This window comes from Eurypyga helias, unplaced genomic scaffold (genome assembly GCF_000690775.1).
Source record: "Eurypyga helias isolate BGI_N326 unplaced genomic scaffold, ASM69077v1 scaffold9274, whole genome shotgun sequence".
Lineage (NCBI taxonomy): Eukaryota > Metazoa > Chordata > Aves > Eurypygiformes > Eurypygidae > Eurypyga > Eurypyga helias.
Window position 1 is genome coordinate 13,472 of NW_010245633.1, and position 72,089 is coordinate 85,560.

The 72,089-nt window shown below is 36.9% G+C and overlaps 3 protein-coding genes across 3 annotated transcripts; all 3 read right to left on the reverse strand.

Moving 5' to 3' along the window:
* Positions 1 to 19,879: 19,879 nt before the first annotated feature.
* Positions 19,880 to 40,911, reverse strand: RNF212 (ring finger protein 212). Its single transcript, XM_010150136.1, has 12 exons — positions 40,800 to 40,911; positions 39,160 to 39,221; positions 35,082 to 35,156; positions 31,640 to 31,696; positions 29,389 to 29,447; positions 27,190 to 27,254; positions 27,031 to 27,100; positions 26,206 to 26,251; positions 24,838 to 24,901; positions 22,963 to 23,035; positions 22,005 to 22,189; positions 19,880 to 19,917 (listed from the first exon to the last, which is right to left on the reverse strand). The coding sequence occupies exons 1-12, from the start codon at positions 40,909 to 40,911 to the stop codon at positions 19,880 to 19,882; spliced, it is 906 nt and encodes a 301-aa protein (XP_010148438.1).
* Positions 40,912 to 43,680: 2,769 nt separating this feature from the next.
* On the reverse strand, positions 43,681 to 48,307 carry LOC104508490 (transmembrane emp24 domain-containing protein 11-like). The gene is made up of 5 exons (XM_010150137.1): positions 48,155 to 48,307; positions 47,228 to 47,328; positions 46,370 to 46,495; positions 44,702 to 44,848; positions 43,681 to 43,839 (listed from the first exon to the last, which is right to left on the reverse strand). Exons 1-5 carry the CDS (start codon positions 48,282 to 48,284, stop codon positions 43,690 to 43,692), a joined length of 654 nt encoding a protein of 217 aa, XP_010148439.1. The 5' UTR covers positions 48,285 to 48,307; the 3' UTR covers positions 43,681 to 43,689.
* A 6,223-nt stretch (positions 48,308 to 54,530) lies between these two features.
* SPON2 (spondin 2, extracellular matrix protein) lies at positions 54,531 to 60,425 on the reverse strand. The gene is made up of 6 exons (XM_010150138.1): positions 60,364 to 60,425; positions 59,333 to 59,558; positions 58,750 to 58,973; positions 58,291 to 58,482; positions 57,039 to 57,213; positions 54,531 to 55,519 (listed from the first exon to the last, which is right to left on the reverse strand). Exons 2-6 carry the CDS (start codon positions 59,553 to 59,555, stop codon positions 55,341 to 55,343), a joined length of 993 nt encoding a protein of 330 aa, XP_010148440.1. The 5' UTR covers positions 59,556 to 59,558; positions 60,364 to 60,425; the 3' UTR covers positions 54,531 to 55,340.
* Positions 60,426 to 72,089: the final 11,664 nt, after the last annotated feature.

Sequence of the window (72,089 nt, forward strand, 5' to 3'; positions counted from 1 at the left end):
CTTTTTTTCAGCACATGCTAGTATTTGGTCACTTGAAGGATGAGAAGAACCAGCACAGGGACCTCCCAGCGCACCTCCCACCCTGCAGACACCATCACTGCTGCGTTGGATCATGACAGCAGCAGAGGAACAAGATATTACTGATATGACGGCATTTAAAGGATGGGCTCAAATTAAACTGTCAAAAAGCATTTTAATAATTTATTTTGTTATTCTTAAATCTCAAAATATTCCTTGAAGGCTGTTCCTCAGCTGGAGTTGAAGGAAAATAGGCTGGTTATGGTTTAATGGGCTAGTCCCAGAGAGCCTTTCATAAAATACAGTATTATAAATGAGAAATGTTGTAAGAATAGCTAAAATGGGAATTTACACAAGGTATGGTGCCTTTTATTTGCATATGACCTCAGTGATTATGTGCAAGATTTGGCCCTCCTCACAATAAGTGCCACAGTCTTGCTAGAGAAATATGATGCCTTTGTTTTGGCAGAAAATAAATCTCTTAAGGTAATCAAAAATTCTTGTAATGTATTCTAAAAATATCCCCTCCAAAACTGTCTGTGCCAGACAAAACAGGAGAAAATATTTGCCTTTGACAGGGATATTGATCTATAAAAGGTTTCTTTTCTTCTCCTTCCTTTGCCCTCTTGATTTTCTTCCAAGCTCCCCTCTTCTGGTGCTTTCAACAGAGCAAGGGTTTCTTCTGGGAAGGAACATCTTGAAACACAACTCTGCCAGCTATTCCTTGATTTTTATTTACGCTGAGACCCTTTGCACTGTTCGGACAATTTAGAGAAGGATTACAACCATTTTTAGCTCTTTAGACTTCCCCCAGCATGTATAAGGACCTTTGTATGAACAAGGACTTAATATGCACATTACTGCAAGGTTGCTCTGGATGCCCTTTCCCCTGCATGGAAATAAATGGAAGTGAACCTGGAAAAAATGTTTCACTTCCTATGAAAGTCAATCCACCTAGAAAGGAATCCTCGTAAAGAGGAATACTGCTCAAGGCAGGGATTTCTCTGAATAAAGTGAGTGTCTAGGTGCTCAGGAGGTGGATTTCCTATTCACTGGGGTACACTAGTGGCTTTATGACACTGCAGTGATGTAAAGCACCTATGCTACCTTAAATATACAAGGCTTAGGATCACTGGAACAGTAGTGCAAAGCAGCTGGGCTAGACCAACGTATCTGACCATAGCTATATTGGTTGTGGAAGCTAATTTACAACAGCTATGTCTTCCTGATGTTGGTCACTGTTCACCTCTCACATCTTTTTAAGATAGGGTGAGGAGAAATTGCACCACTATATCCCTCCAAGATCAGGATTTAGTTTAATACCAACTTTCTTTCAAAGGTCCACTAGTGTCAGAAAATTATTCAGGTCTCTGACTGATATGACTAAAAAAAAAGGTTTTGTAAGGTTGTTTCTTGTTTAGCAGAAAACAGCAAGTCACTGGGGGGATGGCATTTCCAAGCAACAAATATCCCACCTGTCTCTTTGACCTGACACCCTGTCACACCAGAAGAGTGATGGTTAAAGGTTTATACAGTTGACTGCTGTTTCTGAGGCTCATTTTTCCACCAAGGGCTCTATTTTCCCATTAGCAAATGTTTTTATTCCGGGCAGACTACAATGCTTTGTTTGTGTTTGTTTGGCAAGCCATGGTTATGCCTGGTCAAAGGAAGGTAGAGACACAACCCATCCTTTATGTGACTGTCTTTTAACAGCTCTCAAATGCTGCTGATGGGCAGCTGTCCCTTCTGCTCCCACGCTGTACCATTACTGAGATAAACCAATATAAACTATTAAGCATAAGCTGACATATGTCTTTTGAGGGACAAAATCAGATAGGAAAAAGTTTAAATATTGAACCTACTTGCACAGATTTATAATTTCTCTGTTTGTAAGGAGGAACAACAGAGAGGCTTACTCTGAACTCAATCATTTCAAAATGCAGTCAATAAAACCAGTGTATAATAGCTGCTGGTAAGCACAACCATGTGTCAAATGAACCATCATATTTTCTAGAAAAGAGGATGGAAGAAAGTCTGGTTATTGGACCATTCTTTTTCCTGGAATACTATATATCTAAAATAGCAGCTTTAAAAAACACCATAAAGATCAAGGGACATTTGCTGTCAAAGACAGAAAGAAACACAGGGTTCCTAAACTGAGGGGCCTTTGAGGCCTGAAGGAGCACTGAAAATGGTCTTTCAGCTTCTTTTTCTCTCCTTTCTGGTCCATTTTTTTTAATAGCTATTTGTAGCTTTCGCAGAACTAAATCCTTTCCCCTAATTCTCAATTGGTATTTTCACATGGAATAGGCTTAACATTTGTTCAAGACACATGACAAACTGACATTCAAAAATCTGAAAATATACATCCATATCTTTGAGCATACAAGTAAGTACATGGAGGGTAGCCAGCTACTCTGCTACCAGTTTCAGGCTAAGGGTTTCAGCCTGAATATTCAAAGAAATCCTTCAGGTCTTTGAATTTTGTGACAAGGCTGACTGTTTCCAGTGACCTTTATGAAATTATACCATGTTCTTAGTCCTTTGTTCTTTGGGGGTTTTATCTAGTGCATAACTTTCAAGAAAATTCAATTAAAATATGATCAGGTCATATGCTCCTGGTAACCAGTCACCTTCTCAATGCAAGACAAAGCCTGGGATATAAGATCAAGGCTATGCAAAGCCCCATGCAGTGCCAGTTAGCTGAGTCCCTTCATTCAGAGCTCTATGTCTGCCAGAGTCAGACTTTTGATAAACAAAACAAACACTTCCATCTCCTTCTTGAAATCTGGAAGCAGCCTGTGCTGGTGACAACATGCTGACATAATTCTTGCCATGGGCATTTAGTGGGCTGTTGGACACCATTGGACAGCATCAGCTGCCAAACAGCTTTGAAATGTAGGCCCAAGACCCATTTGATCACACCTAGACCTGAGATCACTGAACCTTCTGAATATGTTTGAGTTCCCACCTTTTTCTCTTCAGAGAGAAAAAACTGCAAATTCCTCATGTGATGAAAATGGGAAGCCTTTGCAGCTGCTTGTGAAAATCAGCCATGGAAAAAGAGCTGGGAATTCATGAGTAACAAGAACGATTATATATTGTCACATTAAAACATGTTCCTCTACTGGGGAAAAGACCCAGCGTGCCATCGTTTCATGCAACACACATCCAGTAAGCCAGTTAAATTGCCTTAAGGAAAAGGAAATCATATCCCTCCTGAGGAGACCATGAGCTCTTTACTGAAGACACCACTGTTATTCCTTAAATTCTGTGTCCAAATCAAATAATTTGCAACTTCCGTTGCAAAAGTAGGAAGGAATCGAGTGTAAAAATCATTCACTTCATGGAAAAAAAAAGTTTTGCACAGCTTGGTTGAGTTTCTTCCTCCACTTCCTGCTCCTGACAGATCCTCCTGAAAAGATAATCTCGTGAGACTTTCTATTACTGACAGCCCATTATACTAATCTGAATGGGATTCTTGCTTTCAGTTTAAAACTGGAGATGGCTGTGCCATTCATGAATGGTTTCATATTTGTTACAAAACCAGATTGCTGTTGAAATGTGTCATTTCAGTAACCAACTACCTTTCACAGGCACTATTGCTCCCCTTCATATTGTAGTTAGAATCACTCTCTGATTTTATTTGAAAAGATAGAAAAGTTTTAGAGTGTACTTAGAATCTCCCTCATGCTGAGCTGCTCTTGACTTCTTGCTTAGATGATGGGTCAAACAGTATGATCGGATGGAGTTACATCTGACAAACCAATCTTCACGTCTCCAGGATGAGTGTTAATAAAACAGTAGAATAGATTCTCATCAGATGTTTCATTAGTTTCTGCTTTTATTACTGAGACAATATTTTCTATAAATTTGCAGAAACATATCTGTGTTCAAAACTCTTCTTTCAGAGATTTGCCAGTCTGTAAGTAGTTTGTAATCTGTAATTGTGAAATAGTCCTTTATTTCCCCTGGAGATATCAGAATTTGGTAGTAGAATTTTGCATGTCTGTGTAAGATCTTGTACATATATGCTCAGAAGCATATACTATTACATTATTTGCCTTTGAATGGAAATTTCCCATAAATATAAATTAAACTATTCCCCACAAGCAAATACAGTACAAACACAATTACATCAATGTGTTTCTTACATATTTTGGCAAATTAGTAGGATCTGGTTATCAAATTTATGATTTTCTGCTCCCATAATAAATAATCTGTGAACCCATTAAAACTGTATTTCTCATATGTCATTAACTATGACAGACCCAGCACATGTGCAAGCATAACCTCCTTCCTCAAGCCAGATACTGTATATCAAACTTCAGGGTTTTCTTTGTGGCCTGTTTGTAATATCCTTGGAACCAAGGGAATGAAAATGTTTGCTATATATTTGAGACCTATAAAAAATTGGGCTCATTTCTCCAAATGTCAAGTAAGTTTTCCACTCAACAGATTCATCTGAGTTTTCATTCAGTACCTCACGCCACCAAATGCAAGCCTTAACCTGCTATTTACCAGCAAAAAGCAACCCCTCCCTTTTTAACTTGCTCAAAATTACACGTAGACAAACTGTCTTCTGCTACTATAACATCTCCCAGCTTCAGCCTAAACTCACAAATGTCAGTGAGTTTTATTCTCCTCTACCCTTATACCTACCCATTTTACAGACACTAGCAGGTAGTTTTATTCTTAGCAACCTGCAGCAATTAATCTCCAGACAATGTTATATCCTCCAGCTTCAGAATAACTCTGCCTCCCCCATAAAAAAGCAAAACCACCTTGATAGTGGAAAAAACTCATGATTTGCTCATGGTTGCACCAGAGCTCTGTGGTTAAGGCATCTTGCAGGAGTGCCAGTGCAGTACTGAAAGCCACCCTTCCTTTGGGCAATAAATACTAATGCTTTTGCACCTAGCCATGAATTAAACCTGAGGACAGTGTCCCTCTTCCCGCCAGCAGCACCACCTCTCACTGCAAAAGGTGCAAATTGCAGTCTGAATAAAAGCTAGTAATTGTCATCACTGCGTTACTGTGCAGCAGCAAAACTTGTACTCAGTCTTCCAAAGATTCGCCTCTCCTTCTCTCCCACATCTGTTGGTGAATTTTCATTTGTCAGAACATTTTTATCCTGTTCTGTTTCTGACAAAGCTCAGAGAAGCATCAGTGATATTACAGCCATCTAGCATACTGTTTACTAAACACTTCTTCCTTACATCCCACCGACTGTTTTCTTTGGAGAGAAACAAACAATCTTAGAAATACAACAGATGACATATAAATGATAAAAGTGCCTATTGGGTAAAAGAAATATCTCCTTTCTTCTCAAAAACATCCAGCTTTACAAGTCTAATGTGGAGTGCTGTACTATGCCAGATACATTTGGAAACCATCCCAACTATCACTTTGAAACTCTGCCTATTTAAAAGTTTTGGCAACTTTAATCACAGGCACAAAAGCTTCAGCAAAATTGCTGTTTTAATGAGGCCAGTTCTGCCAGGAAGCGACAAAGCAACCAATGCCATCTGTTTGCATCTACCCACATTCAATCTATTAATGTGAGCCAAACTTACAGTAATCAGTATTGTTTTACTGGTATCATTATCTGGCCTAAAAATAAGTTATGGGTCTTATTCATTACTGAAGTAACTGAAATCAGCACTGTTACACCAGATCTATGTTTGACCCAATACTTTTTTTGTCAGAAAAGAAAACAGGAAAAGCTTAGGTCCATATGCTATGAATGTAAGTGAATCTGGCTAAAGAGACAAATGCTTTTATTCACATATGCTTTACAAGTTGAGAACTAACTACACTTGTGGGTCACAATGACTGTAGCCCTAATCTCTGTGGAGTTAAAATATGTGGAATAAGAACAAGTTATAAAGATGTTACTATATTCCTGCGCCACTATCAAGTTTTTATTGAACGATCCAACATGCAGTAGCTAAATAAATCCAACTGGCTTCTTCTCTATGCAAACCTAGGTCCCTCAAGATTTTTTTTTCCATATATTTTTCCACAATGCAATGATAATACATGAATATAGGCATTAGTGGCTTCCTTATACTTCAGTGCAAAACTTAAAACCATGAATCGATTTGACACTCCAAAGAAAGACACTGCTGAGACATGTCAGCTTACATTTCATGATGTCTCTGTCTACAAGTTAAGCATGGAGTAACCAGAGTTGAGCGTGAACTGCAGGAACCTGGAGCAATTCTTGGGCTCTAATCCTGAGTATGAGCTCTACTTACATCTCAGCTCCCATATAGGTAGTATCGTAGGTATAAATCACTCCCCACCTCCTTATGCCACCCTCCCCCAGTTTGCCCTCATTTTCTAGCCTCTAGGAAGAAGACTCTGGCACTTGGATTGAAAGGAAGCCAAAGCAAGATCCACAAAGATCCCTGCTCTGGTCGGTACCAGGATTGTGGAAGTGCCTTAAAACACACTTGATCTGCAGTCTAAAGTAGTTTAAAATGCTTCCAAACATCTTGAAGAACAAGAAGGCAAACACCTGTGCTGGACTATGTCATGCTTGCGAAGATTAGTCTAGATATTTTAAGCAACAGTCTGGTCCCATTCACAACACTATTTCTGAGCACCACCTTCCAACTGAGGCGACGACTGAAAAAGGGAAGTTCATTTAAACACTACTGGTCTGACTGAAAAAATGGTGAAGGTTTTCAGATAGGGATGATGTGAGCTTGTGAGGAACAGAGAACATTATCTTCCCTGGTTGGCAACAGTCATCCTTCCTGCTGGAATATTTAAGCCTAGAAAGAGGAATTTATGTATTTCACTTTTGACAGTACAAGACTACACACGCAAAAGGAGATCCACAATGTCTATGTTGTTTAACAAATGCTAACACAACACAGAGATAATCAAAGTAAAGGAAGAGAAACTATAATCTTTTTAACTCCTGTAGGATATGGAATAGGATATTCCTAGTGGGTAGAGAAGGAAATTTTTCAGGTTTCCCACTTGCTTCCCACATGTAAGAATGAATGTGTGTGGAATCAGTATTCTCCAGCACTCCGAAACATAGCTTGCTACAAGAAAGACTAGTTTCATAGGCTGACTACAGACATCCTCATGCAATAGGGATAATTCTTCCCAGTCCCTCGGGCCTTTCATGACCTTATTTCTTACTTGTTCAAAAAACTAATTCTGATTACCTATATCCCCCAAGTTAATGGTACAATTATTTTTGTTGTTTTGGGCAGCTTATGTTATGATCTCTGAGACTATACTGGATTTAGGGATTTCAGTTTGGTCTTTAGTGACTCATACATATCACAAATCTAATACATATCACAGGGCATAGACTAAAACAAAACATGTAACTGAGGATGGCATTTCTGTAAAGGCCCAGAGTGCTGTAGTACAGTGCAGATTAATGTGTCATGACTAAAAAACTATTACATTCATAAATCTATGCCACACAGACTGAATCCTCTGATCTACATGAAATTATTCTGGTTTCATGGCAGTGCTACTCAGATTGCATTATAGTCCGTTATCCATGGCCTTGTTCTGTTTATAAGTGATGACAGACTCTGGTGCCATGTATAGCTATATTGTCCATTTACTTTCAGTACTAGAACAATAGGCATAAAAAAATCTAGTTTGTAAAGATTTGGTACAGTTTGATTCACATATCTACCTCAGTCTCCTCTCTGGTAAGTACTATGTTCTGCTTTTTAATCAAACTTTTTGAAGGTATCAATTTTCTCTTTGTTCAACAGTGCTTCTTTTATCTTGCATGCCTGGTTCTTTATCATTACGATTTCACTAAGCTGTGACATGAGCAAACTTTTTCAGCATTTTCTGTCCCTTTAACGCCAAAGATCACAACAGTTTATAGATTTTACATTACCATGTTTACTTCCCATTTTATTAGTGTATATATATTGGTGTACCATGTTCTGACTTTGCAGAATGTTACAGGGGTTAATGTTGATTTCTCTTAAACACAGTAGATCACAGTTGTCAAACACAAATTACCTTAAGCATCACTGGGTGGGATGGTCCCAAAGGTATAAGCACTGCAGCATGCCTGGAGAGAAGCACAGCAGCCACTGTGCCTGCTCCATCTTGGATTCATGGCTCTTACATCAGCCGCTGCTGGAAAAAAAGTGCAAATAAGGAGGTTTAGGGTACCCTCCAAAGAAAATTTCTTCTTAACCCACCAGGCCTAGATAGTAGGTTAAGCTCTGAAAAAAGATGCATAGAAAATAATTATGGAGAATGAGAAATGGTGGGGTTTTTTTATGTTTTAGTTCCATATTATTCTGTTGGTGCAAGAAGAGGTTTATACCGGCCTTGGGTAGCATGGTAGTGGGGTGGCAGCAGCAGCAGAGGCAAAGGGAACACCATGCAGTAGTTGTATTTAGGAAGGATAGTACACATCTCTGATAACAAACACACTTCTGCACTTTGGATGCTATGCTGTGGTACAAGGATACACAAATAATTCCCCTGTACACACTGCCCCAACTCTGCCATATAACATCCATAAATACAGACCTTAGCCTCCAGATACAGAAAGGGAGATAAACTACGATCCGCCTCATTTTAAAATAGCAATGTCACGACTGTTATAATAGCCTCTGATATTAATTTTCTGAAGCTAAATCCAGACCATCAGCCATATTTAGCAAGCACTGGAGCGTGAGCCGCCTCTCCCGCGCCGGTTCCTCCGCGCGGAGCTGGAACGACGCAGCAATGAATCAGTTACACGCTGCAGACCATACTCCAGCTGTCTTACAATAAACTAAACTGCAGCAGCAGCTCCAGGAGTTCACAGTAGCGGCACTAATTTTTACCAGCTGAGGGCTTGAGCCTTTATCTCTTGTTTAGACTTCAGAACAGACCTCAGATTTCTGCAGCGTGAGTCTCCTCTAAACAAAGGGCTGATCTTTGGGTTTCCCCTTTTGCTGAGCCGCGCCGAGCGCCAGCAGGCGCAGAGGACTGTCTCCCAACAAGCGATGGGGTGTTTACACAGTTTGCTCGGCCCCGGAGAGCATGCTCTCCCTCGCCCTACAGTAGCGTGCAGCTCTGGTGACAAAATGACATTTAATACCTGGAACAATGCTCCCGTGGATGCAGGAAATGGAGTACCTACCACATGGGTGCTACTGAAATGAAACCAGCCCCATGTGCCAACTTTACAAAAAAGAACACTTTGTTTCTGCCTGGCCTTGGCAAGCTTTTAACCCTGGCTAATTTAACATTAAAGCTACACTAGCTGTCTCAGATCCATATTGTTAAAGCCAGCTGGATCTGCCAAAAACTACAAAGAGAGGGAGCTTTTTGCCTAAACAAATAATACAGACTGTCACTTTGTATCAGGATTTAATCCTGTTAATGAGCTACAGGTGGGGCAATTTCCCTGATTGAATGCATTTTTCAGAGGCCATTTCCATTCACTGTATTGCTCGTTGATAGCCATAAGGTATGTACAGTAAATCCGGACTTCACTCTTACTCAGCAGTTCATTATTTAGAGTGCCTTTTGCCTTTACAGCAACTCCACCCTGTTATCTCCACCACAGCCACAAGCAAATACTCCCACATATTTATTGCAGGGTTTGCAAGCTGTATTCAGACTTGCACCAGGCTGCAGATTCATATTTTGCGTGGTGTAAAGGGGTTTTGGGAGGGTTCAGCTGCTGTCACACTAGATCCACTCTGCCGTACTGAATGTTGGAAACCTCATGGGTTTAAATTAACAGCAACGAAAACAAGGTAAATTCCTTGGTTATTCCACTTCAGTTCCTAAGAGCTCAGTTCGTGCTGCACAGAATCAGGCCCATGCATTGCATAAGTTTAACATCTGATCAGACATGAAAACCAGTCCAGAAATGCTACTTATGGTAATAACAAAACATATTCTTATTTTTAAAGTATGTTGCTTTAATTTTTGCTGTTACATGATCCCATCATGTTTCCATGGACCTAGAAGCAACAGGAGAAAGTTTTTCTTTGCTTCTGAAAACAAACAGTTGAATTCATTTCCCTATTTATGTTATATGGACATTCTTGGAAGGAAAATCCAGTGCTACCAAATGAAAAGATGCCACCTTTGTCTTGGGAGGGCCCTACCAGAAACTTGGCATGTCACTGATCCTGCTTATGTGCAGCAGGCTGGGGGAGTAGTTTTTTGGCCTAGCTCTTGTATGTGACATCCTGGTTTTCTTAGCTTTACTTGCTCTCCTGGGAAGAAAAAATAGGAGAGAAGACAGCCCATATCTGGTTTACTATCCTCTGAATATACATATGAATGAATATACTATTTCAGGAAAAATATTTTGTGTTTATGATCTTCCTTTTTTGGTTGACAAATGGGAAAAATATGGAAAGTCCACATTTTTTCAATGAACATGAATTTTTTAAAAATCGCCTGTCTTGGAAAACTCACTTCTTTTCACCAAAAAACAGTTCTGCTACTGAAAACCACATAAAGACCAGTGCTAGTTCCAGGCATAGGGCCTGCACACCAAACTCCCCAAGGCTGTTTTGAAGATCACTACCGCAAATTATTTGCTACTTCTTTTTAAACTAAGTACTAGACGAAAAAGGGCTATTTTTGGTTAAATGAACAAGCACCTCTGACTACAGGAACTAATAAAAGGCTGGCCTCCAGCAGATGGCTATCTCATGCTTTGTTTGTTTTTACCTGAATTAGATTAGTGCTGCAGTGCGATTTCACCCTTATTAGACACTAGGAAGGCTACACAGTGTAACACAAAGCTGAAGGAAAAGTTCAGACAGAGTTCACAGCTAATTAGACATCTCAGGCTCCTCACAGCAAAGAAACCTTGATGTGGAGTGGATTCTTTCTTGCCTCATATGACTGAACCATGTAGGTGTGGATTTTTACTGTCACCAGCCCATGGGGCTTCACTGGTGCCTGAACAGTATTACATCCAGCTGGTGGCTTTCCCTCAACGGTGAACTGGTAAGTGCTGTCCCTCCGCTCCCAGTCTCCACATAATGTTGCCTGGAAAATCACTGAGAACCCAGAGTTATATGTCAGATAGATAAATATTTATGATAGAACAGCATAACAAGGCATAACTGAGACCCCAAGAAGGGATATGTATAGCTACTACCATTTCATATAACTTTCTGTTTGACTTTCCTAAATAAATTGTAAAGTTAAAGTGAGTTGCTTTTTTTTTTTTTGGGGGGGGTGGGGTGTGTGTTATATTATTTTTAGGCTAAATAATCAGACATTTAAGATATATTTGGTATTGCTAAAATAATAATAATATCAGGTTTATGGAAAAGAATTCAAACATAACCCCTACTGATTGTTGAGCAAACATTTGTATTTGTTACCTTCCCAGTTATAACAATATGATTGCCAGAAGTTTGGTTATTTATGAAATTATGTGGCAAAACACATGTACGTATCTCTCTTTAAACCACCAACACCTGGGATGTGGGTAGAAACTGTCAGCCTGGTTGGCTGTGTGTCACTCATGCTTGACTTTCATAGAAATTTTTTCTCTCTCTTCAATATAAAAGTGACTTGTTGCTCTATTTTAAAAGTAATGGTGGCTGCAAATAGTTATATTCTAAGCACCTCTGCCCCCGAAACCTTCACAAAGAATAAAATTCCCTCTTGCTCAGATGGTTGGGCTCATGTATCACTCTGCCCCTCTTGCTTGTATTTTCGGCACGTGAGTGGGAGACCATGGGCTCATGAGCTGTTTGCTGACAGTCTTCACTGGAGTGAATTCACTGCTGGGTGCCCGGCTCTTTGATGGCAAAATCTGGCCTGTGCCCACAAACTTGGCTTTAGCTACTCTGTGTTAATATACTCTTTCAGGATCTGCTTATTACTGCTTAAAAGGAAAACATAAGAGGTTGTATTCCCTGAATAGTCACAATTTTCACTGTCTTGGGGTATAAAGAATGTGGATTAAACACTACGTAAAGTTAAGGAAAATATATAGCTAGTACAGCAGTATCTCATTAAAGCGATCTATGCAGTAATATGACATTACATATGGTGTATTCAAACAGTTCAATACCGTTGAATGGTAATTCAGGTACAATAAAACATCAATTAGCATATCACAGGAAAGATTTAAAGCACTCTACATAAACTTCCATGCTTTTTTCCTACTCACAAGCTAATTAATTTTTTGGAAACAGGCTGCATTTATGAATTTTGGAAACTAAATGAGGCACGGCAGGGATTCCAGTTTATTGCCTAAAAAAACTATTACTCTTTTAACAGTTCTGACAGGCACAGCTGAGTCTTACAAGAGCTATTCACTTCTATCCAACCCTTTTCTTTGTCCCTTCAAACACTCTGTCACCATATTAGCAATAAACGTAGAAAATTTGCAATTACCCCAACAGCATACAGTAGGGAGCTGATTTTCTGATTTATATCCATTTCAACTGATTCTCAAAGAACAGTGTATGAATTAACCACTGCAAATGATGAGAAATCTTTCAATGTGTGTAGTTTATATATGATGTGTGCATATTTGTGACATTTATTTTATAGCTTCTATCTTTAGTGGTAATATTTGTAGCTCCATCATCAATAAATGAAGTAAGAGTTTTAAGGGAATAGTAGCTTGAAATAAAGATTGCCCCAAAGAAAGATGGCTCATGTTGCGATGCATTAAAATGTTTGCACATATGAAAAATGCTTATGAAGTCACCTCTTGGTCTGAGTTACAGAGCCAAGATGCGTGGAGCAGATTTCACTGCTGAAGTGTTACAACAATTAATCATCGGCTGTAGGAAAGTCACTCTGAGTGTTACGGGAGGAAAAGCTCAGGGGCACCACTGTGCAAGGACTCCAAAGAGGTTTCCATACGCCAGCATGGAGAAGACTTTCAGCCCCATCCACACATTCCTACAAAGACTGCCAAAAGCAGCCAATTTCAGCCCACCAGTGAGACACTGAACTCCTTATTCCTGAGCCGCAAAAGGCTGCTGTCTCTTCCAGTGTGCAAAAAGGCTTCAGCAGTCTGATGCTTTACTATTATTATTAGCTGCCTGCGATTTATGGTGTGAAGGAGAGGGACTGCGGCTGGGTTTCAGCTTGTTACTTTCCAATTGGAGCTGAACTGGAGATATAGGGAAGCTTTCCCCTAAATCTGCAACCATGGCATCAATATTTACACGAGCAAGTGAAGATGCAGATCCACCATGTCCACGTACATCCATGGAAGGGTACCAGTCATTCAGCGTATGCATACACACACCCACCTCTGCCTCATACATGTCCTGCAAAACGTGAATGGATGGGCTCTTTGACAGAGAAATTAACTTGAGTGCTTTCAGGAGGACAGTATTGTACTACCCAGCATGTCATTTAAGGCATAGGTTGTGGGAACACCAGTTAGGTTAAAGGAAAAATTCTTACTATATGTAAAAGCTGGTTTGCATTTCATTCACATATTTTCCACAAGAGCTATTGAAAACCCTGACAAAGTGATATATGACCAAATAAAATGTGAGTTTACTGCATACAGACTCACACTTTCTGATACATTTTTTTCTCAAAATTCGGTGCCAACTGTTTCCCTTACCATTTTTCTCAAAATCCACTGTGCCAAGCAAATGTCACTGATATGTGGCTTTCCACACAGATAGACAGAACTGCAATTTTTCAAAATACTAGACTAAGGCTATTAAGCATATTGCTTTAAACTTGCACCAAAATTGGAGGATATGAGGGAAGCAGACAATTGGCAGAACTGGCCTTTCCACCGCATATGTCAGCAAGACCTATAGCTTGGGAAAATGGTGCTTTCTGGAATAGAGCGCTAATGTATTTACCGTATGCTGTGCTGGAAGTTTTTTACATTCATGGTAATAATCTGCAAACTCAGTAATTCACACACACAAATTGGAGTTCCCCTTTTATGTTTCAGCAAAGATTTAATGTATGGTGCTGTAACGTTACTAGACGGTGTCACTTTTACCCACACACTACAGACTATTGGTAAAGTGTGAAATGCTATCATTTAGAAATAACAGTAATTGCACTATGCTTGTGAAAAGTGCAAGCCCTCTACATTATAAGGATTATCGGCCTTGCTTCTTATCCCTTAATCTATTTATACCTTAGTTAGAAAAGGTGTATAATTTGTAAAAGACCTGCTCACCATTACTAGGAGCTGCAGAGATGCTAATAGAAGCAGAAATAAATACATAGAAAGCTGGAAATGCCCATTTCAGAGCTCACAATGAAAGAAATAAATAAGGCAATGCAAGTCTGTGTATCTATTCCAAGAAGAATGATACTAAAGCACAAAACAGCGGAGGTCTGGATCAGGGACATTCAACCAGCTCTCTTTTAGGTCTTGCACGTTCTCTCCTTGCTTTAAACGCATCCCAGGATAAATCCTCAGCTAATGTTGCCTCAGCAATAGCAGAAAGAAGCACATGAATGAAAATGTGAGTATGCAAGGAGAAAAGCTGAGCAAGACCGGAGTGAGGTTGTTTGTATTGAAAACCTTCCCCAATGCTTCAGGCTGCTTTTCTCCTTCCTCCCTTTATCCCTCACTCCATCTCCCGGTTAGGCTTTCTTGCCCCTGCCCTTCACCATCCTTAATTTATAATGCTCCCATGTTACAGACAGCTGCCAACACAACAGCTAACCCACAGAGAGCTGTCCCCCTCGCAGGCTGGGTCCTGTTTGCAGATATAGGTCAAAACCCCAACTGAGACTGGACTGGGTAATCCCAAATGGCCCATCTGTTCCTTTCTCCCATCTCATGAAGCCTTGTCTACCATCACCCACTGTGATTCTCCAAGTTCTGTCCCGCCTGTTTGAAACCAGATGAGTTCAGAGGAGCTGGAGATGGCTGAAATGGGGTTTTTTTCACCATATTCTGCACAGGCAAATGCATAAAGATGCAGATAGTTAGACCATCTCCAAAATCAGCTTCTGTTTGGCTCAGCATTGATCTGGGCAAGGATGTCAAACATGGCTAAAATGCGTATTTGGTTAAGGCAGGGGCCAGAAAAAGCCTTTAGGAATGTCTAGTGGGACTCATTTTCTTCTTTTGTGTTTTTCCTCCAGATGCCTTAACACGGGGATAGGCAGCCCTTGATCTTGCTATGGAGGCTGCCGTGACAGGAAATGTGTTGTACGCCTTTCTCTGAGAGGCTTCGTGTTGGTTAGGACAAAATACTGTCTGCATGGAGTGATTCTCTGGAGTGCCAGAATTAAAGTGGGTTCAGCGCTGTTGATCTGCAGAGATGGGGTCGGCTTTTTTTCGCAGTGCAGTTGGGGTAAGCGCCTGGTTTCTGAGTATTGCGGGGTGAACCAGGATGTAGAACAGCCTCTTTCCAAGCTTTGGTGGCTTCTGAACAGCTCTACAGCAAGGTCAGGGAACTGCTTTTTGCCATGGGGAGCACTGTGAGGGACCTTTCCCATCTCCTGCTTAGAAAAGGACAGAAACCCTGTTTTCAGTTGTAGACTAGAAAAAGCTTTCCTCTTTTGCTGGTGGAAAAATGTGACTAAATGGAGGGAAAAGCTGACCAGGGCTCATGGGGCACACCAGCCAAAGGGTCCTCAAGCAGGACATGACTAACCTTCCCCATGAAGACATTCAGAACTTGACCTTTTTGTTACGAAGGGCACCGGTGCACATTGCTGCAGATCAGACAGGGTTCCCTGCAAACTGTCGTAGCAGTCAGGGGTTCTAGCAATGCCAGCAATTTAATGACTGGATAGTGCTAAAGCTTGCTGGAGCTGACGGGACACCTAGCAATCCTGAAGGTGCAATATCATTCACAGCACGGACATGAGCCACGTCCCTCTATCCACATGGCTGTTTCTATCTGCCCAGTAGAGATTTGTGGGAAGTCTGGCACAACGGCACATGCTTGACGATCAGAAACAGCATGTGCTCCACAGGCACGCAAAGCTGATCTACAGACTGATGTATGTTGGCACTTTTGACACAGAGACCACAGAAGGAGAAAATTATCAAATTGCATTTCCTCAGGTCATGAGCAGGTTAAATTCTAGAGGAAAAATAGGGCTATGGTAGAAAAGCTGCCAGTGCTGCATCTTGATGAGTTATGGCATTCTTTCCAGACTGCCAGAACATGAGAGTTCACAAATAAGTGGTAGCAATTTCACATTTTAATTGGCACAATTGTAGAAAATGCTACTTGGCAAGTATCAGGTATTTTGTCTAACAGACTAAGCATTTGTCTGCAACAGACTTCCTTTGTATTACAAAGCAATAAATAGACATGAGGCTACCTTATATGGTAAGGTGAAAAATATAAGTGATGACTGTGAAATGAAGCTGAAGTTGGCAACGATAATGCAAACAAGAGGATACCTTAAGCATTAGTGGTGACCCCAAGCACGAATAGCATGATTCTGACTTGTAATAAAATCTAACGCTATCTGCATAAAACACCCTTGTAGTGAAATATATACTCTTGTGTTCTCTCCCACAAAACTGCAAAAGAGAAATCAGTGCCACCTTATGACTTGAAGCCAGAAAGCTGCAGACAGAAACACTGAAAAGAACTTGAGGCCAGTCCAGTCTGTGTCTCAAACCTATACACCATGGCTTTGCCACTGGCATCTTATCTCTGAAGTCCTGAATACCCACTGTGATGGTGCGTTGACCCTATCCCAAGAGACTAGCGTGTCGCCGAAGTGCTCCGTTAAGAAAGTTTCCTGGTAGCAAACCTAAATAGTTTCTTCCTTCAGACCACTACTGCACACCCCACCAGCATGACTAATCTCTGCCTCCCTTATTTTTCACCTTTCACATATTTGTGGACTAGTCTCTCTGAATTGCTCTTTTACCTTCCTGTTTAGTTCATCCAGTCCCTCTCCTTTGTTGTTCACCTTTTCTGATGTGTTACATACTCTACACACAGACTCTACATACTTTGTTGCCCTTTTTCTTAATTATCTGCAGCTTTTCTATATAAAACCCAACCTGAAAAAGCCAGAATAGCAAGATTTTAACTCCTCTTACCCAAGAGAGTGGTATGACTACATGTTTAGAGGTAAGTCAGCGCCCTCTTGGTATGACTACATGAAGTTGTTTAGAGGTAAGTCAGCGCCCTCTGGTGTATCATTAGTGAACTGCAAATTTTCTTAAAGATTAAAGGACATTAATTCCTCATGAAAGGAAGAAAATCTTGATGAAGATGGATGCCCAAGAGATGAATACAGAAAATTTTGTGCTTATTTTCAGATAGAAGAAACTCTAAATTTTTAACCTTCTCCTCTCTTTAAAGAAGAAAATACTGAACTAAGTATTTTCAGCTTTTTGTGAAGAAATTATAAAAGCATTGAACTTGGCAAATTACATTCCTCAAATGGCTTTTTTCTTTTTTTTCCTAGCAATTATTTTGTATGATATGAGAGACATTTAGATGTAAGTTTTGAAAAAATTCACTATACAGTCAGTTCATTAACCTGTGTTTTCAAAATTTTCATTTTGCAAGAGCAAGAGGATGTCATTCAAAGGTATTTCTACTCAGCATGTATAGTTCCTGCGACCTTTTGTTTTGCTCAAATTACTTTGGTTTTTTTCCAAAATGCATTTCAAAGCTGTAACATCTCTGAAGATGAGCTGGTTTTTTTTCTTCCAGACTGGACTGTGGGTTCAAATGGATTAGGTAGTACCTTTAACTAGAAATACTACTAGATACTAATAAGCAATTCAACGCAAAAGTAAAAATTATATAAATACCCATTTTTACACTTTTCTTTACTTTTTTACACTTTACTACTTTTCTTTATTGATGTTAGGTTCCAAATTCTCTTCTCCACCTACCACCAGCAAACACACTGCCTATGTCAAGCTTTTACCACAGAAAGGGTGTACTGATGACGATTACAAGAGTCGCGAAGATCATTCCTAAATTTGTGAGGAAACCACTGTGGTGAGCTGCCATAGAGAAATCATTCCGCTCTCTGGGTATACTTATTCACATCTTGGAATAACAGGGTGTGTTTTGCATTGTTAGTTCTGAAGAACCAGCATATATGACTCCTTCCTTGAAGATTCCTTTCAGGGAACCTTCAGGCAAGTTCCTTTTATAGACACAACTTTGCAGCTCTTTCAGCCTCAGATTTTGCCTTCATTTACAACCCTGCAATAGATGGGGGCAGCAGTGGGAGGGGGGATAAACACAAATGGATGGAGGGAGAAACACAACTAATAACGCCCAGATATTTCACCTGACTGTAGAATACAACTTCCAGCAATCACAAAAGCTATAGTATGACTTCACTGTCTTGGATGATGACTCTGCAGTGTGATAAAATTAGAAATGATACCGTCTTGTGATCCAAACAAACAGAAAATCATTGGGGCACAATTGATGTGGAAGCTGGCAATCACATTTTACTAGCATCATTGTTCAAGCTACTCTAGCTCTAGAGGAGAGCAGGAATTTTTTAAGTTTATACCACTCTTTTACCTGTACATATCTGTGGTATTGTAAAACTAAATCTTTGAAATGGAAGTTTGCTTAAAAGGAAATTTACTTAGCAATCCCATCTAAAATCAGAAATATAAGGATTTTGGGGACGAGAAAACACACAAACTTTCCCAAGGTAAAAAAAAAAAAAAAAGAGAGACCCGAAACCAAGAAGTAAAAGCAGTTTTACATTGAAATAAGGGAAATGTGAAGCTTAAAATTTATGGAAGTCCCTGTTCCAGAGATGTTCACAAAACAGATGTTTCTCCACCTATTTTACTCTCATTCAAGGGGCACACTTGCCAGTTAAAACTCATGGTAGTAGCTAGCTAGGGAGATGATGTAAGAACAAGTAAATCAATTTCAAATACAGTAAGAACAATCATTTACTCTTCTATTTTCTGGGTGAATTAGTACTTTGTCTCAGCATCACAAAATATCTCCCTTATACTCCCCTTTCTGTTCTCATTTTTCCTTTAGGTCAAGCAAAACATGTCAACCCAAAAGAAATTTCTCATGTACTCAGGGAATTTTGTCTTAAAACCCCCAGCTTTTGGTTTTACTATTTTTCAAATAGTTCAGGTAAAGCCAGAACAAAACTCAGGTGCACAAATGAGTCAGTCATACCAAAATTTTGCCAGACTTACATAGTAATAGTGGGAATTTCAACTAACAGTTATTCCTGAAAGAAAACTCTTGCATTCTGGTACCCTCCATTCAGAGCGTCCAGTTGCTATTCCTGTGTGACATTAAAGGTTGTCTCCACTGTGTTTTGTCTCTTCATCCCAGTACCCCCATTTCATTCCATTTTGGGAAGAAATCATTGCTACATATATCAAATGGTAAATTCTTGGAAGGTGGAATAGATGCTCTGTTAAGAGCTTGGCAGAGCCTGGTAGAATCTAATATTCCTAAATCTTACACCTTTCAACAGAGCATACAAGAAGAGATCTATTGGTTAAGAACCAAATGTTGGCATCCTGGAATCAAAAATCCATAGGTCAATTTTTTTTTAGGACTGGGGCTCATGTCTAATACTGTACAGGCGAGACCACTTAAAAATAGAGTTCTGCTGCAGCTCATTGCATTCACAGCAAGAAATATTCACTGAATATGTAATCATCTTTTGTCTTAACAGTTAGTTAATAAAGACTGTTTATTTATACAATACATTTTAAGCCAAATTTTGTTAAAACAGCAAGAGGATTTCGCACTCCTGTTTAAAACAATCATAGTTGCTAATCAGCAAGTTCAGTGGTGTTTTAAATACGTTATTCATGCTGAATAGTTAGCTGGTTTATGCCAATTTGACATTTAATAGAAATTACAAATACTATGATAGCCAAAGACTCTGTAGGGCTTCTCCAGATGCTTATTGGCCAAGACAAATCGCAGATGTTTGCTTATCTTTCTGTTGAATGTCCTCCAAAATTAGTTGATCCTAGAATAAGAATACAAATACAAATGGAAAAAAATATTAGTAAGACTACAGGAGAAATCTATTCATGTAAATTATTTTGGGAAATTATTCAAGGAAGAGAGAAAGTGAAAACTGTGAAAAATTAAAAATATACACCATACATTTTTAGAACAACTTTTGCATAGCTCTTCTTATGAATCTAAAGATGTAGTTTGTATTTATATAAAAGAATTGGTTTCTCTTTCCATAAAGGCATTTTGCCACATTCCAGTTTCTTCATGAACTCAAAACTGCCTGGGATGTGTTCCTCTTGCAATAGAAAGGTCACATTTGTTAATATGGACTAAAAGATGCTTTATAGCTGAATTATCCTGTTCGTTTAAATAACAAAGATTTCACTTGTGATGTAAAATTTTCAACACGAAGAATTAGGTTTCCAAGATGTGAATGGTCAAGGTACTAGATAATCTTACCTAGGCTCCCTTTCTGACAATAGGTTGGACCAGATGATCTTTGAAGGTCCCTTCCAACCTGGGCTGTTCTATAATTCTATGACTTCATGAGTTAATCTGCCCCAGTGCAATTCCTACCCACACCCCTCTAGGGGCTCTATGAGATACTTCTGCTTGGTTTAGGCTGCACTCAACAAATAATACCCTGGACTATCTCCTTTTTTACTGTCACTTGCGGACATTTATGTGCATGTCATGACAGGTAGATCTGTAAGAAATGTGAAGTTGAGACAGAAAATGCGGCAAATGAGAGAACAAAACTAGGGCTGAAAAAAATCATGGAATTGGGAAGTTTTCTACTGAAGTCTGTGATGGGTTAATAGGTAATAATAACAGAAATAAATTTAGTATTGTACAGAATAGGGGAAAAATGGCCAGAAACATATTAGCATAGTTATCATTAAGCCTTTCCTCCCAAGCTGTGAAGATACAGAACATGTGACAGAGTAAAATGAAATAATTAATAATATTTATAAAACTAAAAAATTAAATACTAGAAATGCTTTTGTCTTATTTTATTTTCTTCAAATTATTTCCTTTTTTTTGCTGGTTTGTTTAGTCTCTTTGTTGTAATTATCTAGAGTGACTCATTTCTACTTTTCTTGCTTCGCAGGAAAAATAGCCTTTACTGTCCTCTTGCCTTTTTCGTTTGGTCCATCCTGCTTCCTCTTGTACACAAATATTCTACATTCTTATCTCCATTCTTCATAAATTCTTTAATCTTCTTTCTCTGTAACCTTTGTTCTGTCCCGTGCAATGTTCTGGGTTCCTTTTCTTCTCCCCACCCTTTTCATATCCTTTCCCTTTTTTCTGTTCTTTAACACACCTGCCTTCCTCTTCTCTGTCTCATCATCTGCTCATTCCCTATCTGTTGTTTATTTTTATAATGAGGTCACTCATTTCTTCATTTCCATTAACATTCCCTAGTTCCTAATAACTAGGTGATTAATGCTTTACTTTGTACTCTCAGAATACTGCAGCTTCTTTTTATGTTCCTTTTTTCTTGGCTACACACAGTCAGATGTCAACTGTCACCTACGACACGCCATTCAGTCACACAGGAACTGTCTCCCATTCATTCTTTTCATTACAGACATTTTGTTTTCTTTCTCTTCCCCTGTGTCAGTTTAAGTATTCTGCTTTAGTAAAGGACTCCAGTTGAGTGTTTCAGTCTTGGTATGACTTCCACTGAGTTCACTGCACTTCTTCCACTCATGTTTTTCTTTTCTCTATTCCTTACTTGAGATTTGCAGCAAGATTAGTTTTTCCCAAATCATTACATGCTTTCCATTATTTAGAAAACAGTTACGGAAATGATCTGATTTAAATCTCTGTTATAATATGATTCTGAACTAAAGCAAGAACACATTTTCACAGCAGCTATTCTACTGCACAGAACACTACGGCAACATACTTATAAACATCAACATTTTTCATATTTTGCTGATAGTCTACTTCCAATTTTGAAATATAATTTTTGTGTTGTTTAATTTATTTCGTATTTACTGCTCTCCACTAAATTAATATGTTATAAGCATACGCTATGCTGGGAATTTTTCAGAGAGTGTTAAATGTTATTTTATAAAATTTACTTGCCTAAATGCTGTCTTTGCAGAAGTCCAGAGATGGTGATGGGATGCCTTGTTACAGACAACTGTGGGGATGGTGATGTAAAAGGATACAGCTGAGGGGTTCTGAAATCAGAAGTAGCCAATGACCCCCTTCTACTACTTTGTGATCCAGATGATGATCCACTATGTGGTAGCATTATAGGTGTGGATCTGTTAATGAAATTAATTCATGGATATGATTTGAGGCTACCTTCATAGTACTACAGATTTCAAAACCACTTAAAAGGATAGTGTCAATATTTTAATAGATAGTGTTATAAATTATTGTGTTCTACATACTCCTTATCACATCTTTAGTTCTTTATAATATTTAGGCATTTTAAAAAGCAGAAGAACAAAACAAATTATATGAGAATCAGAGATGGAAAAAATATTTTGCTGTGCATATTTTAAGTTTGCGCTAGAAAGATATATTTGGCTTACTGATTACAGAGAACAAGAGTTTACCTTTTCTGGAACCATTTTAATTTTTTCTTGATGTTAATAATTCTCACAGTCTGAGACATTTTTAGTATTTAGATAAAAAACCTGAAACACCTGCTACCTGGTGCATGAAGATGTTCAAGTTATTCAGAGAATAGCTCTTGTGTAAACATTGTGTTGTCATCTCTGATTTTTAGTATTATAAAACAGACACATCGTTGCACTCTCTTACTACAAATTTACCACCCTTCATATAACAGTACCATGACTGTAGATGTCTACAGCTACAAGATCTCAGATTATCTCTGCACATTTTTGTAGACTGTGACTTCAAAATCAAACCTTCCAACAATAACATATTCATATAGGGGATAACTAGCCTGCACAATAACATTTCTTCAGGTATAGAATATAACCTTTAAACATACAGATTAAGCCAGACAAGAGAAACTTCAGTCTCTCATCAGAGATGGTAAAATCCTGAAAAGGTATTTAATTACCTCGTAGATCCTGCTCTACTATTTTGACCTGACATTATTCCAGATGACTGAGAACTTCTGTAGGACACACTACCTGTAAGAGTCAAATTTTTGAAAACAAGGACAACATGAATTACCCATTTTACTTAAGAGGGAACTTTGGAAACAGAGATTAGTACTTTAGTTGCATTATTTGGGACAAATTCATGATCGGTTTATTCAAAGTTAAAAATGGTTCACAATTACAATAGACAAAGAAAGATAAGGAATTGGCTGACAAAACAAAGCCATCACGTCGCTTGAGAAATTATTAAAATAAGACTAAAATTTAATAATGAGTTTTTACAATTCAGCACAGACAAGATATTTGCTGAGGTGTCTTCCAGCACTTCTTTGCTGGAAGAAATCCAGCAAAAGTGAAAGCTATCAAAAGTATTCAGCAGTACTCCAACAGAGAGTAAATGTGAGAAATTGTTTTCAGTCTCAATAGGTTATTCCCACATAGAGCCTAGCCGTCACAAAAACTCATAATGTGCCATTCCCTCAAATCTTTTTCAGGTTTCTTTCACCTCTTCTCATTTATTAGACTATTATTAGACTATTAGGATAGCTCTGCTGATATGTTCCAGTTCTTCAGCTATTCTTTTTTGCCCCATCCATCTCTGAGAAGGAAACTTTCTTCAGTGCACCATTAAATCATTGTTTCTATGTGCCCTTACTTTTGCAAGCATGCTTTGTAGCTTTCAGCGTTGTCCACTGCAAAACTTTATGGGTTGATTCTAAAATGTGCTGAACACATAACTGTTCTATGTATAATTTTATTATCTAATTAAATATCTATTTATATTTAGACACAATAAAAAACCAGTTAAACTCAACTCTTACTATCTTGTTACCCACAAATTTATAGGCAAGGATGTATTTAGGAAGGATATGAACACATAACTTAGACGTAACTCACAAAAAGCAATTTTTGCCCCTTAATCACAACTGCATCGTAATTGCATGTGTCTTTGTTTCGAGCTGTTTACACCATGTAAACTCATGAGTGGTTTAAACTCCTAAGTTCCTTATGTGGCTGGAGATGGATTCTCTTAACTGCTGAAGTTAGCTGTAAGACTGCCTGAGGAAGAATTGTTACAGAAGCCTGCTGAATGTAAAACCAAAAATGGGAGGGACACATGAATCGTAGACCTGCGGAGCATTAGGAATTCTGGGGAACTCCTCGCAAATAAGCTGTACTCAAGGACACTGCAGTAATTTCTGTAGGCTGCCATTCATATCTGATTTACATCAGTGTTACTGAAGCTCTGCAACAGCTCAGGAATGAAAGGAAGTACAGGCACCTAAAATGTCTTATACCTTATTGCAGTGATATGGTGAAAAAAAATCATCTTTCTGAAGAAATTCTTGATCTCAACTTAATTACTGTGCTTTTGTCATGAGATACTTCTGTAAATTCTGTTTAGGTTCCCCTCTTATCCTGATGTGATTTTGAACATGACGTTACAGACAATGTTAATCTCTCGTAACTATAACCAAATATAATTATGAAGGTTAATAGAGGGGCAAAGGCATATAGTGCAAGTATGCCTGTTCTGTTCAACCATGGCATCATTACAGTCTTTTCTTTGCATCTCTGTCATAGCTTAGCAAAAATCATTTTTGTTACAAATAATTATTCACAGAACAGGGTATATCACTACTAAGAAGTCTCATTTCATTCTTCATTTTTAACCATTTCCCATATGCAGGATTGATGTCTACATGGTAAGTACCTTCTTCCTTTACTCAGTTCAAGCTTGCTCAGTAAATTGCTAATGTATGGATTTTAATTTATTAATCATCTTCATGTAATACAAATGTTGTCCAGTTGCAAAATTGATTTCTACTCACCCATACGTCCATCTCGTGGTGGAGTTATTAATGATAATCTTGTTGGACCAGTCAGTGTTTCAGGCTAAAATGAATGGCAAAGTATTAATTACAGTTTCTTAAGTATGTTAATTATCTAGGTATTTCAAGCAACAGTGTTATATTTTTGAGGTTGATAAAGCCTGCAGATTTCTGGTACTCTCAGCTGCCACTTTTGTTCATAGCACTAAAATGCAGAACATCAGAATTAAGTCCCAGGGGAAAAAAATACATGTCGTTTACTTTTATTCCAAAAAGTCCTACTGTCACATTCATGTAAGAAAAATATAAGACACATAATTTGCTGTGGTGAGATTCCATTCTTAAGCTAATATCTTTCCCTGGATGATCCCTAATCACAATACTAATAATGGGAAAAGCTCCTGCCTTCATTCTCATCTTAGAGACGTCATTCAAACCTTGCAATTCCCTACTCAAATATCAGGTTCTAACATTGCTTTCAGACCACTGACTTCTACATCTAGCTTTTTCTTAACACATGAAGATACTATACACACGTTGATGACCTTGAGCATAGACAGAAGCAAGATCACCTGATCAAACAGCAAACAAAATTGTTTACAAAAGGTGAAAGATTATGGCTGGCTTGATTTGTCCAAACAAACAAAGAAAACTTTTATCCATCATAAATGACATTTCAGGAAGGTTTTGAAAATCAGTGTGATGTGAACTTGAGAGTGACAAGTGTAACTTCAGACATCAGCAATGACAGCATTTACATCCAGCCTCATCCCCAAAATCCTTTTATGGTCAAGGAAGAGAAAGAGGAATGAGACCAGTAAGTGTCCTTTAGAATGAGATGAATAGAACACATCAATCCCTAGATTGCAAAGGAAGCCCTGAGATGCTAGCCTAGATCTGCACTGCAGACATCTACATGAGATCTGGTAACAGTGGAAATCTTGCATTTATTTCCATTCCTTAATATATTAGAACTGAAAGTTAATTGCAACTCTGAGTTTCGTGCATTAGTGACATTTATTTTGGAAACAGTTTATATTTTTGTAATATAAACATAGTGACATTTCAAGAATTTGCCATTTAATTTAGCATCATTTAAAAGCCTATATATGGCATGTGGAGAATATAATTCCAGAAATCAATGTTGTGATTTATTTCTTTATGGTTCTTTTGGGGAGCATGTGACTTCTACTAGGCATCAAGCATAGCTGAACTCAGCATGTACATAAGAATTGTTGTGACTGGCAGGGGTGGGGGGAATCCTTATTTTTGCAGTATTTAACAGATTAGGAGAAATTAAAAGTACATATATGTACATATACATAACTATATAGATACACAAACATATACGCAAAAATACCCACTTACTTTCCTCATTGGTGAAGGTACAAGATCAATCTCCATTGACTCCATTCTTACAAAAAAGGTCAAAATAAGTATGACATTATGATAAAAATAACACATTTATTATAATGACTAAAATTACATTACATTCCCATGTTAAATTTGACTAATAATGGAAAATGCATAATACATAATTCATAACACGTATGAGTATTTAGGACTTGTCCCAAACCAGTAAGAAAACCTATTAATTGATTCTGAGCTTTGGTTTAGATGTTTACAGTGATTTTTTTTCTCATGATTACCATTGTTATTCTTGTATTTAAGTTAGAATAAATATGCATATTTACATAATTGTCACTTGTTTCCACAAGGGCATTCTGAAATTTTATTTTTTATAACAAATAATGTCAGTCACAGGTATAGAAATCTTGTAGCTTGAGCAAGATGTACATCCAATGTATTTAAAATCCAATAAGCCTTACTGGAGTTCTTCAATCTAACTTTAGACAACTACAATGTACATATACATGTCTGTACAAGTCATTTAGATTTTCCCTAATCACCAATTCATCAATCTGCCTATCTAGAAAATCTTTAGGAAAGTTTGCATCATGCCTCAGAGTTTTTTCCAGTGAGTACAAAGGCAATCTATACAAGTAGTCATTATGTACACTTGAATAGAACCCTCCTCAGTTCTTTCATACTTATGGTTTGAAGAAACAAAGCACAAAATTAGAAAATATACTTATTTTAAACTCAATGGAAAAAACAATGGCTTTGTGTATAAAATATCAGTATGTTGTCATTGTTAAGATTATAATTGAAAAGTAATGGATCTGTACGTACATTTCAGAAGTGGAAGGATGACTACGATGAAGAGAACACGAAGAGTAACCATTCTGTTTTCTTGAAGGAACTAAAGTCATTAATACATTTATTATTAGAACACAGCTATATCCAGTGATAGGTATTCCATAGTTAGTATGTTAAACAAACAGGTCTTACTTGAAAGGGGATTTCTACTTGTACTGGAAAATGGTAATTGTGTAGTTTGTTCAGGTGGTTTCATACTAAAGGGGAAACAGAAGAAACAACAGATATAAATTGAAAGCTGTTTTGGTTAGTTCATCCATCTAACTGGTCAATAAAACATAACATCAAAGCATTTTATTGATCAATAGCTAGTTTTAACATCACACTATTTGCCATGAAGTAAAAGCAGCAAAACTTCTCTATATCATAATGTCTTTATCATGCACAACAACATCAATTTAGGATAACATTATGGCATAGTACTTTATGGAACAACAGATGCTAAAATGCAACTATTAACTACAGTTGAGTCAAAAATCTATTAAAAAAGTATATACAGTTCCCAAACTTAAAAAAAAATCTAGTTATCAAAAGAAAAGTTGGCATATTTATGATTTTCACCAACTGCTATATAAAACTGATACCTTTGCTTGCAACCATACACAGGGGGAAATATGTCTACTGTGCTTGTAAGGAAGAAGACCTAGGTCACACTCTCTTGGTACAACTCTGAAAAATCTGAACTTCAGTAAGAACTCTGTATTTGATATAACCAAGATGCTATTTATTTGAGATGCAGACAAGGAAAAAGAGGTAGTGGATAAAAATATATAAACTATTATAATCCACCACATACCTAGTTTCCTTTATACTGTTTTTCTTTCGGTTATATTACACCAAGAAGCATAATACAGCATTAAGTACATGTCAGAGTCAAAAGAAAGTCTATACTGAAAAAACATAGAGAAGGCATAAGATCAACAAAATTTTGCAATTAAATTGCTGGCTTTATGAACTGGCTTATTAAGAAGATTTCAGCATCCTTGATCACTGGTATGCATAAAGTGGCATTTGTGAAGGGCTTCTATCAACATGGATCTATAGGGAGGAGTACCTTGTAACTATACACTAAGTACTCTTAATACCCCTATTCACTAAAAGGGAAAAGCAGACCAAGCCTGTCAGGTTTTCTTCACAGAAGTTTTTGAAATATTAGAAAATGGGAAGGATAAAAGAGGACATAGAAACAAAAGTTACAAATGAAAAATATGAAAAATTTAATAATTTCACCACAGGCGGATCATGGCAGATCAATCTGATATCTTTTTTCATTTGGTTTATATTCTGGTAAGCAGAATTTTTTTAATGGTAGTAAGATAGTACATTTTTTCTGTGTTAATTTAATTCAAACATTAGAGTGCTGTGTAGGCAATGTGGACTTTTAAGCGGAGATTAATTAATTCAGAGCAATTAATTCATATAAGTATACCATAAATAATGTTAAAAGGAAACAATAACAACAAAGTGTGAAGAGAGTGCAGAAATGTTATTAGTCCCCTTCTGGTTTGTATTGCAGCTGATGCTGTTTAACATACTCCCTGATGAGTCCGAGATAGCCCACAGTTTCCAAAATTTGAAGACAGAAAATTCTGAAGATAGAAAGTTACATTAATATTGAGGAGAACTCCATAATGATTTTTAAAAATGTAATCTTTTCAAACATGTTATTGAAATAAAATTTAATGAAATTGAAAGTAATAGTACGAAGTGCACTTAGGGATCATTAAGAACTTTGGTGTTAAGCTGGAAATAAAGATGAAGCGATTAAGGTGTATCTCAATAAGCAGGGGGATAATGACAATCTGCCTCTTGGCTATCTCTTTGATGCATTTGTGAAAAAAAGACTAATTGGAAATGAGTCAAGAAGTTGATTTTTGCAAGAAACAGAGAAGATGAGAACCATGTTACAAAACTCTGGTAATTTTGCAAATGGGCTAGATACTAGGAAAGATATCATAGTACTTTTCAGGCTGATGCTGGAAAGCCCATTGGATAAAACACATGTTCATCTAAACAGAATCATAGAATGCAAGTAAAAATTTTAAAACCTAATAACTTTATGATAGAGATTGCTAAAAGTTCATTTTTTAACTAACTACTGACTTGAATTTAAAAATAAAAGGATTCCTTCCTGACAGGATTGATTAATGTGAAGAAGATGGACTTGACAGAAATTCATTATCTCTGTAAAAATATGCTGCTTCTATTGTACAGCACAATATATGAAAAAGGCAAAGAATAATTATCTTTTTATTGTTTTATCAATTAAGCTTACTGTTGCTTGATTAGAAAGACTATTCCGCATTTACTTTTGTACATTAAATCTCTTACCCTTGTAGCTGGTGCATTTGTTGGGTTACTTTCTTGAGAGATTCTTCCAACTTTACCGTCTGTGAGATAATCATAGATTTTTAAAAAAGTCAATTTGTGTTATGTGCAACATCATTTTCACACAACTAGTATTCTAAGGTGTTGAAAGTCTGTTTTCTATTGGTTTAAATCTTAGATATCATTGCTATTCCATATTTACTGGGGTAAGAGTATAGCTGTTATATGGATCCATTAAACAGACAATCTGAAAAAGATAAGCTTCTTTTTGGGAGATGGAGACTTAGTCTGATTACCTTTTGTTAAGTGTGCTGGTAATACTGGATAAATGAGCACTAACAAAAGTGCCTCAAAAATAGTTTGCCTTTATTTTTCTTCCTCTTTTCCATATCTAAAGTTATGTAGCATATAATATAGAATTATGTGGAAAAGATACCCATAACTGTACACAATACCAAATACCATGTTCCTATATTTCTCTGTTCAGAGTCAAAATTTATTCAGTTCTTTGCAGTACCTATTTGTAATAAAATTATTTCCCATTAAGTTATAGACAAAACCAAAAATATCTCCATTAAAAAATGTTATGAGCTTGCAAAATTGAAGAACATTAAGGTCAAGAACATTAAGTCAGCTCCCTAGTATGTGTATTTTTTACAGTCCTTCATTACATTAACATATATTATATTTTATGAAGGATGTAAAAATTTACTCAATAGCCTCGATACTGCATCTGTATTTTATCCTTAAATTCTGTTCTGTGACCTCAGTCCTTCATTACTTCACACTATTAATATTTTGATTTGAAGGCAAATTATTAATTTTCTTGTTAACTTTTCTTGTTTCTACTCATAATACTATTTGAATTCTTTAGTAACACTATCTGATACATCCTTATAAAATCATATTGTTTGTGGGAGTTATGCTCTTTTTGCAGATGTGAAACTCTGCAAAACAGATTAAAGACAACATCTAACTTACATAAGATCTGATTTTTTTTGTATTCTTTTTCTTTTTCCTAATGAGAGTTGGGTTTGATTAAAGAAGTAACCAGTACAAATGTCAGGAGCAATGTACTTTATTCAGTCACTCTGTAGGACTGGATCATTTTAAGGCCAAAATGCCTCAAAGGTGGTGAATAAATATTTGGTTTTCAATGTGTTTAGGTTCTAGCACAACATGGGGTCTAGACTTGCCAGGAATACGGACATCAAGTGCCCAAGCCACTGATATCATCTACACCCCAGCATCTGTACAACTCTCAAAAACAGCAACAAAGAAGCTTTTATCAAGGTCATGAAAGGTGTTGGCTGACAGTGGCAAGGATGACATACTAGAAATAATAAAGGGAACAACAAACAAGATAGGCAAGCATGAAAATGCAGTTTTGAATTCCCTTATGTTGTACTCCAGCTTTCCAAAGGCCAAGACCTACAGAATGGAGAGTGGCAGGAAGAAACACTTGTGTCAAAGCGTACATTTGTGCTTCCACACTTCCCTGGGGGGTCATTGCTATTTGCCAAACTGTTTATACTCTAAATCATTCTTGCTCCATCCTTTTCCCACTCACCATCATTTCAAAGCCAGTGGCAGAAAGACTCAGATGGAGATTATAACCCTGAGTGTGAGCACCTAATCCCACTCTCTCATGTTGTGTGCCTTTGCCAGCTGTGATCTAGCCTTCCTCAGCTCCTTCAGACTCCCTCCCAGTAGCCCTGAAGGAAGGATTGCTAACTGAAACTCACAGGAATGAGGCAGGTGTATCATTGCGCAAGGAAGCTCTTCCTTGCTCACCTCAGCCTCACTGCCAAACCATTTCTCCACCAAACCATCTTCACCAGTGCTAGCCGTAGCTGCACACAGGCTGGTTAAGATAACCAGTCTCTTCAGTTTGTCAGCCCTAGCCTTCTTTTCCCCTAGACTTATCATGTGTCTCCCAGTGTCTCCACACCTCTTCCACTTTCTCCTCTATAAAATGAACTGGTTTCTTCTCTCCCTGTCCTTTGACTGCCCATTTAATCTCAGTCACCTCACAAGTAAAACCTGTTTTATTAAATAATAGTAACTGTAATTAATCAAATCCTCACAGATTTTAAACAATTAAACCCTGATATTTATAATGACAGAAATGATGCAATCCTGATAAATTATTCTAAGTATTCCAATAAAAAGTAATAAATTTTCTCAAAATAAACCAAAGCAACAAGGAAAACATAAGCAAAAAAAAAAAAAAGAAAATCCCAATTAGAGTTACCTTTTGTCGGTGGTATGCTAATAAATGTTTACGATGTTTTTCTTGAAATTCTGAAATCTAAAAATAAATACAGTTATATCAAGCGTCACCTAATTACATTTATGCAACCTCAGCAAAGAAAACAATGGTGAAAAACTGCTTCGCAGTATTCAAATTTTTCTATATTTCAACAGGTATTTAACATATCTTCTTTAAATCTTTTCCAACAAAATATTCTGTTATTATCACTGATAGAAAAAGTCTTATAAAGTTAGTTTAATCTTGTATGACCTACATTAGGGTTGGTAGATTTATTTCACTGGATTTATATTTTAATACTGTGTTCAATAACAAGGTAAGACATTGGAAAGCCAGTTTAGCTGTGGTGTTTCATATTCATTAGTGCTAAGCAAACACATAAAATTAATGGCATCATAAAAAGTAATGTGTCTTACTGGCAATTATAACTTGCCTTGTAAAAATATCCTGTTAATTAAAAAATAATTGTTAGACACAGTGTCTGGTGGTGTGTAAGCATTTCTTTTGTCTAAATGAGGATCATAAACCATGACAGGTTAAAAGTAAAAATATACAAGGTAGGCAAGACAAGAGCTCAAGGAACTAATTACAATAGGCAATAACTTCCTAATAAATCTGTGTTCTCACATGTAAGAAAACTGCCAGAAAATATGTAGGGATACAGACAAACAAGAAGAAATGCTCTGAGAAGATAACCCCAGAGTGGAGTATTCAACTGAAATGGTTACTTTTTATTCACTGTAGAAGATCCTGGAAGGTCCTACTGGATACACTTCTGATTAAAGGATCAGAAGTGTCTTCAGAACTGATGGAAGAAATGGCCACTCAGAAAGTAATGGCTCTGAGCTGCCTCACACCACTCAGAAATGAGGTCCTGGGTCTATAAGGAAGAAATCTGTGAAAATGTCAATTCAGTGTTCAATACCAGTCAAAAAGTCAAATCAGATCTTAGAAGTGATTAAAAAAGGAATAGAATAGGGAACATCATTATTCCACTTTAAAAAATAAATGTTACTACATTCTGAGTCTGCTTAACATCTCAGAAAGGATATAGTAGGTCTGAAAATAGTTCAGATTAATTAGAGGTATGTAAGACCTTCATTAAAAGAACGACCACATAGAATATGAGTCTTCATGGCTGAAAAAAACGACAGTTGAAGAGAGTGTGAGCTTGCAGCCTAAACCTAAGGGTTAGCACAGATGGAATGTATGGGAATGGTTACTTTTTCCTCTAGAATGGGATTCGAGATTATCAAATGAAACTAGGAGGTAGCAAGTTAAATCCTGAGAAAAGAAATCATCATCACACCCCCCATTGCATAGTACATCATAGATGCTAAATATTCAGAAAACAACTTGGCAATTACATGGGGAAAAATATCCACCAAAAGCTTTTGAATGCAAAGGCACTGCCCTCACCTTGAGATATCCCTGTGCCACAAACTGTTGAAAGCTGGAAGCTGTTCTGAAGACGTGTTCTCCCACATGCTTTCCTAAACCCACTGTTGTGACAGGATATTAGATTAGACACATCTTTGGCCTAACAGGTCACAAGCTGTTTTTATGTCTTTCAATGCTGGTAGAAGTTCTGAATATATCTTAATGCCTTAATTACATGTCAATATGTTTCTCATAGATTACCTCAGTCTACAGAAAACTACCTTTGTCTTTTGAGTTCGCGTGTGTTTCTCCCTTTTTTTGACACCTTACAGAAGTGTGTATTCACATGACATTGGTGGTATAGCTCTTGGGACTATTCCAGTTTAGAGAATAACTGCTGATCATCATCCATGCTGCTTAGACGTGCATACAGAAGGATGGAGGAAGGTTTCTTGTTTGTCTTGTATCACCTATGTATCTTAGGAGGAGGAGTGCTGAGGAAAGGGGCTATACTCAGCTTTGAAAAAGTTTGTGAAGTATAGAGGAAATGTGACTCTGTAATCACCATTAAAGAAAGCAGGTGATCTTTCCTGGGTTACTTTTCTGCTGGATCAGGAAACTCACCATAAGACCAAGCATGTACCAGGCCAAGGGAGATGAGAATACATAATGAAGGTTGCAGGCGGGTTCAGGGAGGATGTACTACTACAGTTTAACCTAGAGTGGTTGAAACTGCCACTGAAATGGTCAGTAAAAGGGACAAGTCTCAAAGCCAAATGCAGAGATGTAGAAAATGATAAGGCAATGAAAGTTTATATGAATTCATTTAACCTAGACAGCTACTAAAGTTCTGGACTGGAAACTAAGCCTGAAGCAGGGTGTCCTGCCTAGGATTTACAGAAGGCAGGGAGGAAATTTACCTTGAAGTATTTTATTGCAACTGTCTGAAAAAAAGAAGGCCTGTTTCAGGTTTGGATTTTAGAAATTAGATTGTTCTTAGTTTTAATCACAGAATCATAGAATCACAGAATGGTTTGAATTGGGAGGGACCTTAAAGACCATCTAGTTCCAGCCCCCCTGCCATGGGCGGGGACACCTTCCACTAGACCAGGTTGCTCAAAGCCTCATCCAGCCTGGCCTTGAACACTTCCGGGGATGGGGCATCCACAGCTTCTCTGGGCAACCTGTTCCAGTGCCTCACCACCCTCTGTGTGAAGAAGAATTTCTTCCTGATATCTAATCTAAACCTCCCCACTTTCAATTTAAACCCATTACCCCTTCTCCTGTCACTACAGGCCCTTGTAAAAAGTCCCCTCCCAGCTTCTTTGTAGGCCCCCTTCAGGTACTAGAAGGTACCCCTTCAGGTACCCCTTCAGGTACTAGAAGGCTGCTATAAGGTCTCCCCAGAGTCTTCTCTTCTCCAGGCTGAACAAGCCCAATTCTTGCAGCCTTTCATCATAGGAGAGGTGCTCCAGCCCTCTGAGCATCTTCATGGCCTCCTCTGGACTCACTCCAACCAGTCTGTATCCTTCTGATGTTGAGGGCTCCACAGCTGGACGCAGCACTCCAGGTGGGGTCTCACAAGCGCAGAGTACAGGGGCAGTAATAAAGCCTAGCCTTTGAGATTACAGATATTTGTTAACCTGTTCACTTTGAATTACAGAGAGAGAGAGCGCACACTCAGCTCGCAGCTTTACCCGGTTCAGATTTTCACCGCGTAACTTTTTATTGCTATAATTAGGGCACAATATCTGGGCATGTTTAAAGTTCTGGCAGATCTAATTTTTCATTGCATGGCATTGAAAGTGATTTTACGTCATTAAAATAACCAGACTAGTGGTCCTCAGAGAGAGTTTGAAAACATAAGCAATGACTGTGAGGAATAATTTATGCTTTCTTCAGAACTTTGAAACTGTGGAACCAAGGAAGTAAAGACAATAATGGGTATACATTCATTTTCAAGCATTCACTCCCAGATTTTTTCCCGTTTATATAAATATCAGTAGAAGCTGCTAATTATGTTAGATTTATAAGGCAGATTCACCTGTGTTATTTCTTTTGAATATTTCTTGCATAACGTATCTATTCCCATGAACAGCGATTGAATATCAGGATTTGTCTACCAAGAAAAGAAAGTAGGCCAGTGTTAGCATTTTTATTTGCAAGCTATAACAAATAAAGCATTTTGTGAAATGTTCCTTAAATTGATTGATGTAAATAAAGAAAAAATGGACAGACCAAGAGTAGGATGAAACAGAAATTGAAAACAAGCCCAGTTCTATTTAATGTCCTTATTAACCATCTGGAAGGCTTTGTGCTTTTGTTTAAATATATTACACACATATGTACTTACTGTAACTAAGACAATAACAATTTCCAGAGGACATTCAAGGAAGATGTTGTGGTCCCCTGGAAGAGGCATTGCCTTTAGATCAACAGCCAGGTTTCTGGCTCTCACCCTCCTCAGGCACATGGATGCAACTAATAATCATTTTTGTTTCCTATTTCAGTCCTTTTTCAGAATGGTGCCAATGCTGACTGGCATCCCTTTATCTCTCCTGCCTGTTGGGCAGCAAAATGCTACCCTAGCATAAGAAAAAAGCCCTAAAATGATAGTTGTATTTTTCAAATATTTTATTACTAAGACTTTTAATCAGAGATCATGATGAGTCCCCACAAGTGGCTATCTGTGTTTTTAGCAAATGCTGAGCACTCACTCTGTACCTAAACTATGATCGTATTCCAGTAATATATTTATTATTTACAGTGAGAAAGAAAGGCTACAAAATATAAAGGGAATCTCAGAATAATAGTAACATTTGGACATCTATCCAAATCTAGAAAGCAACTTAGATAAGTGTTATTTTAATCCAGAATACATGTATTCCTGATTTATTCATAAGAAAAAGAAAAAAAACCCACAACCCCAAAATAGTTACCCTAGTTACAGTACTAAGTTAAAATAGTTACATTACTGAGAACTAACAGTTGTCACATTTCAATCCTCTTCTACTATAACAGTAAACAGCTTTTAAAAATGAGGATTCTAGCTAAAAAACCCACATCTACCCACAAACTGTAAACTGGAATGTTCTCTTTCATATATTGTGATTGTGTAATAGAAGGTAGATTTGACTAGCCAGAAGTTGAATAAAAAGCAAAAAGAATCCCAACATAGTTAAATGATAAAAGAAGTCCCAGAAAAGGCATCCTTCATGTAAGGAACCACCTTCAAAATCCAATCAAGAACTGAAACTGTGGCAGGCAAAATGTAAATTAACCCCAGAAGTACTCGAGAATCTCAGGAAGTTTAAAAAAAAAAAAAAAAAGGTGAATGATTGAGTGCTTCTCTGAATGAAAACAGAAAGATAAGTGCTACCACTTAAAAATATTTCACTGAAATCAAAAAGAATTGAGCTTTGCTCCATTTGCAAATGCACAACCATGCACAGAGACAATAATTTGATATATTCTAAAAATAGTATAACACTAGTATAAAATCAAATATCAAAGACTAAATAACATTTAGTTTGCATTTGCCAAAACTATTTTTAATGTGTGCTTATATTATATATTTTTAATAATTAGAGGGAATTGAGTCTCATACGCATGAAAAGCAACTACTTGAGGAGCTAAATTAATAACCTGGATTTGCAACTGATTTGTATCTTTTGTTCACAATATTCTGCCATCAGCTACTTCAATGTCCTGTATGGCAATTCAACTGAGCAAAGATGGTGTGCACTGTTTGGTTACACCAGAACTGTGCATGTGGCTGCCAAACGCCCTTCTGCTGATGAGGTGTACTTGCACTTCTCTCACCAAGGGAACTAAACTGCCTTTCTTTGCTTTCCCCAGCTACTAATCTTGATAGAACTCACAGGAGGGAATTAACTGCATTTGAAACCTCCTCTGCACTTTTGAATTTGGTTGACATTAGCCAAAAAGCATTCAAAAATTTCCACGGGGTGAACTGGCAGACCAAGAAAGCCAGAAGCAGACAGACAGCACAGTCTAACCTATCTATGGTATTTAAGTAAAGAAAGATAAGATATTAAAAGTAAAGAAGACAAGAAATTTTCATCTATAAAAATAATGTATCCATAAACATACACTTGTTGGCATCTTTGAAATATATCCATAAAAGGCAAGCTCTAGAAACTGATTTAGGGTCCTAACAAAGCAATGACCTTGGTTAAGAACTTACCAGATCTGAGAAAAATAAACCCCAAAAAGCTTCACTGCTGATTGAAAAACTCTTTAAAATAAAGGTTTGCAGAACACTGTTTATATTTTATCTGTTGCATGAAGGAGTAGCAGATGTTAACATGATATTCTGAAATAACGAACAGCAAGGTTCTGATTTATCATAACACTTAACCATCCTCTGGGAAAAAGCAAGTGGGGATCATGAGACATAGAAGGAAGATATAAAGGTGACAAGCACGCGTTACCGTAAAGATGAGAATATTTAATGTGTAGCTGCTGATTGCCCCAATATACAATTTAATGAGGAGTTTTAACACATTTATAGGACCTCCTACTCATTGGGAATTCTTCCATAGCATCAAGCTCATAAAGGTTACCAAGTATAATTCCACTCAGGTTCCTGAATTATAGAGCCATGACTTTTTTATATGCATCTTTAATTATCATTCCAATCATTTTATCTGCTCTTAATCAAGGCTAAGCAATCATCATTAATGTCTTTTTTAAAGAATATGGTAATTTGTTTCTTTCCAGTCCTCCAGAGCAGTGGCAGGTTCTAGTGCATCATCTAATATTTTTGTTAGTATCCCATCATTACATGTTTTATTTCCTTCCGTATTTTTGAAGCAAATTGTCAAGGTCTGTTGAAATGCTGCAATTGAAGATGGATCTAACTTCAAAATTAGCTTTGTTTTGAGCAAGGTATTGGACAAGATGACCTCTAGAGGTCCCTGACAAGCTAAATTATTCTCTGAAATTAATAACAAAACTTGCATCCAGGCTAGGCTGATATTGAAAGCTTATTAAAATACCTCCTTTAGAAGTTTTACGAGAGGCTTTGGGTTTGTTTTATTTTTTTCATTTGATCACCGTGTGCACTTTTCCCTTTGATTATGTTTGCAACCTGTTGGTTTGCTGTAAATTTTGATTTTTCATAGCAGTTATCTTCACCCTGTCTCAGTTCTGCAAGATTCTGTGTTTACAAGTATGAAATATAGTGTAAAAGCCTTTTACCTTTTTGTATACATTATGTAGAGGTAGAGATTCTGTATTTAGATACACATCAGCTCAGTTTTAAACATATCTAGAGAAATCTTGCCCTCCTTCAACATCACTGCTTCACGGTTAGGACAAAATACTCCTCTATTTCATATATATTATTGCCTTACAGCTTTGTAGGACTTTATGTGTTATCTGTATTGAATGATCTTGGTATTTTTCTTTTATCATTGTAAGGCAGGCCTGTCTCTTAGGTAGGCACCAGTCTAGGAAAATATAAATGTTTTCACAACCCATTTATGAAATCAGCTAGGGAGAAGATGGTTCCTGGGAGAAATAAGAAAATTAAATCCTTCTAATGATTTCTTAAGAATGGGAATCAAAAGTTATTCATTCTCTAGTGAATAACAAGAATTCCCAACAACATTTCTTAATCACATGGCCATGAGGAAAATAGTTAAGCTTAAACAAAAATGGGGAAATAAACCCAATACACTTGAAAACTGATGCACTGCCATGCACATTTTTGATTCAGTCCATTACATGAAACAATTCATTATAGTCCATTTTCTCTGATGTACAAATGCCAAAGTCAATAAACATTTTTCCACATTTTGATAATAGTCATTGATGTTACATAGCAGCCAGTCATGTTTCTTGAAAAGGTTGGAATGTTTTACAGTTCAGCAGAATCTGAAAACCTAGAGTCTCCCCTTAAAGAGGCTTTTATTTGAAGAAATCCATAAAACTAAAAAAGCTGTATAGTGCATAAGGGTCTAAGTCTACCAACTTAATATCAGCAAGTATTCATGTCACAGTTGGCAAACAAAAGGGAAATATTTCATAATGCAAATAATTTAGCTGTAAGCAAACTAGAGATTAATGTAATACAACAACACTAAAGGTTCATTTACCTGTTTTGAAAGGAATAATGTACGACAAGGAGTTCTGCAGATCAAACATTCATCTTTTTTGCCTGTAAGGTAAAGACACATTTTAAATATGCATCAAACTCAACAGACACAGAACACAGTTTTAATGGAAATTGATGCCTAAACATTTATATGGAGCTTGTGGAATGAATCTGAAGGTTATACAAAAACTGCAAATAAACATGAATGAAGAATTTTATTCTAGAATCATTACACACAGTTGCACAGGGAGAATGTGTGTGAATGTAATCAGGTCTTACTCCTGCAAATAAGCATTCATGTAAATGATTTTATGAATATCATTTGTGTCACTGAATGTAGGTGACTTTTAGATCCTTTGATTTAAATAGGACTACTTGTCTGGTTTAATTAAATGTACGCTTAAGTGCACTAATAAGAGTCAACTAGATATATGACTTTTTAGACTGGGCGCAGTCTGGCACTCTTGATAAAACATATGAAACCTTAATCTCAAAGAATTAATGATTTTGCCTTGTGAATTTTTTCAGTGAAAAATTGATCACATCACTTTTTAAAATTTCATCTCTTTTTAAAATGTCTCTGATAATTTGCAAACATATTAGCAAATATTTCTACTAAAAGCATATGATTACAATATTTATAACTGATAATTTTGTTAGCTGCTTCCCTTCTAAGGATTCTAAGGATCAATGTTTATAAACATATTTAAAGAGTTTTAAGCTTAATATTACCATTATTATTGAATTCACGGGGAAAAAAAATAATTTCTCAGGTTTTTTGTCTGCCAAATAATATTAACAGCAGAAAGAAAAGGTGGTGTTCAGGTTCTAGGAGCCTGCAAGTTGTATTAAGAGGCTGCATTTCATGATCCTCTCTCCTCAACAGCAACCTCGTGAAAACTTTTAATCAAAAGTTTATCATTCTGAAATATAGATTGATCATGTATTACATGCATCCTTACAAATAACACGGCATTTGGCAGGGGAAAACATTTATATTTATCTGCCTTTTTTTTTTTTTTTAAAAAGCAACTTCCTTATTCCGCCATGTTTTCCACAGATCATCATCTAAGCACATTGCCGGAGTCCCAGAATATGACTCAGGAATTGCATGCAACACACAAAAGCTTCAAAACATCACCTCCAATCCTCCTAATGCTGCTGAAAATTTTCTAGTGTTTCAGTAGCAATACCGAGACTTAAAATGTCTTAAGACTACTAGCAAAACATGCCCTAAACAAACTCTGTTTTGCAGATTGCTCTTTCACTAATGAAAAACTATGCCCTTTCAAAATTAGAAGAGTGGGCTGGGTTTGATTTTTTTCAGTGCAATCATGGATCATAAGCTTCCAACTTGTATTGAAGTCTCCAGTTTTCAGTATCTGAGGCTTGTTCTCAATGCCATATTGCTCCAGCCAGATTCATCCAGCAGGAGGCACAGGTGTTTTTTTACTGTTTAAAGAAAATCAATAGCAACAATTGAAAAGTTTTATCAATAACATTGATAAATGGCTGACTAAAAGAAATGCTCTGGCCTTTCATTTTTCCACAGTGAGTCAGAAATGTGAAGAGTTAAGGTAAATATGTGCACACCGGCGCTGCCTGCCCCGCAGAAGCAGAGGGCCCTGCAGCAGCCATTACCTTTCTGTAGGCAAACCTCACAGATAACATGTCCGCAGCTTGTGAGGCTGAATCGCGGGGTGGGTTTGCGGGGCTCACAGAAGCAGACGTTGCAAAAGACTGGGACAGCCATGTAGCAGAGTGGCAGGAGGGCCCAGCAGGGAGCAGATGGCTGAGGTAGATGCTGCCCTCCTTGCCGGCACAGGGTGAGACCTACCAGGCCCCCTCCACCACGTTCCCCCGCTGTGAGGCATACCAGGCCCTGAGGTGAGGGCTGGTAGCGCCCCTCCCCCAGCCGCGGGGCCTGAGGGCGGCAGAGTTTAACCCTCACACCCAAAAAAGGGTGTTTTCCAGCCTCTCACTACCAAACTGGAGAGGGTACCCACGCAGGGGATCCTCTCCTAGAGATTTCCCCCTCCCTACCACAAGCTGGGCAACAGAACTGGTCGAACCACCCGTGCCCTGGCTGGGTGCTTTGCCACAAGCCCTGTTCCCCTCACAGAAGTGATGAGCCCATACAGAATGGGCTGCTGCTGGAACAGCAGGTGTGTGGAAAAGGGTGGTGATTTTTCACTCTCTTAAATGGAGGAAGGCATCTGGGAAGGTTATTAACTTACTGTCACAGGTTTGTTGTTGCTTCTGGTGAGGAAAAAGAGCAAAACAAGGAGTTTTAATTTTAATTTCTTAGTCTGAAAAAAAATCAGGGCTTTCTAATTTCCCTTCATAAAAATTTTAGGGGAAAATTCCCTTACAGACCTATATGCAGTGCAGGCCGTAGCTCTGGGTATGCCAGAGTCACAGACTGCATAGGAGAAACCTCTGGCTTTTAACTTCATAAAGACTACTGCCCTCAAAGTGCTTCCCAAAAGACCTATGAGTCAGTTTCTGCTTTTACAGCTAATTAAAAATCTTGAAGGAGACTGAAAACATTTCATCAAAGCAAAGATTTTTTTATTATTATTATTGTTTCAGACAGAGAATTAAGCACTCTCAAGCTATAGTCAAGGCTCCAATTCTCAGTGCTGGTTTGACTATAGACCTAATTAATACAGAGGAGCATAATCAGCTCCTTTATGAATTCTGCCATGGTGCCTGTCCTTTTTGGTTCAAAAGCCTAAGTATATTTTAACTGACATGAGTTAAGTTTGTCATTGGGATGTAGTTAAGAGCCTTAGACTAAATGCCAGCTAAAGTCTGAACCACTAACATGCAGCAACCCTTTATTAACCTATCTTCTTGGACTTTGGATACCATATGGTTGTAAGACATCTTTCCTTCTTGCCCACCACCAAAGATGTTATTACAAGACATGTTTGAAGTGCTCTATAAAAGTGAATTTAGTAACACTTATTTACTAGTCATTTCAAGTGATAACTAAAGTCTCAGAATTTTTAAACATAGGACACACCTCAGTGAGTAGCCTTATGAGATTTTATTTTAATTGATTTAGTCTGTAGAGCATTGCTTTTTGTCTCTATTTTGTATCAGCTTTATGGATTCTTACATACTCACAGCTGTTTTTTCATTCCCATACTGTAAATGTAACTGAACCTAAAGGGCAATGTCATTTCCTTGCTAATGAAAACAAAAGGTGAGAAGACAGAAAAAAGAAAGCAAGCAGTGCCATTAACACAATAATTGGTTTACAAATATCTCAGCTTTCAATACCTGTTAGACTAGCAGAAGGTCTGGAAAGACAAGTAGGAAGCCAAATCAAAATATTCTGCTATCACAGTGCTCTCTAGAAACTTCCAAGTTTCATGTTTTTACATTTTAACCAAGTGCGGAGATGGGTAATGTTATAACCACGTCCAACTCCTTCTTATACTACTGCTGTTTTGTCCAGCTAATTATCTGGATTTTTAAACAGAGCTTTTTGACTTGTAATTGCAGGGTACTGTAGCTGCTCTACCAGTTTTATATAAACCAGCTACATTGAGGCATAAAGATATATCGAACCAAGCTGCAATAAGTGAAAAGGAAACACATGATTAAGTCAAAAACTGGTAAGTTCCTTAGACAGCTATGTTAGAGTTGCTGAATAATTAAAAGGAAAATTATTCTCTAACACAGAAAGAAACTGAAGAATTTAGTGTAGGAATAACTTGAAATTTATAGGCACAAATTCAGTGTTTACCAAGAAACATGTAATTTGATTTACTTTGGCATAATTCATAAAGACTAATACTTACATTAACATCTGTGGGAGAGGTGTGATCTCAAATATACATCCTAATGTTTAGGGCTTATCTGGAAGTAAAAAGTAAGGACAAATCCAAATTTTTTGTCTGGGTCTCTCTTGTCCATGGTAATTGCTGCAACCAGTGATCATAACCTTAGGGGTGGGTTCCACTGTCACTTAAAACTCTGAATATTTTTAAACAGTCACAATTATATTTTAGAAAAAGGTAGGCATTACACATAAACAGGCTGAGTTCAAGACACTCACAAAATTAAACACCATAAGGGGTATAGTTGTTTCTCTGCCTACTATCTGAATCCTAGTCAGTCGGAAATGCTGAACTGTTTGTGGTAGCATCAAATAAGATTACTAAGCAAGTAGAGAAATTTAAAATATTAGGAAACTTTTTTAGACCTCTATTTTAGATTTAACAATCCTGAGTTGAATTTAAGTGCTGCCTCATTCACTGAGTACTCCCTTCAGATTTAGCTTTACGTCAGTAGAAAGAAACAAACTGCTAAAAGATGGGGTTCGAGGATTAAAATGTAAGGGGATGCCAGAGGTTGTGATATAGATGAAGAAAACAGAGTTAGAGTAAGAATCAGAGTAGAAAATGAGAGAAGCTTGAGAGTTTTATACAACGAATTTTCTCATAGATGCAGGGTTTCCTTGGGTGTCAGGTTTCACATGGTGTGCAATTTTTTAATCTATGCATGTACATTATAAGACTTAAACAAGCTTCTTAGATATAAAGAAATCTCTGAGAGATTTGATTTGCCAGATTCCAATGAAGATGAGGATTAGTGTTTGTACAATAGCCCACCACAAAATATTGCTGTTGGTTTCTTCACTTGTCTTCCGAAATTTTTCTTCACGCTCCTAAAGAAAAAAGAAAAAGCATAATGATTACCTTTTTGGCATCTGTATGTTTCATGTTGTTATCCAGGTAACAGGCAGCCCTCTTCTGCCCAGTAGCGAGCAAACACTTTTTTCATGTTGATAAAATTGAAAGTTTGTTCTTAGCCTTAAGGTGGGTGTCTTTACAAACCAAAACTGGGAAGCAGGCACACTGTATCCTGAAGCAGAAAGGCAAACAGAGCTTTCCCTTGTTCACAAAAGATATATTGTGGTAAATATGTTCCATTAGTACAGGCTTATGCCTTTTTAGCTTTACAGTCACTACCATATTGTACTTGAGAACCCCTTTTCAGCCACATTTGTTTTTTTAGGTAACTAGTTGGTGTATTTCAAACACAGTCTGGCTGCCTGCATACGTATAGAAACGTCAAGACAAAAGGGGTACACTTCTTTGAAGGAGGGCTTTATGTCTAACTGCATGGAGATATATATAAACATACACTCTGTCATTTCCTTACCCACTCCAATAAAGTTTATACACACAGACCAGCATGGAAACAACAGCTGGCAACATCACCAGCAATAGCACCTGCCACCTGCTCAGCTGCTGTTGCTGACTCTGACCAAGAAAACTGTATTTGGAAATTCCTGCTTTAAAACAACACCTGTTGCTATAAGCATGGGTTCACAGTGATTAATTAGTTTTTATGTTCCAGCTTAAAAATATTTTGCAAGGTGATGTAGGCTATTTTGCTTAAATACCAAAGGATTTTTATGTGTTAATTAAACATAACACTGCAATTAAATAATAAACCTCATAATACTTTATAAATCAATAAGCCTATGTACAATAATTTTAACATTTCCACTAGGAAACACATACTCTTTCATAGTTTTGTTCTTTGGATATGTGATGAATTTGCTCAACTAGATGTTCTAGTCTAATGTTAACTTCATTCACTTTGTCTTTGGCTTGAAAAGCAGATTCATCCAAAACATGTTCTCCAACTCTGATGTCCAAGTGGATACGCTGCGAACAGAAAAAATATTCTCATTACTGTGTTTTCTGAGTTTTCAAAATTCCTTAGAAAAAAGAAACAATGGATAATTTCCCTTTAAGCTCATTACAGGAAAATAGTTTTATTTGCTTATAGAAATCTTTCCTAAAATTGGAATCAGGTGGCATATTTAAAGTGTTTCTTAATTTTATTATCAAATTAATTATACAATTTTACAGTCTTCATTGCTGCTAGGACATTTTTTTTCATGCTAGTATTGATTCAATCACCATGAAAATGCTTTCTGTTCTCTGTCCAAACTGGTTAAAAAAATGAGCACCATTAGGACTGCTTATTGTATTTCACATTCCATCCTAATATTGGAGAAATTACATTCCTCGATAGCACTGCAGGAAGAATTTAAAAATGCACTTCTATGTTTTCTCCACCAGCAGTAAGGAATATAAGACTGGAAGGACACCAGCTGAATCATTATTTCCAGTTTATCATAGGTGTTAAAGCAGAACTATCCATAAGGTAGTTTTATCTCTCTCAACACATGTTATTTCTGGTATGAAATACCACCCAGTATCCTATAAATTGTCATGCAACAGTTGTTAAACCCAGCACAACAACCTATAACAAAAAAACCCCAAACCTGCCAAGCAATAGACCCATAGAAAGAAAAGAGAAGAATGGAACTTAAAATATTATGCAACTTATTTTGACATAAAAAATTTTACTAAAACTAATAAAGTTTAGTAAAGACAAAGTTCTTCTAAAAGCCAATTTGTACCTAAGAGAAAATAAAAAACTTTAGCTAAACAGGTAATCTGTGGAAATCCTTGAGCTTGATAGTACCACAATGGGTGTTTGTTCTACTCAGACAGCAACCACAAATGAAGAACACATCTTCTTTCAGCTCTCACAGTTTAAAAAAAAAAAAAATAAGGCATGCCAAGAGAGTAATTCTTACCTGATCAACTATTTTTGAGAGAAGGCATATAGATAAAATTTTTAAAATGGTGTTTATGAAATTCTTTGCTGAAATAGATTGGAGCCATGGTATCACCTCTGATGATTTTTTTTTTCCAAAATCTGCATTAAGACCAACTTTGTTGGCAGTAGATAATATCAATTATGCTAATATATTTTAATTTTAATATATTTCAAAAATGAAAATGTTAGATTTTCATTAGGAATTCAATCTAAGTTATTGAGGACAGGGAATATCCTTATGACAAGTGTTTGTGTTAGTCAGTCTTACATATCTATCTTTTGGAACCAAATAGTTGTTCTTATTTATCAAAATCTTTCAAATTCAAACATTAAATCATTCTATAGTTATTAATCTTGCCTCTTTAATCTTGACTTCTTAAATATCAGAACAGTCATTTTATCTCTTCATCTTCATAATTCTCAGTTTGTCTTCAGTCACTAGGAAATGGTGAATTATCTGCTAGAAGTTAGACCAGCTCCTAATACAGTTGGTAATCTCTGCACTTTGTAAAATATTGATATTATTACAACAAAATATTAAGAAATACACCTACCAGTTTACTTCCTGCAAATGCCACAAATCTTGTGGAGTTAGACTGTAAACAGATAACATGCTCCCCAGACAGATAGGATGTAAAAGAAAATGTTCCTTGTGGCCCATACAGTTTTGACAATAGTACCTGTAATTTATATAATATATTTGTTGCGTATGTCCATTACAAATCTCAATAAAACAATCAAAACCCAAAATTGTGATTTGGATATAAAAAGGAATCAATTACCCTCCTGATATCATAAGTTTATCTGAAATTCAGAGTAAATTTAGAGAAAAATAGACCATTTTATCTTACAGTGAACATTGAAATGTTATAGATTTCTGCAATGCACAAAAACCAATGATCTCTAAAGCATTTAAAGTTCACAAACTAAGACCTTGTCTAGACACATAAATAAATTGTCCTTTGCTGAAAAAGCTCAGGACCTCATGGCAATGCAGGCAGTTGCTATGCATGATCTCTGTATCATCTTTATTTGCAGCTTAGTTTGTCATCAGCTTGCTTTTCTGCTGGTCAAGTATATTCTTCATCATTTTACTTCAACAGTGGATTTTATTTTTTTTTTTTAATCTAACCTGTTTTATCAGTTGTCACTTACTATGCTTAGTGACACAGTTTCCCAAATTCAGTAGTCAGACAAAAAATGTCCACACATATCATTATCAAACATTGTCATTTCTATTAACTTTGATAGAAATCACAAAGTGCTTACACCTTTCAGTATCAAAATACTGAACTAGTTGGTAAACTGTAAGTTTACTTTTCCCTCAGAAGTAACTTTTTAAAATAGTACTGCCTGCTCTTGCCAAAAGTCAACTTATAAATCCCACAGAAACATTCAGAAAGCGTATTTACCTCAGCAGAAGGAGTTGTGACAGTCACAAACATTCCCAAACCAGGAGCAGATTCAAGAAACTCTTGTTTATGTATATCCCAGCGCTGTACCTTGTAATTCCCTGAATAAAAATATAGATAAAAATCTGTTAAATAAAACATACCTTAACATTAGACATCTTCATTGTTTTTTCAGCGAAATTATTAAGATAAATGATTAATGATAAAACAATATATGTATTTCATGTGCATATGATTAAAGTTGCCCAGGGGGCCCTTTATAACAGTGTGAAATACAATACATTTTTATTACACTACAAAATGTTCTAGAATACTACAAAAATGATTGATTAACAAGTAAAACTTTCTGATTACTCCCAGTGCTCTGTCAAGATCAGCATACAGAAGGCATGCTGAGACCTCCAAAAGCATGTGTGCTGTATTCAAATTACATTTTTAGGAATGTCTTTCATATTTATCACATTATTTATTAAAAAAAAATCTTACATTTACAGTCTCGTAGATTAATTTAATGTGCTTCTGATAGCCCAGGTGAAATGGAACTTTAGTACATCTTGAATTGCTTCTTACCAGACCAGCATTAATCAAAAAAAGTAACAACTCTCCCATTCATACGGGGAAAACCATGGTACAAAAATTCTGGTATGAGTGAGTAAATCAGTCAGAATATATAGAAGCACACACACTGAAGCAGTAATTCCACTGCTATAGAATTAGAAGACAAACTTTGTCTGGTCAGTTAAGCACTCTGGAAATCTGTGAGGACATTCTGACTTGTTCCTGGTGCAGGGAGTTATTTTCAGTGTGCCCGCTTTCTTATCACCATGGTTTTACCATATTTATAAATCATAGATTTTCCTATGACATTACAACCTGTCTTTATTATTGCATAGATTAGATCATTGTATAGCATTGACTGGTACATACCGATTACCAGTGTGTCACGGGGAACGTCTTCAATTATACATTTCTCTTCTCTTTCTCCACTGTGAAAATACAAAGCAAGTGAAAAAGAAACACAGAAGTTCATAAAAAATCCTATTAATTGGCTTTTCATGGTTTTTATGTATCCCAGTTGTACTCCTTTTGAGGATAACTATTTACAAATGTATGCAGTTCTGTGGTCGTTCCTTGTTTGCTGCTTATCAGTGTATTTTTGAGGGAGAAAAAAACTGTGAGAAAAGGCAGCTGGTGGTTACACATTTATAAATAACTACAGTATGTTCTGCAGAATGAGATAACATGAAAAAAACCCCTTGTAAAATCTTTCTTCTTTCCCAGTATCTAGATTAAAATTTTATTTTATGAACATATAGGAACATGAAACTGGAAAGGAACCCTCAGGTACTTGAGATCAGTTCACGAGATTACTGTTACCAACCACACTGGCTACCTCTTTGCTTAAACTGCTCAATTTTCAACTTAAATGAACTTGTTAACTTATATTAACCTGTGGAGAAGGACTGGGTGTGTTGGTTGATGAAAAGCTCAACATGACCCAACGATGTGTGCTGGCAGCCCAGAATGCCAACCGTATCCTGGGCTGTATCCCGAGAAGCATGGCCAGCAGGTCGAGGAAAGTGGTTCTTCCCCCCTACTCTGCTCTTGTGAGACCACACAGGGAGTATTCTGTCTAGCTCTGGACTCCCCAACATAAAAAGAACAGGGACCTGTTGGAGCAAGTCCAGAGGAGGCCATGAAGGTGATCAGGGGGCTAGAGAACCTCTCCTGTGAAGAAAGGCTGACAGAGTTGGGGGTGGTTTGGACTGGAGAAGAGAAGGCTTGAGGAGACCTTATAGCACCTTCCAGTACCTGAAGGGCCTACAAGAAAGCTGGGAGGGGACTTTTTACAAGGGCGTGGAGTGATAGGACAAGGGGTAATGGGTATAAACTGAAAGAGGGGAGATAGATTAGATATCAGGAAAAGATGTTTTACGATGAGGGTGGTGAGCACTGCCACAGGTTGCCCAGAGAAGCTGTGGATGTCCCACCCGTGGAAGTGTTCAAGGCCAGGCTGGATGAGCAACCTGGTCTAGTGGAAGGTGTCCCTGCCCATCGCAGGGGGGTTTGAACTAGATGATCTTTAAGGTCCCTTCCAACCTAAACCATTCTGTGATTCTATGATTCTATGGTATTTTGCATTTATTCTGCGTGATTATTTTAGAGCTTCCAAAATTTTTTATTTTATGAAGAAATTTAGTTATTTCTAATCTACATCATTGTACATTGTCCAAAACATTGACCACCTGTAAAAAAAAAAAAAAAGGACTGCGTAAAAGGCCTGAAAGAAATATGAAAAAGAAAGTCGAAAGAGCTTGAACAATAACAGACTGAAACAATAATGAATATGTTACAGCAGGGGAAAAAAAAACCCAACACACTTTCTGATTAAGTTTTTTTACATAAGAATATCTTTCTCTTAGATACTGCTGAATAAATTCTCTAAAATAAAAGTAAAGCAAATTAAATAATGATAGAAGGGTTTATTGTTACCCTTTGTATTACTATATTGACTAAACAAACTATATGCCTGATGATGAACCCCATTACCCCTCAAGTGTTCCTTGTCCTATAAACTGGGATCACTGTTTCTGAAACACTGGCCTCATGGCCATTTTCCAGCAGGTAGGACCCACCTGTGGGATCATTTCCAGTAGGGAGGAACACCTTTGAGATAATTTTCCCCACACAGAAGCTCGCCACACTCCTGTTGTGAGATTCCGTGGTTTGAACACTTATTCTTTCCAGAGTCTTGTCCTTGCGTGTGTCTTTAATGAACCTCTTACTTCACTTCAGAGTTCTGTCTTCCTTACTTCAGGGGATGGGATACAAGCTACCTCTACGGCAGACACATATGCGATATAGGTGCTATGCAGTGTTTTAGACAGGGAAACCACCATCTCCTTGCTGGAATTTTACTAGCATGCTTGAAAAGGTGGTAGTTAGAGTTTGTTTTCCGGATTTTTTCTTATACAGCTGTCAAATGCTCAGCTGCATAAGTTGCATCCTCAACACTGCACGCACTGAAAGATCATGACTAACCCTTTTCCCTTATTGTTCAACACTTCCTCTGAAATTCTTCTTTCAATTTCCTCATAGTATGTCCCCTTTGCATTTACTGTTATTTGGTGACACCTATTCATTGGTAATAAAATTGCATTGGTCTTCCTATCCATTTCTGAGCAGCCCTTCTAAGAATCTGCTTTAGCAGGAGATGCATTCTGCTAGCACTGGTAGCCATAGAATTGGGTCCATCATAACACAAGAACATCTATTTTTCTAATATTAAAGAAGGATGGATAGCAATTCATCCCTAGTATCTGTAACCTAAATACCTAAAATTTCAGGGTAATAACTCTTACTGGATTATTTCACATCTGCTGGCTTATTGTCCTTCACTGCACCTGCTATCTATAAAGTTGTCGGATTTAAAAATGTGTAACACTGACACAAGCTCATCCGAAGCACAGTCCATTCCACAGCATGAAATATCGTCACAGAAGTTCTAGCACAAGTATTAGTTCACCTCCAGCAAAATACAACATCCCTTTACTGATAAAGAGATTGTCAAGGACAAGCTTTGATTCTTTAAACATTGATTCTTTTTTTATACTCCATATGGTTAAGGATAGAGGGGTACAAATTGCATTTCACTGCCATTGAATCCTTAGAGGTCTCAAGGGTGATATTAGGACTCTATTACTACTTCAGCATTTACCCATCAGAAATAATTTTAGATTATGTAGAATCTCATCATATAATTCGACTCTTACCCCTTCACCACAGGGAAATCTTAACTGACTTGCACTTACATAAATTCTCACGCCACCGTGTACTTGCAAGAAGTATAAGTTTGTCGGCAGATTCTGAGCTACTTACGTAAGCAATCATTCTTTTAGCTTTCACTTGACTACTCGAGGTTTCCAAAATTCTGTGTTCCAATGGTAGATCACAAGATGTACAAGGGGACACCTCTTTACCCTTCACTCTGCCCAGACCACTTGGGACATAGACATTATTTCTATACTTTTGTCTAGCAAATGCTAACATAGTAGGGCTGCTGGATTTCAAACAAAAATAAGTCAGCTTCCAGGTGGTCAGATTGTCATGCAGCATATTCAGACCCTTTTTGTTGCAGGCATTCGCAGTGTCTGTAAATTAACATAGACACAACTTCTGCATACCACATTGCATTAAGCAGGATTTGGCTGACTTCAGAATTACTGTATCGAGTGTTAGATTTATTTTCTGAGCATGTTAAATATTGTCATGGAAGAATCTGAGTTACTTTATTATGTTGGATCACTCATGACAGATCAGGTATTCCCAATGTATTTCACTTACTGGGGGTGGGGAATATAATGAAATGGACTTTTTTGCGTTCAGTACCATGAAGTACCCTGAGATCTTTTGCAAGCACCCCAGTTATGTCCTGATGGGGACAGTGCTCATTCAGTGATCAGAAAGGCTGGCAGACAATTTGCCTCCCATTCTAGAAGTTAGGCATGGGTAGTTTCCATGACCATGCTTAACTTAGACAGTGTGGCTAGGACATTAGAGCTATTTTTCAATGAATCCAGCACTGTCCCTCCCCAAAAATTATCTTTAATGGCAGACCCTGTGCCAGTTCGACAATTGCCTGCAGCATTTCATATCAAGTTCTGTGGATGAGATCTGGCCAGTTAGAGCTGGCTCTCTTATACAGTACACTTACATAGCATAGAGTTGGCCCTGACACAGCTTCTCCTCAGCTGTGGGAAGGTATATTTACCTAGCGAAATGGAACAGGGCCTCAAACTACAATTAGTAAGTTTGTTTCACACACATACCCTGGGCATCCCTCCCAGTCATTCTGGAGTATTTGGTAGAACAAAATTTCTGCTCTCTCCTTTAGTCCACCTAAGGCTCACATAACTAACATTTATGCTATGGTACCAGGGAGAGCTTTTCTCTTCAGTTTATAGATCACATCAGTCCTTCCTGTATCCTGACTTATCTACAGAAGTACCCTGTTTTTTTCCTAATCATTACACACCAAGGTGCTGTATTGGATATCCTGCAGAGAAGCCACAATCCATAGAAAAGCACATGTATACTCAGAGCTTCAGCTGGCTTTCCTACCTACTAGGAGATAATAAAACGTTCACAGCTAACTATCCTTAAATTCCCCTAGGTACTGGGAACAAGTTGTTCCCAGTAAAGAGGTACCATATTCCACTACAGGAATTGAATTTGGTGTTTATGGTAATTGTAAGAGCACATTTTAAGTCCATGGTGAATTTTTTGCAGCTATACTTATCTTTGATTGTGTCTTCCATTCTGCATGAATATCTGCCCAGGCATCATAGCTGACTCTTCCTACAGAACATTCTTGCTAAAAAAATTTTCTTTGCAAATCCATTTCAAGTTTCCTCCCAAAATGTTTTCAGAGATTAGTTTAACCCAGAAAATAATTCACGTATGTCCTTCCCTAAATCTCATGTTTTTAGGACCACAGCATCTTGCCTGCCAGCCATCTGTAACACTGGATGTTAGGGAAAAGGTAGGAAGGACTTCTATGTATTTCTTCATTGTCTCAGATTTTTTTAGGCAAACCCACCTAAGACTGTGCTGAAAGTGAAAACTACAGGGCCTAGCCATATCCAAACAAGGATCACATACCTCACTAAGCAGTTTAATAAAGACATGTGATGAGAAATGTGCTCCATCATTAGAATGTGCTTCACTAGAACTCACTCTATCCACAGTCTTGCCAAGAAATGTCTCCGTCCCTGGTGTTCGCGAAGTGAATACCTGGAACTATATTTATGGCCAAACATTATACTGCTGCAAGGGTATCCTTAAAGGATTCCATATTTACCAAGGTCTCCTGAAGTCACTGCTTACAAGAAAACACATATCCAGGTAACTGACTGGATAAAAAACTTCTGCTTGAAGGAACCTACACGGAATATTCATGTGTGTAAACACTATAAAATAGAAAAATTGTTTATCAATAACCAGAGTTTCTTGAAATGTGTTGGCATTCTATATATTCACTTCCCTTTCTACTCCATCTCCCTCTCATCCCTTCAGTGTCCTTTGTGAAACTTTTGGCTTCAAAAGTTTGAATACACACTGGGACTGCTCCACTGTTAAATCATCTCTTGTAGACTGAAATCCTAGATACCATTACAGATGCAGATACCCTTCTACCCGACCTAGTCCTTCAGTTGTTCTGGACATGTGAAGAAGCAGAACTCTAGTGTTTAGAGAACTTCAGGACGATTCCTCCAAGGATACCTTGTGGTCTGTGGGTGTGTTTTCCCTCAGTCATAATTTTGATTTGTATCTAATTTTTGCCCGAGACCTTTATTGAGTTTTGTCTATCACCACTTGATCAATCAATTTGAAATTAGTTACTGTCCTCAGAGAATATTTAAAGATATACTTCAATAAATGTTTAGTTTTTTAAGATAGTGATAACTGTGTAACTATATAGTAAATAAGTTTAAAAGGAAACAAGACAGAATGAGTAAAAATTAATATAAAAATAAGAAAGAAAAAAAATTGAAAAGGTGGAGAAATTAACTAAACACAAAATATGAAAATGATAGTATAGTAACACTATTTCCATTATAGAATGTAAACAGGAGAACATGAAAGAAAATAGGTTTAAAAAAAAAGAATAAGTGAAACACTTTTCAACAACAGGCAACAGTGAGAATCTGAAGAATGTAAGATGTAGAAATTCCTATACTTATCTCTAACAACTGTGTGTTTATCAGCATTTGCAGGACCAGCTTAGTCTAGCCTGATAAAGTTTCAAATTTATTTGGGTCTTTGCAAGATTTATCTCCTGGAAAGAAATACAGAGAACATTTTAAATGTTTCAGCCCTACAGAAAATAGTGTGCTCCTTTAAGTACATAATAAATTTCCTGGCATATTCCAAAAAGAACCTACTCAAATCAATGTCTCCTGTTCAGTATCTGTGCTGTATATTTGTAAAACTGTAGAGTGCTGTAAAAGTTTGTGGGCCAACTGTAAACCTATTCTATTGAGCAGTGTTATTCCAAAATCCTTTTCCTCGTTGGTAGCCACAAGTCTTTATAAGCCGTACGTTAAATTCATTTTATAACGGTTATTTGAGCATTGATACTTGCAGTCAGGAACAGTCTCTGACATACTGTGTTTTGTCATATCTGTGTATACCTTAATTTTAGACATTACTAAAACACTGGTAAGTTTACTCTGTAAAAAATGATGATGACACAAATAGCAGCATACACATTTAAAGAAACATGGACACATTTACTGCATATATAGAAAGACAATTATATAATTTATGCTACCATCAACAGCATTAACATTGAGATAGTTGTCTCATGAGGGACACACACCAACAATCATTTTTTAAATCTCAGCTAACACTCTAAATTAAGGTCAGAGATTAGTAGAAGATGATTTCTATTAGTATCCACACTTCTGATTTTTTCTAGTAATTTGGTTAGCTGAGTGTCCTCATGACAGATTTTCTTCTCATTTTTGAGAAAAAAAGAAAAAGACATTTTCATGTGTTCATACGTGTCAAGACAAGTTTACTCAGATATCTTATTGTCACACTGCAAACATCTGCTCACTGATTTATGTAAGCAGTTTCTGAAGAAATGCATGTTAAACATGTTTAGAAAGACAAAAAAAAGCCAATAAATTATAAGAACATAATTTAGAGAAAAAATTAATTTCTAGGTATAAATAGCTGTATATCAACAGATTACAGTATTTAAGAATGGTATTAGTTTATATTTTGTGACTGATTTTTACACGTGTGAAATATAATCTTTCCTACGGTCTTCTTTTTAGCCACTAGAGGGTACTCCAAGAACTTACAGTATAGCAAGGATTTATTTAGTGTTTGTTGGTCTGTATATGATCCAGTACTGCTGTCATACTAAACCTGGGGATTTTAACCCCCCAAAATCTGGTTATTAAACAACTTTCAAAACCAGTCTAATATACCTGTTCAGCAAAATAGTGCAGCATACCCAAATTATAAGGAACATTGACTGACATGTAGTTTAGATTTAGTTATCTTACTTTTAAATTATCTAAATTATTATCTTTTCTTTATTTCAGACACAATTCTCTGGTTCACACCCTGTTTCTTCATCCAGACTTGGACAAGGCATTCCATTATTGGCAGGCTGAAGAAGTACAAAACGAGTTCTGATCTTGGTCCCTGTTTTTCTGCAAAGACCTCTACAGAGACCCCAGGAAGACCATTGTGAAACCTCACAGTCCAGTGGTGTTTCTGCAACATACACAATAAAAAAGTAACTTTATACAAAACTGTGCTTAAGGCAAATACGCAGTTGGCAAAGCATTAAGGAATGATGATCAAATAGTGTCCTTTTTTATACAAAAATACATGTGATATTAAAATCCATTTGTTGTCTCATCAATAAAAATGTCTCTTTTCAGCTCCTAAGCTAATCAACACGAGTATATTATTATTATTGTTATTACTACTAGTACTACTAAAGTCTAGAGACTGAGGTTTTAGTAGTAGTGCAGGATATCATCTATTGAAATGAAAATATAGAATTCTTATCAAAGAAAACTACGCTTAAAATAATTGTATTCAAAAGATCACATTAAAAAACATTTGTCACTTTCATAACTAATTTTTTTTTGCATGGCTTACTAAAACCACTAGGATTAAAGCTTTTCTGGGGTTTATTTAGTTCTATTTCTGTGCAGATAGATATTGTTCCTATAGTTGTTCATATCGAATTTGATTTAACTTTAGTTCCAATTTGCTTCACAAATAAAGAAAAATTACTTCTTTTTGTGATTCAATATTGCTGTTGTTTGGTATGTACACTATAGTTCCCTTTGCCAATGAAGATATTCTGTCATTAGAGGCTTTTTAATACTAAAAGGGTTTTCAATATCATTTTAATTTACTGCGAGAAAAGAAGTCAGAAACTCTAAAATACTTTTCATAACTTATACTTCTGTTGAAAATATCTCTCACAATAATATAGATTACTATTCCTTAGCAGGTTATCTAACAATACTGCTTGTCACAGAAAATCACATCAAAAATTCTCGGTGGACACAGTCCAACTGTTCTTTCCCTTGGAGCAAATGTTATGTTATATTAATAATGTATTTATTAATTTGGAGATTTGAAGATTACCCTTAAGACTGACTTGAGTCAGTAGTTTGCATGTCTTCCTGCCTAAACAGGGTGATTAGCTAGTATTTTTAAGAAAAGAAAATAAAAATGAGAGAGAACATTATTTTTGCTGTCAGGATGTATGATTCTACCACAATGACTAATTCTATCCAAATGACTTGAATCATATCGATTCTTATTGCACATAACTATCAAGCCCTCTGACCCAGAAAGAGGCAACATTAATAAATAGTTCTTTTGCTCTGCCATCAAGTAAAAAAATAAGGATAAACATCTACTTCAAAGTTGCAAAGAATTTGGGAACTCTGATTCTGATCAAGTGTTGTTTACTTCTCATAACATTTACTGATCTGTGCTGATATTAAGGTCTGAGCAACCCTTACTGTGGATGTAACCCAAATCTTTGAACCATAGCTCAAAAAGCCAAACCTTAATCTTTCAGGGATTCTCTTTTATGTCAATTGGGTTGTTTTATTTCCCATGTGTGAGTCTGGAACCTATTCCTAAGCAGATAGGAGAATATTCTGCCTAATCACCTATTTCATCCACATCACCTGCCAGATTTCCACATATTTTCTGAGTGAATGGAAATAACAGAATTGAGCATTTCAAAGTACTAATCACATACCTGAGACAGAGTCTATTATTTCATTGCTTTTAGCTGGAAGATTAAGATAAGGTGCAAGAAGACCCAGATGGCTTTTCTTTAATTTCACCATTGTTACTTGAGCAATAGGTGGCAAAATTTTGAGTTTGGGATAATAAAAAGAGTTTGCTGGGTGACTTGGAGAGGAACAAGTGATCTGTGAAATAAAAAAGGTGAACCTTTAAGAATTTACATAATATATAGTAAGGAGTTAACTTTAAAATCATGTTTACGCATCCTGCTAGTATTTTTGGCTGTAAAATGCATATAACCAGTTTCTGTGAACCTCATTTCACATAGCTACTGCTGTTAAGCCCAGCATTTTTATGCATAATGCTTTGAGACTGTGCACAATGAGTTGTGCCAACCTCTGGAGAGAGTACCCTGGTGGGAGGCACTGAAATCAGAGTCATGTAGGAAATGGTTTGATGGGAAGAAGTGGATGTTATTACAAAGAACAACAAGAGTATTAAATAATAATACTAGGTATGCTATAGCAGCGGTCATACATATACAGGAGGCCATATGTATTGTTTTCCAGCTTCTATGTTCCTTTTCTCATTACTCATAAGCACAGCATTTGGCTCTAGAAAAACTGACCCTAAAGAAAGTATTAACTGAATGCTTATAGCATTCAAAACATCCAGATCATAATCCTCTGTTGCCACCACCCTTAAATGACAAAAACAAACTCTGAGGCATATAAAGTATCGAGTAGTAAAAAAGAATGAAAGTGGGGTCCCCTCAATAGCAATGCAGTTTTACTTTGCTTTCTCTTAGCTCCTTTCCCTCAAATGTAATGGTTTCAGGTTTCAGTAATGCTTTAATCTAAAAACTCCTCTCCACATCAGTATTCACTACTGAGAATTTTCCTGTTTAGACACATAGTTAGTGTAATGCCAGGATTTTTGTGAATATTTTTGTTTTCCTGGTGTTCTAGAAGTTGTTAAAATCATCTAGAAATAGCCAGCTTTTACAGAAAATACTTTACACATAAAGCCATATTTTCACAAACCATCTGCATTTACCTAATGAATTTGAAAGACACAGAAAATAAATAAAAGCAGTAGGTTTATCAGCTATGGAATAAATCCATAGAGAAAGAGCATCAGCACTCTCAAATATAGAAATCAGTTTCCTAAGAGTCTATCCTGTAGTCATTGGAGAGTTATCTCTTAAAGGGAGCACTCAAAACATATAGGTATGAATAGCTAAACCTTGTATATACACCTACCTCTGTAACTGTGTCCTGTGGAATAGTGGCAAAGTTTGGGGAGGAAAATGTGAAACCGCTGTCAGTTCCAGCATCATATGGAAATAGATCTACAGACACTTCTTCCACCCAGTGGTCTCCTTCACAGAGATTTAGGCTGTCAATACCCACAAACCAGTCGGGGCTTGGAACGATTCGTACAACAAATGAAACCTGATGAAACAAAACGATCTATCAGGATTGCATCGCTTATTTTGAAATGTTTCAGTCCTGCTTATAGTAATTTTAACTCAAAATTTTTGAAAGAAAAGGACAATATGCTCTTCTACTTTATAGAAACTCTAACTGCGCAGTGAAATCTGACATCATTTTTAGTGACTCTTTGCATTATACTGTTCCTACAAGTGAGAACTCAAATATTTAATTTTGGATGCTAGTGACATAAAATAAACTTTTAAATTAATATGTACATTTACTTACTAAGGGATGTCTTGAATGTACTTCTAATTCAGTGGATGTTTGTCCTGTACCACTGGAAATGGCAGGAGCAGAGAAGATTCCATGTACACTTTGTATTTTCTCTCCAGCTTCTTCTATTTCTTTCATTAATACCCATGCTTCACCCTTTTCAGCAAAATCACGTACACCATTGCTGGCATATTCATTTTTTTTCCACATGCTGTAGTCAGCACTATGAGTAACACCTATTTGAGTGAATACATGGCATGACATAAAAGTCTGGTTTAGATTGTCCTTATTTCTTCAATTTCTCTGTTTTATTTCTGAGGTTAAAAAAAATGTGTATAAAAATGAGTGAACACTGAAACATTTGGTTTATCACTGTTTATTTCAGCTGCAGCCAATTGAAAACAGAAGTCAATTGAAAACAGTTGTAGATTTTTGAAAGCAATGTGGATACTTCACTTGCTACATTTCATTCTTCATAACTTTGGCAATTTTTTCCTTTTTCATTAGTTATTTTAGAATTGACTATTAAGAAGAAAAAAGATCACAGCAGTCAAGAGATTTATCTGTTCTTAATATTGAACATATTTTCACTTACCTAGCATTGATGACCACTGTGCTGGGGGCCTATAAAGTGGATACTGCTTAGGGAAAGCAGTCTGACTCCATTTCCCTGTGAAGATGATGCTGTACTTAGCAAGTTCCTCTGCTGCGCAAATAGAATCATCACTCACAGGCAAGCTGCTGGCATAACCTAATATTGTTACAAGTAATGTCGAGATAACTTTACAGGAGCGGTAGACAAACATCAGGTTTTCCATTCCCTTCCACACAAAAATAGAAAAATGTTAGCCACATTAGTCACTCCGAACCCAAAATTGAGTAACAGTTACCTAATAAAATGTAACATACCATAAGTACAGAAAGCAAAGTAAGTAAAGAAAGCATACATGCAAAACACTAAAAATTGTTATGCTTCTAAAAACATTATTCTAATGCTTTCAGATTTGATATTTCCATGCTATATAGTACAAAACTGTAACTCTACCTGGGACAAGTGTTTCTAATGAAAATAAAAATATCTTAACCTTGTCCATAGTACTACCTCTGAGAAAAATCTGTTTCTGATTTTGTTTTGAAATCTTATTAGAGTCACATCTTGAATTAATTAGAGTAGCAACTGTTTCTGTGGAAAACATTAGTAGTATATTTATTCTTCTAAAGATTAAATTGCAGCTTACTTTGCCAAAAGAAATGATTTATTTTAAATTTGTATTCTACAAAGGCTTTTTTATGGCATAACATTTAAAGTCAAATACATTACATATTTATATAAATTACTTTGCTGTCATAACTTCTGCATTAAAAAATACATTGTAATTGCTTCAGATTGTTTAAGCTACACAGTTGCTAAAAACCAATATTTTTAAAAAGTTGCTGTCATAGGTTGTGCAAATTTTTATTTTAAATTAATATGGTAATTGCATCAGACTGTTGAACTCCAGCAATTGTTTAAAATAACAGCCTTAAAAACTTATTTTAAATGCTTTTGTCCTCTGAGAAAACTATAAAAGTATAACTAAAATGGTAATAATATATTAATTTGTAAAAAGAGCTGTGAATACTCACTAAATATTTCCTCTGGAGCACTGGCAGGGGGAGAGCACCTGCTTTTGCTGGCAGCTGAGTTGGTCTGCAAGAGAAGACAGTAGGAGTCTTGCTATTTATGCCTGAAGAGGGTCCCTTTGGTCCAACAATTATTGTAATCTTTAGACTTTCCAGGTTTGCAAAAAGCTTGCCATCTTCTTGTTTGTAATCTTTTTGGATGGACTATCAGAGATTTCCTGTCTGTCAACTGGTTTAGGTTCCTATCAGAAGACTGTGATGCCGGATAGACGAAATGCTTTAAAAAATACCTTGGATTCTTAGTAACAGTTTGAGTTTTCTGGTGCCTTTGCAGTTCTCTGCTCTTATTAATGCCTCCAAGCTATACAAATGAACTGATTCCAACACTGAAATAGTTCTGGAGACTACACTTTAAATGAGAAGCATGTTTTCTTGTAAGTTTTATTGTCTGACAGATGCTCCTTCCAAACATTTACAGAGAGCTTGCTCACTCTCACACACCATATGTATGTGTTCAAATAAAAGGGGTGAGGCAGCTAAAAACGTCAAGAGGAAAAAAAAGTTACATTTCATAATTGCACATACTCACACAGACTGTCTCCTGCAAATATGAATTAAAGTAGTACAGTGTATATTTTTGTGTTCTACAGTACCGTATGCTGGATGATGAAAGGGCTCTGTAACATTGTGGTTTCTAAAAAAAATTTGGGAAGCTCTGAGATTTTTCTTAGCTGTCTTCAGAGTAAATACCCCAAATAAAAATCTGATTATTACAGTTAAATCATACATCCTCTGTAGCACAGTATATATATTTACATCACTAAAATTATTTAAATTATTTATGAAAAATTATGCATACTACAGTGACCCAATTAAGAAAACACATTTAATATTTATTATAAATTATTTTTCCCACCACCTTTCAAATCAGGGAAAACAAGGGCTTTGTGCCATGCCTATAAGGTTAACAAACGTTATGGTGGCTGATCAGCAGAGGAAGTTAAGTTCAAAAGTTTACAGTGAACCATGAAGAAAGTCTTTCATTGTCTTCTTTTGAAATTGTGAGGAATGTCACTTAAGTACTTCCACAGATCACTAATATGATGGTACAGCATATGGAAAAAAAAACCCCACCCACACCAGCTATTTTTCAGATGAAACTCACAGTGCATCATAGTTATATAGCTTAAGTGACACACTGTTGTTCACCAGAGGGGGTTACGAAACAACCAGCTTGAGCTTTATGGCACTTTGACTGGAAACATCTCCTTCCCTTCTGCCACCACCCCATGGTAAATCAATAAGAAAAGCCAAGAGATTAATAAACTGGCATGTCTGAATGGAATTTTTCCAACCTAAATGCTTCCATGAATTTCCATTGATTATTCTCCTGGCAAAACAGAACCTATTACAAGTTTCAACATAGATGGATTCAGCACCCATAACCACAATTCTTGTGTATCTGGGTAGATTATGGGAATTCTGTAGCAGGTTAAGCCAACCAGACATGGATGTGCCCTTTATTTCCAAGGCCCCTTCCACCATCCTACATTTGCAATGTTTTCCATAATTTATTTTTGTTCCAGGAGCCAGGCTCCGCTAAGAAAAAGAGAAAAGACTTCATAGATACTTTTATACCAGTTCTGTGAGTGTTTGTTGAAGGATGGTATTTGAATTACATCCAGCTCACTCCCTCCTATGCACAGAATTCCAGATCCACAGGTTCCTTAGAGAATTGAGTCTACTTACATCAGACGTGTGTGATCTTTCCAGCCCATGCAGCCCTCTAGAAGAATTGTATAAAGGTCTACAAGTTTTAATGAATATTGCTCAGACCACCGCTAAAATTGCTTAAGGCTTACTTATTTATTACTAAGTAGCTTTAAACTTCAGTAGTTTTTGTTTACCATCATGATTACTGAACCAGCTAACTTTGCATATTGAAACATAGTGCGAGACTTCCGGGACAATACTTAAAATGAGAAAAAAAGCAATTAGCTCTGGATCTAACACAGATTTATTTAATATATCAGACTAGCCTTTTCCTTTTGAAGAAAAAATACTGCCAAAAGGCACATCACCAGACTAGATCATTCTGGTTCCATGACTACGTTATGAATGTATCCAGGAGCAGGACAATACATGCAGGCTGCATAATTTGGCACAGCTACCGTAAGAAAAACTTACTAAATGATAAAAGAAACTGAATCTTTGGAAATCATTAACTTTGGAAGCCACTTGAGGTTTCTAAGTACAGAGTAGACAAACAAATATCAAAAAATCACAAAAGTTACAGCTGATTCTCCCTTGGAAGAGCAGTGCGTGATGCTTTGTCCTGAACATCTAGTCTCCAGTTCTTTTTTACCTTACTAACTAGTGTGGTCATGACAGACTTCGAAGCATTTTAGTTTGAAAAAACAAAGAGGGATTCTTTCCTCAAAGGCTGCAGTTACTTAGAGGGAAACTGTATAGTCCTTATTCTTTTTCTCTGATCCTGATCTAGAATGGAGGTTTTCTTCCTTATGATGCCTACACTGGACCCTTCCCTGTTTACAATGAGGGCTCTACTATGACAGATTTCTCAGGAAGGATAAAAATCTGTTGGGCCTACAGCCTCTGCTGGATTTACAATTACCTTGTTTGCAAAATACAGTAACTTTAAATTTTATGTAATTATCTTCTCTCCTCTCCCTGCACCCACCCCCATGGATGAAGAAGGGGGAAAAAATAGAGTAAAACATACCTAGTAATGTTGTCAGAAAATACTAACTTGAGGACTCCCAGTCACTTCTTTAAATAGAAACTGTGCTAAGCATAATCAGTCTCTGACATTGTGAAGGACATCAAAACACCAAATTTAGTACCTCATAGAGGGGGGTGTGGGGCGGGGGGAGGGGTGTGTGGAAACAACACCAAAACAAAAAAACCCATCAAACCCAGATTTCCACTCAATTGAATACTTTCATGTCTGGGAAGTCACAGATGCCAAATTTCTGTGGGTCAGCAGTTGGAAAAAAAAAATTGCTGTGGGATCAGAACCTATGCTTGCATTCCTTCATCAGTTTGTATGTCCCATTAGAAAGCAGCTGCAAACTCATGAAAAACTGGAAAAACATTCTTCCATTCAGAAACCATTTTACCTGTATATAAAATTGGACTTATTTTCTTTCACTTTTACAGCAAAATAGCTGTTGTTTTTTGAGTTTGTGTCTCTTCAGGTACACTATTTCCTATCAATATGCATACATCTATAGACCCCTAATGCTTGAGGGAGTAGGCATTCAAAGCTTTTTTCTCTCAAGCATCAGTGCCAAAGTGTGCCTTGTATTAATTTTACTTGCAGAAGTGTGCAGCTTCTGCTGTTTCGTGTCAATAAGGCAACAGTTTTACAGTGCCTGAAGGCTTTACCAAGATCCACTTGATGAAAGCTGGGAAGTATAAACCAAAAATGTTGTCCAGATTTTTTCTATTTTTAAATAAAAATCATAACTGTGTCTAGAATGTTCTGTATTTTTGCTAACTTAAAATATTAATAAAACAAGAAGGAAAAAAGCCCTATTTAAAAATATACTAGTACAGTCAATATCACGTTGATTCTTAAATCATTTACACCATCTGAAAACAGTTAATGAACATGTTTAGGCTACCACACAGGAATATAGCACATTAAAAGGTTGTAAATTCCATTTTGATTAGCCAGATAATAATTTAGCCCTTTCTCTGGTAAGCAGCAAGATTGGCATGATTAGTTATGACTTTTCTATTAAACTGTAAGTTTAAGAGAAAGGAGATTTAACTGAAATGATTGATCTGAAGTTAGTTTGCCCACTTTATTCAAAACAGAAGCTCCAGAAATTTTCTGTCTATATTCCTCAGCTCGCACCACACATTAAAATTTTACTAAAACAATTTCCGTTTTGCTGGCAAGGAGTATATCTGCAATTTTGATATTTCCAGACTGTTTAATATGCTTATGACTAGCTAGCAGCTCTTTGTCTACCAAGAAAACATAAAATTGTATTACTTACGAAGGATTATACACCCATATTTTCTCTCCTGTAGTTACCATGGATACACATACGATTATGGACACTCAGCAATGCCAAAAGGTTTACATTCACTCAAAACCCTCTGAGCTCTAAATAAAATCTCAGTACCAGAGTGGTAAGCAGCACAACATTTTATCATGGAGAAATTGTGGTGTTGGTTTGGAAGCTTTTATAAAATAAAGAATTTACACAGGATAAGAAAGCATTTCCAATATTGGATGCTACAACAGTAGTGAAGGTGGCTTTAATCTATACTTATCTTTTGGGATAAAAATTTCGTTTGCAGATTAAGGAACCTAAGATGAGTATATACATATGAACTAGATATATAAACTGCCTCTATATATAATGGAGGTCTAGTCAATATAGTCAACAGAATGTAGAGAACTGTTCAGCTCACCCTTTAATCTATACCTATATTTGACCAAATGAATAACTGGTGAGTAGCTCTCTGGTCTCCACTATCTATAATGATAAGCTTTCCATTGACCAGACACGTAGCTATCACATAATCATCTACACCTAAGTAACTGATTCAGGCCTCTCTCTCTTTTGCTGAATCCAAAGCCAAGTTGACTTCATTAGATATCCTCACTGACGACTATAATCAAGGTTCAGCCTGGTGGTAGGATATTGCAAATTCACTCTGTATTTTGAGTTTAGAAATTCTCCTTGCAAGGGTGCTTTGGGATTGGGGACAGGGGGGTGATTTTTACTGACCATAATGATATTGCCATGCTCTTCTGTCGTTTTCTGCATTCTTCTGTCATCTGTATTTAAGTCACTTCTAGTAGTCAAAATCCTAATATGTGGGCCAGCACCAAATAAGTCAATCAAGAATTTGCTCCTCTTTGGGCTTCTTCTCCTGCCCACAGCTTAGGTTCATATTGTGCAACAATAACAACCATATAATCTTTTTTTTTTTTTTCAAAAAGAGGATCTTAGAATTCCACCCTTTTCTGCATCTCAGCATCTAATTTTCATCTTCTTTACACCAGTAAAAGATGGCTACACAGTGAGACAAACTGAAGAATTCACCCAGTTAATAGTAAATCTTTCTAAGTTAGTTTTCAGCCAAAATTTTTCCTTCATTTGACTCACTCTTTGACACAAGAAACACATCAGAACAATCATCTCTCAACAGAAAAGAGGACGGGAACAACCATGTCAGCGGCAAAACAGTGTTCAATGAACATGGTGAACATGGAGCTCATTAATTGACTGAGAGATGGGATCTATTAATTCAGAAACAGGGTCATGAAAAACAGAGTTATGTTCTCTTTGAGTTCTCAGACAAGCTCCATGCAGCTATCTCTGCACACTGATAAATGACAGCAGCTTCAGCAGAGGTGTTCATGTGCTTGTGGAGGATCTCTGGGTGAAACACTAATAATACTGTAGAGAACTAAATGTGTGCCCACAGAGTTGAATATGGGAAACTTTAAGTCTTTTGTGACCCTCCTTACAGTAAGTAATATTTCAAGGGGGTTTTTTACATCATTTTATAAATGTTGTGAAGTCAACCCCTATAAAATGTATATTCTTAATTAAAAATACTCTTATCGTTATATTGAAGGAATCAGATAGTCAGCCATCCTTATTTAAGACATTTGGAAGTGGCAGTTTATCACAGAGGCATTGTGCTGCCCATACAAATAATTGTTTCATAACTTTGCTATAAATATGATCCAATGCACAGAAAGAAACTTTTGACAGAATTACCAACTCTGAAAAATGGTAGCTTTCATGACATACATAACCAAGAGCACAAAAGGTCTTAAAAGCAGTACAGAGCAGAAGAAACAAGACTAATATAGAGAGGACATTATTGTTTCTGACCACAGGCCAGTATCTCGTCTGCAACAAAAAACATGCTCTTCTGCAGAAAAAATGAATGAAATAAAATGTTCTATTTGTCCTTTGGTTCTCAGCAAAACTCAGGGGAATGCAAAATAAATAAAGACATTTTTTCTAAACATTATTTTTGATAGTATTCGAGAAAGTGAAATGATAAAAAAGTTTGCTATTTTGAAATTTAAGAAAGATGCTGTTTAAATAATGGGTTATATAATTTCTTGTAATTGTTACTGCTGTTTCAGATCCCTGCATTATTAATAACCATAAGTGCTTGAGTGTGAAGGTTTTTAATCAGTTATTACAGTGAAAAAGTGAACTCAACAAAGAGACGACAAATTTAAGTTTTCTCTATTGTATCTGCCTCAACTACAAATTAAAGACAGTTGGTGTCAATTTATATTTCAGGAAGCTCTACTGCTGATTTACTTTTACTTCTAAAACTAAATCAATGTCGATTATCATGCTAGGAGGCACTGTATTGTTAGAAAGGCTTGAATGGATTTTTAATTCTGAAAGAGTGGTATAAATATGAATTAACATCAACAGAAACACTCTACAAATAGGCCAACGATTAGGCCAAAAGAAATACTCTATAATTAGATTCATTTTCAGAATCTGACCTATTCTTTTAAAAGATGGAAAGCTCATATTGTAATTTCTTTTGTCAATAGAAAAGCCATTGTCCAGAGCACATTTAAATTAATGACCCTTAATTCTGTTTGCAGATTCAATTAATATTCTTCACTTCTTGTACTAACCTGTTCTTCAAAGTTACAATGCAGTTTTTATGGAATGCGTTACTAGTTACGGGTTCTGAGAAAGTGTTCTAGCAGTTGTTTGGTCAACATTTTATAATTATTAATAAAATGTATTATTAGATTAAAAAAATTGCATTAAAGTATTAAAGTCAGCCTTAGTTTTAAACTAAGGGTAAATAAGCACAGAACTGAGGAAAGATTTCAGTGATCATTTACATTCTTCTCTTTCTCATTCCCCACATTTAGTTTGCTGTATGAACAGTAATAGCCCTATATGATCGTTTTGACACATTTCTAACAATCTTCAGAATCACTGTAATAGAAAAAGACAAAACAGTAAAAATCAGACAATTGAAAGCATAGATTTACTCGTCTAAATAATGGGCCTAATATTCTGTAATGAAATGCTTAAAAAAAAAAAAAAAGGCAATTGTATCCAAACACTAGTCTAGGATGTATATAGAATGTAAAATGTTGTTATTTAGTGATATTTAGTGCTATCAGATTGCCCTTGACCACCCCTTCACTAGACTAAACAAGCTCAGATCCTTCAGCCTCTCCTTAGGTGTCATGTGCTTTCATCTAGCTTGTCTTGATAGCTCTCCACTGAGCCCTCTCCAGTCTCTCAACATCCCTCTTGATTTGGGAATCTCAGAACTGAATACAGTATTCAGTGTGGCCTCACCAATGGTGAGTACAAGGGATAACAATTTCCCTCGGCCTGCTGTGCTTGCAAGCCCTGATGTAGCCCCGTATGCATGTTGATTTATTCACAATGAGAGCACACTGCTCGCTGTCATTCAGCTTGACATCCACAACAATCCCCAGGTTCTTTACAGCGTTGCTGCTATTCAGCCAGTCATTTCCCACCCTGAATTAATGCGCGGGTTTATTTTGCCCCAGGGGCAGACCTATGGACTCCTTGTCGAAGTTTTTGATATTGACTCCTCAAGATTATGAAGGCCTACCTGGAGAGCAGATTCACTGTCTTGTTGGTGACTCTGCTGATTTAGTATTGGCATCAACTTTGCCAAGGCTACCCTGTTGCATCAAGTGATATATGTTTATAGCACACTGTTGTATGATATAAAGAAAAAGGTTTTTACTTTTTTTTATGTGTGGATCCTTTGCCTATTCTGGAAGTCCTCGGGGGTTTCTACTTTTAACAAGCCTTTGATAGTTACCAATCTCTATTTCTTTTCTGTTGCATCTCCTGCTTTTCATGCTCACTATTTTGAAAACTACGTCAGCATTTGCTTTCCCTGCTGTTCTAATGCAGAAGCAGATGTGTCTATCTTAACAGTGATTTTGGCACTTGTCTTGGCTAAGTAACTTCTGGCAAATCAGATTGTGTAAATAGCTTACTACTTGAGAGTGAAATAGATATACTGTGATGCCAACTGAAAGAATTCTCAGAAGCATCAATCTGCCAAACTTTGGATCATCTCCAGCAACAATATCAATATTTTTCCTTTAATAATTATCCCTTTGTTATAAAAACTGATATAAATACAAGCAGTCATGTCCTTGCCTTTGCAGGTAAGTAGATGTTTTCTGATTCTTAGCATGAGAAGCTACCTTTACAGATGCTTACAATGGTGACAGTAGTGCCTGACCCACCTTTTTCCCACTATAATAAAATAAAATAACATAATTCTGAAAACAACAGTTTATAAAATCTACTGTAAACTCCATTGTAATTTTTGAAGGTGATTCTGGACATGTTATATCACAAACCCCAAATTATTATCACAGGAATCCCATGGTCACACAGTATCAGACTACTTACACACCTACTTTATCAGACACCTCAACAAAGTCCCATCAAATATGGCAAATCGGGCAATCAGAATTGTACTTATTGCCAACCATGACTCTCTTACACCAATCCATTGGCATTTCAGTCAGCTGGTGTAATATAACACATATTAACAAAGAAAAGTATGGTGCAGCTTTGCTCAATAGAGATCATGCAGGTAGGATGGAAGTTACAATTCTTATACAAAGCATGTGGCATCTGGATTGCAGTTCATGTTCAGTAACACTGTTAATTAACCCAAAACAGGAAGAGAAGGGGCTTAAAAAATGCATAATGCTTTATGCTCAAGTCACAGAGGAATCAATGTTTTTTGTTGATGGTTTGGTCCTATAGCTTATACATTATTTTCCTGGATTGTACCAGGATTGTTTGAGGATACAGGACAGCAGGAACTTGGATGACTGTATGAGGACCCACATGTCTATGAAACTGTAATGTTGAACCACAGATTGGAAACATAAATGTTGTCTTAAACAGAATAGAAAATACATTTTTTTGCAGGGTGTATTACATCATAGGTGCTTTCTTGGAAAACGGAACTTTTTTATTTTAACATCTGAACATAGAAAAGAAGGCAAAATTGAGGGAAACAGAAAATAGTATTAGAGTATGCACTTAAATCTCATGTACTAACTACAGACTAGTTGTCACCACTTATTAGATGAACTTTAAGGGATTAAACAGCAAGCTTATTTTTTCATGGTTTCTAGTCCACTATAGTAGCTATTTGTCTCCTTTTACCAGCAGGGTTGGCCAAATAAATTACACCAGGGATAATATACTAATATTTCTGTAGTCATTTCCAAATAAGGAAGAGACACTCTCCATCCCAGAAAGCTGATATATAAACATTTGCCTTTATGAGGTTTTGATGTGGCTCTGAGGAGGTCTGAGCCTTGAGGTGGTACTAACCAATCTTATCTGCAGAATGAGCATAACCCAAAACACTAAAGTAATTCTAATCTCTATGTTTTCTCAGAGCACAAACAATACATTAAAATAGAACAAATGCAGATCTTCTGGATGATGCAGATAAATAAAAGTTTTGAAAGCAAATCTTCCCCCTTTTTTCTATTTCCTTTCAGAATGAGCCTCTCCTGCCAGATGCTCTAGAGCCCAGCAATTTGCACTGCCTCCCTGGGTTGTTGCAACCTTCACACAGTCTCCCTCTGGGTCTCGAGGAATGTATCCTCTCCTTGACCTCTAAGGCTTGGCTGTAGGTCTGTTCCTTTGCAACAAGCAAGCCATGTGCTTTGTCAGGAGTCTTTCAGCCTGAGTGGAAACTTTGTAATCTCCTCCTTCTTTCCCTTCGCCTGTCCACGTGACACAGTGACACAGCCAGGAAAACCAGAGGCAACCTTTCTCACTGCTGTTCTGTCACACCCTTTTAAAACAAACGGGAAGGATTAAAAAAAAAAAAAAAAAAAAAAAAAATCCAACCATAAGACAGGGATCTGCCATGAGGGCAAAAACCAGCAGAAATTGGAAGTACTCTGGGTGCCTCCATCTACACTGCAAAAGCATTTCCCAGATTCCAGGCTCACACATGCAGCTAGTTCATTCTCTTGCTCCAGGTAAAACCTGAGCTGAGACTTGAACCCATCAACCCTCCTTAGGGCCTGGTTTGTGGGGAGAGAAGATGTAAGTAGATGAGCCAGAATGGTTCAGGCTTATGCTCAGTTTCCATAGTCTGGGTCACACAAGCACAGTCCTGAATGAGGATGATAGGAATATACTTGTATTAGGCAATACAGAAGAGAGTAGATTAAAAGATCTAACAAAGTAATTAAAATGTGTCCACCTCTTTGTCTGAACCCTCTAGTGACCTCTCAAAGACGTGGGTGAATAATTGTCTGTCCAGCTTCTAACACCGCTGTTGTCATGGCAGATGGCTGCCTCCTAAATTAATGAATACAAGACTTATTCCAACCCATGTACATGAAAAACAAACACCAGAAATTTTCTAATTCAGTAAATGCCAGTGAAAGAGGCTATTACTAAATATATGGTTTTGGTAAGAAGATGACATTATTATGAGCTGAAGTTCTCACCTGAAGCAGGGACAGTCTCTGGAACCTGTCACTGTTGGATCCCAATGGAGAAAATAAACAAGATATAGGAAGTGAAGTGCTGTGACAATACAATTGGTTCTCCTATAACTATATCTCACCTTTTTCGTAAGCTCTTCTTTTCAGCTGCATTCATTGGTTCTGTCAGATTTCAAAAATGCTGTCAGGTAAGATAATCTACACAAAACTGAGGAGTTCCAAACCCTCTTTTATGCAGTTTACCAGCTTCATTTTTGCATGAAATACACTGCCACTGCTGGGATTCACTGCCTGTATATATTTCTGTCCATGCCCTACTGCCCACTGCTTCATCTTGCCATGTGTTTCTTGTTGACTATAAACTCAACAGGTAAATTAGATTCATCATGTCTTCACAGGTTTTCTGATAGAAGGCCTTTTTCCTTGCTGATATTTCCTTCAGATACATTGTAAATTCTTTCTGAAGCTATCTTGAAAATCCATTCCACTCTTACTATTTTTATCTATGGTAGCAAATACCTTGGCAGACAGCAAGTTGTTCATGTACAGGCCCAGAATGTCAAAGATGACTATATTTTCCTATAGAACCTTTCCATATGCCACTGATAATGATTTTTCACTACAGCCCACCATGGTACTGCCTTTATGAAGCCATTGATAGTGTTTAGGATATACGACAGGTTGTATCAGCCTTTAATGAAACAGATTTCCGATTCCAACTTTTGCATTATAACAGCCATTCATAAGCTCCATACAATTCTGAAGAGATAAAGACTAATTATTAAAAAGTAAAAGAAATACCCATAAGTAAATGTTTATAAGATCTGTAGACATCTTCATTTGACTTCCCAGTCTTCCCGTTTCTCAATGGAAATCCAAGACAGAGGTTTCAAAGATCAGACTAGAGAACACAGAAAATGTCCCACCTTTTGTACCACCTGTTTAATGTTCAGAAAAGGACACCGTGTTTCTTTAGAGAAACTAGAACAGAATTCTGTCATCGAAGAACACAAAAATTACCTGTGCTTTGTTAAATTTTACATTTTTAAATTGCACCCAAGATAACAGCTATATAGATAAGCAGTCTAGGAAGCCTTGCTGCTGACAAGTAGCCTTCTATTTCCCAGGTGTTTAAAGACCCACATCTCTGCATAGCAGAAGAGTCCATATGGCTAACAAAGAGAAAGACAGCGATTAA

Excerpts from the sequence above, each read along its gene's own strand:
- RNF212 (XM_010150136.1), bottom strand. The coding sequence starts at position 40,911 with ATGGCTGTCCCAGTCTTTTGCAACGTCTGCTTCTGTGAGCCCCGCAAA. Across the intron at positions 29,448-31,639 it reads TAGCATACCACCGACAAAAG|ACGGTAAAGTTGGAAGAATC; the intron begins GTAACTCTAATT and ends ATTATCTCACAG. Across the intron at positions 23,036-24,837 it reads ACCACGAGATGGACGTATGG|GTAGTGTGTCCTACAGAAGT; the intron begins GTGAGTAGAAAT and ends TGACTCTTACAG.
- LOC104508490 (XM_010150137.1), bottom strand. The coding sequence starts at position 48,284 with ATGAAAAGCCAATTAATAGGATTTTTTATGAACTTCTGTGTTTCTTTT. Across the intron at positions 44,849-46,369 it reads CATTTGCAGGAAGTAAACTG|CGTATCCACTTGGACATCAG; the intron begins GTAGGTGTATTT and ends TTCTGTTCGCAG. Across the intron at positions 43,840-44,701 it reads AAGAACAAAACTATGAAAGA|GAGCGTGAAGAAAAATTTCG; the intron begins GTATGTGTTTCC and ends TTTTTTCTTTAG.
- SPON2 (XM_010150138.1), bottom strand. The coding sequence starts at position 59,555 with ATGGAAAACCTGATGTTTGTCTACCGCTCCTGTAAAGTTATCTCGACA. Across the intron at positions 57,214-58,290 it reads CACAGGACACAGTTACAGAG|ATCACTTGTTCCTCTCCAAG; the intron begins GTAGGTGTATAT and ends TTTATTTCACAG. Across the intron at positions 55,520-57,038 it reads AATAATAGACTCTGTCTCAG|AAACACCACTGGACTGTGAG; the intron begins GTATGTGATTAG and ends TGTATGTTGCAG.